Source organism: Zingiber officinale, chromosome 2B (genome assembly GCF_018446385.1).
Source record: "Zingiber officinale cultivar Zhangliang chromosome 2B, Zo_v1.1, whole genome shotgun sequence".
Lineage (NCBI taxonomy): Eukaryota > Viridiplantae > Streptophyta > Magnoliopsida > Zingiberales > Zingiberaceae > Zingiber > Zingiber officinale.
In genome coordinates, this window is record NC_055989.1 from 74,240,976 (window position 1) to 74,313,064 (window position 72,089).

General features: G+C 36.9%; 1 protein-coding gene and 1 long non-coding RNA gene across 2 annotated transcripts; both read right to left on the minus strand.

Moving 5' to 3' along the window:
- Positions 1-4,005: 4,005 nt before the first annotated feature.
- On the minus strand, positions 4,006-4,929 carry LOC122049191. Its single transcript, XR_006130871.1, has 2 exons — positions 4,784-4,929; positions 4,006-4,713 (listed from the first exon to the last, which is right to left on the minus strand). It is a non-coding gene; the product is annotated as an uncharacterized LOC122049191 (long non-coding RNA).
- Positions 4,930-31,739: 26,810 nt separating this feature from the next.
- Positions 31,740-46,477, minus strand: LOC122045892 (zerumbone synthase). The gene is made up of 2 exons (XM_042606307.1): positions 46,321-46,477; positions 31,740-32,810 (listed from the first exon to the last, which is right to left on the minus strand). Exons 1-2 carry the CDS (start codon positions 46,344-46,346, stop codon positions 32,012-32,014), a joined length of 825 nt encoding a protein of 274 aa, XP_042462241.1. The 5' UTR covers positions 46,347-46,477; the 3' UTR covers positions 31,740-32,011.
- Positions 46,478-72,089: the final 25,612 nt, after the last annotated feature.

The window sequence follows — 72,089 nt, forward strand, 5'->3', positions numbered from 1 at the left end:
CACTGCGGAGGTCATTGAAAATCTTTTAGATAGGTAAAGAGATAACAAATAAAATACTAATGATAAATCCAAACACCTAGAATCTACACTTCATTCAAAAAATGAAATTGTTTTTGAGGTATTTGACAAAAAAAAAAAAAAAGTAAATGTATTTACAATTGGTAAATAACCTATTCACTTTTTACAAAGTGGAAGAAAGGCTTCTTATTACAACACTTAATCAAAGGGTTAATTTCAGAAATTTCGGCAGCAAGTTGCCACAATGAAACATTTCAAATTCAAACAATCAAGATGGAGAAGGTAACATCACCAAAAGAAAGAAAACAGAAGGTAAAAAAAACAAGCCTTACATAGTTGGAATTTTTCATGATCTTTCCTCCGGTAGCAAAACCAATGAGCATCTTATGGAGGAAGCCAATGAAGTCCGGCAGTAGCATAGCGGCCATCAAGAGGTGGGAGCGGTGAGGTACCGACCGTGGAACAATGGTCCGGCAGAGAATGGTGAAGGCGCGGATAAATTCAGATCCTACCATTTGGGATCGGCAAATTGCAAATAAGAACGCCAAAATTTATTATTCTGAAATTCAGGATGATCGTGTCCTTGGCCCGTATCTGTTGCTTGTTAAGTATTTTTTATCTTAATTTTTCATAATGTTTCTCATGATATCCCGAATATTGATCACTCTCTCCCAATCTAAAATCATTGACTCCATTTTATTGAAGAAGTTCTTAACTCGTTTTTTTTCTGATTTATTTTCTTGGTGTTTTGATGGAAAAAAACTTTTTTTTCAAGTTCATTTAAACAATTAAACTGTACGATGATTATAAATTTTTTTATAATCCAGATGTTTCAAGTTTTGCCTGATAGAAGGTCTTCTCCTGCTTAATCTATCGGAAAATTTCCATAAAGCAAATATGAAAACCCGAAAATAAAAGCAAGATTAGGTCAAATATGAGTTTTTTAACCCAAAACTCATACAAAAGCATGATTAGATCAAAACCACCCATCCACCCAAACAAACTTCAACCATCCCGAACCATCCTAAATTAGGCCCGGCGAGAAGTCTCGGTTGGGCATTGGATGAGGCCGGATCCAGCCAGAGGTAGCCTGAGGTAGGATTGGATTTGAAAGCAAATGAGCGACTCTTGACAAATTTAGGGGTTTCTTTATTAAAATGGTTGTAACCCTCCCATCGCTCCTATGTCCTCTCCCTAATTCTTTATTTGATGGGATGAGTGAGGTTTATTAACGGAAGAAAAGTTAAGTATTTATATTCATCTTCTATACATTATGCATTTTAAAAGTTTAATGAAGTTATTATATAATACATTTATTACTTAATATATACGGTCCTTTTAAATTTAAAATCCTAAATCCGTCATGCTTGCCATAGCTAATTGTAAAAGTTTCATTTGAGTTTCGTCTGACCTCTTCTACATGAACCTTTAATCTCTTGAGCCTAGTAAAACAGAATTATTCAACAGACTAAATCAACAGCTGAATTATTCTCCCTCTCCGTTGAATAGCAGCAGCCTTTTCTGCCTTTCTTCCTATCCATAAGGGTGTAAATAAGTCAAGCCGCTTGTGTGATATTCGAAGCTCGATTCGATAAAAGCTCATTTGAGCTCGTTTAATGAGGCTCATTAAGATAAACAAATCAAGCTCAAGCTTCACAATATTCAACTCGTGAACATATTCGTTACACTCATAAATCAACTTTTAAATAAAAAAAGAATAATTTTGATATTAAATTTATAGATTTTACACCCTACTTATGAAAAACATAGATAAATATATTAAATTTAATTATTAGAATAAAATTATAAATTTTAATCAGAATATTATAATTTTTTAAAAATATATAATTTAATTTTTAATAAATATTTAAATTTATAATTTATATTTATTAAATTTGTTTATGCTCGATAAAAATTTAAATAAGCTCGTGAGTCATGAATATACTCGTTAAATAAAATTCAAGATCGACTCGATTATAAATAAACTAAATACAAATATCCAAAAATTCAACTCAATCCGACTGGATTATATTTTTACCTATCCCACAACAACAACTTCCTCTCTCGGAGTTAGTCAAGGCCGTTGCCGGAGCCCGTCAAAGCTAGCGAGGCCATCGGCCCTTGTGCTTTCTTTTTTCTGACGCCGACTTTTCCATATGACTTTTTCTCACCATATCACAACAGCCCTCTCTGTATCTCAGAATGAAAACATTTTTCTCTCTTTTGTTTGTTTTTCTCTTCTCACCTCCGTGCTTATCCCTTCCTTTCCTAAAATATCTAGTTGTCTTTTTCTTTTTCTTTTTTCTTTATTAATCTGTTTTTAAATCCCTCTTTTTTTTCTTTTTATTTTAAAGCCCTCCGCTTTTCAATCCCACTTTAAAAATTACCCCTTTCAATTGCTAGCCGCCCTCCTTCCCATATCTTAGTTCCTTTTTTTCTTTTATTTATGAGATCAGATAATTAACAACATCATAACTAAAGATAAAATTTGGAGCAATGTTAAATCTGTGACATAATGAAAATCAAGATCATAGAAGATTTGATTGATTATATACTAAAAAAAAATATTAAATTTATCTCAAAAGTAAATATTTTTGTATTTAATATCTTAGATGATTTGACTCAAATTTCATTGATGACCCTGCAACTTCAAGATAACTAACTGATTCACAAGTCTATCCTAAAATTCTCTTGTCTGTGCCTACACCTGGCAAAATTTCAAAATTTTCATCTATTGATTAGTATATTGACACTAGAGTAACTCATCATGTCACATCAGGTATAATATCCTTCCAGATGTAATGTCATATTATGGCTAAGATACGATTCAAGTAGACGATGGTTCAAATTTACAAATTACTAATCTTGGAAACACATATATTCATTTATCCGATCGTACTTTTCACATGTACAATATCTTTCATGTTTCATCTATTACTAAAAATTTACTCTCTATACGTCAGTTTTGTCTTAATAACAATGTCATTTTTGAGTTTCATCATAATCATTATCTTATAAAAGATAGAGGAATAAATACTATTATATTTTATGAGAGAATCAAAAATGATCTTTAATTACTATCTTCAAAGTTCTTCAATCAAAGCTTTTATTAGTGAACACACAAATAAACCAACTTGGCATGCTCGATTTGGTCATTCTTCTCTTCGCATTTTTCAATCAATCATCAATAGGTATGATTTATCTACTTCCTTTACCTCCTCTCGATTTTATTCATGTAGGGCTTGTATAAAACATAAAAGTCATAAGTTACTTTTCTCTTCATCCGATTATGCTTCTAATGTTTCACTTGAAATAACTCATTCAGATGTTTGGAGTCTTACACCTATTTTATCTAACCAAAGTTTCTAATATTATGTTAACTTCACTGATCATTTTAGTACATATACTTGGTTGTATCTCATGAGAATGAAATTTGATTTATTAGATATATTCTATAATTTTTAAAATCAAGTTAAATGATATTTTAATCATAAAATACTCTCTTTTTATTCTGATTAGGGAGGCGAATTTCAAACTCTCCATCGTCATCTTGTCTCTTGTGAAATTGTTCATCGAGTCTCTTGTCCTCACACTACATAACAAAATTGCTCCACTGAGAGAAAATATAGATATATAGTTGAAACTGGCAAGGAGTTAATTGTAGGACATATATAGACACTAAGGTAGTATAGTAAAGAACCAGGTCATCTCTCACGTGGAACTAATTGTAGGACAATTGTTTTCAGACCAAATCGAACCAAGAGATTTGTTTTGGGGGTTTGTTCTCTGAACCTAATGCAACAAAGGAAATTCTAACTAACAAGCAACGATGAACCCATAGCATAGTGTCACTCTACACTACGGATAACACCATAAATATACATAAATGAAATTAACTATCAAATATAGTTAACTATCGAAAACTACCCCTGCATCGTATTGTCACACTACAACCCAAGAATCATCATCAATAGGTATAACATGAACTAAACAACTTAACAGCAATAAATTAAACCTAATTATGCATAAACGATCACCCTGCACCACATTGTCACCCAATGATACAGAATTAACCCTCATGCATGAATGAAACTAAACAGAATATCAAAACTAACAAATTTAGCATGTGTCATAACAACCATAAAATCAAATACAAAAATAAGCTAACAACTAAACATGAAACAATCAACTAGAAAGTAAATTAAACTATCCAAACCATTTTTCCACGAACAAACACGAGAAGTGTTCCACCTGTCACAAACGGAACTACCGAGGAAGAAAACTGCTGTCACTCGGAATTCCCCTGAATTTGATGGACGACGACACTGCTAATCGGAGAGTTAATCGATGACAATGGAAGTGCAATATCCCTCGAAGCAAACAACTCCGTGAGAAATTTGCTGCGAAGGAAATCTACCAAGAACCATCAACCTAGATCTGCCTTCTTCACCTCACCGAGCAGATTGAGGTCTAGTGTCGAAACCTGGAAGATCTCTACTGTAACTTCGTCTGTGAAATGGAGAAAAATGGGTTGTCAGAACGCTAAGTCGTTGCCTTCTTCACCGCGCATGGCAGAGAAACTTAGAGATCCAACTGATGGTTGAGAAATGCGGATGAACGCCGACTGGTCTCCTCCGACGAAGGGGAAAGTGGAACGATGGAAAATCTGAGCTCCTGCTACCTTCTTCATAGCGTCTGGCAGAGAAGCTCCAGTTATGATATGGGTGAAGGAAATGTAGTGAATGCCGGAGAAGAAACAAGATACCACTCCGGTGTTGCCCGATGGTTGTTGTCACCTACTGCTCCTCCGGAAGTCGACGTCGTCGTCTTCGCATCGTTAATAGGGAAAGAGGAAGGAAAGGGGCATCAAGGAGAAGATGATGCGAAGAAATAGAATCCCTAGCCACTGTTCATGATCGTGAATTGGGGAAAATAAAGTTTCCTCATCGAATCTGAGTCATCCATCTTTGGAAGGAAGGGATATTGAATATCTAACCGTCCGATCTTGAGATGAGCACTTCAGATAGCTTCAAATTAAATTTAGGTTGATTTTCTCTTTTGATCAAACGGTCTATATAGTTTTAAATCTGGATAGAGGGTTGGATGGTTTAGATTTGAATGAAGGAACAAGATCTCTCTAGATCTAGATTAACGGTTCAAATTGATTCGGCTTGATATCCTTTATTTGATCTCCAAATCAAGACAGATTCGATCTAACTCGACCCTAATCCATGACTCTTTAGATTTCCTATAAAACCACATTAAAAACGTAAGATTTAATTTAAGACTGTAAACGAGACGAGCTGAGCTGAGTTTTGGGATGCTCAAACTTTTTTATAAGGTAACAGAGCCGAGTCGAGCCGAGTCGAGCTTAAAATGAATCACGTTTTTGAAATAATTGTTTAAGTTTTGCTTGGTTTATTTTTTATGAACTTGAGCTTGTTTGAAGCTTGACTTGAACTTGGTTCATTTAGATATTATCAAGCTCTCAATTCAAGATTGGCTTGATCGAGCTTAGTTTAATCTTGACTTGAGATTGGTTCGAGCTTGGTTCGTTTAGATATTATCGAGCTCTCAATTCAAGTTTGTTTGAAACTTTTAATTGTTTGATTGGTTATTGAGCTTGATAATTCAAACTTATTTGTTTATTTTATTTTACTTTATTAGTTATTTAACATATCGAAAAGAGTTTTATTAATGAATATGGTTCATGAACATTGTTCACGAACGTTGTTTACGAAAATTATTCAAGAACATTATTCACGAACATTAACAAGTTGAACACATATGTGTTCAAGCTTGTCTGTTTAGTTTAATGAGATGTTCAAGCTTATTTGTTTAATTAATCTTGTGTATATTGAACGAACATAAACAAGCTCTTACCAAGTCGAATACCAAGCTTGTTCACGAACGCTTAGTTCATTTACAATCTAATTTAATTCCACAATTGTAAGAAATTTATAATTAAGTCTAAAATGAATTCCTACTCATAAATCATGATATAAACACCAAATTTATCATACGAGAAGGTAAAAATGTCAAGTCTAAGAGCCAAAATAATCGATAAAAATGCTAGTTATTATCCCTCCATAGATTCAAGTGAATATAGTATACACATTTTTCTACTCTATCAAAATAGAATAGTTACCTTTGTTGCGTGAACGATACAATCTCGGTAGCTACTTTGATTCGATAGATCTCAGCATGATCAGAATGGTCATGCCTCTATGGTATCCATACGAACACATCCCTGTGAATCGTCTCATGAACATCGGAGTTGGAGAATTTCACCCACCTCACCTTTTGCTACTCACGCATTCAGGAAGATGAAGAAGAAGAAGAAGAAGGGGAAAAACCAAGAGTCTCACATACCTTCTCATCTTGCTAGAGATGACTACTTAAGGTGGCAATGAATGGGCAAACCAACTCTTCACCTTCTCCTTCATAAAGACCCTCTTTAAGAGATGACTATTAAGGTGCTATAAAGAAACCACTAACTCTTCATCTTCTCCACCATCTAAGATGAGATGACTATTAGTGCTTCTCTTATTGGGCTCTTAGTTGGGTTGGGCTTTAAGGTCTGAAACTCATTTCGGGCTTAAGGTTCAAATCCATATTATTTTAGTCAAACTAAAATAAAAATAATCTTCAAGTCAATATGCTCTTTGTGTCTGACCCAATAGGTTCTCGTAACGTTGACAATGCCTCTAATGTTGGTGCAATCATGGCTTAAGGAAGACATTTTGATGATTGATAACTATTTAAGTTTAAGCTAATACATTGGTCTAATATGAATTTGAGTTTGTAGGACCAAGAAGGTTGAGGACCGGATTCCTAGTAAGAGAAGCCCTTGCAGGTCGGAAGACTGGATGCAAGGTAAGAGAAGTCCAAGGAGGTCATGGGACGAGATCTTTGGCACAGGAAAAGTCTTTGCAGGTCGAAAGATCATATGTAAGGAAAAAGAAGTCCAGGGAGGTTGAGAATAAGATTCTTGGCAAGGCAATTGATAATCAATTAAATAAAAATGTGTTAATCGATTAAGAAAAATACTTAATTGATTAAGAGAGTGTTAAGCAATTGAGCCAATTGCTTAACAAACCTTCTATTCAAAACAGAAGGTTTCCTAATCAATTATAGTAATCAATTAGGAAACCATAAGCGATTGAATCAATCGCTTACGGTGTCGTTTTGCTTCAAACAGAATGCTTCTGTTCGAAACTTAAGCGATTGGCTCAGTAGATTAAGAGACATTCTGTTCAAAAATAGAATAATTCCTAATCACTTAAGCTAGTCGATTATCGTAATCTTAATCGATTAGGGTAGGCGATTTGGAGGAGTCGTGTAAATGAAACACACATCAAATCCACTACTTTAATTGATTAACGCTTGGTAATCAACTAAGATCACTTCTTAATCAATTAAGACTCACAAAATGATAATAAAAATGGCTCTTTCTTTATGATTTAAAAAGATCCGAAGCTCCTATTTGAAGGCAACTATTCCATTGCGATCAAGTGTTCTCCATTGCTCTCCAGTGCTCAAGCTTAAGCTCAAGTTCAATCTCAAGTGCTCAAGCTTTCACTAGTGCTACAATCTCAAACCACTCAAAGAAGAAGAAGGTGTACTCAAAATTCTAATCTTTTGACTTCTTCTTCCTTGTGAGGGAGATATGTAGATGATTGAGTAAGGTTTCTTCACCTTCGGTGTTGATTCGAGAAGGAGAAGTTTCATAGTGTAAAGTGTGACTGTAGTGTGGAACCTTGGATTAGTCACCGTAAGAAGGTGGATACCAAGTAAATATAAGGAGTTAGCATTGTCTTCAAGTTTTTGTTGCGAAAAATCAAAGTAATCAAGAAATCGAAGTGAGTTATTCACCCCCCTCCTAGCTCTACCGGACCTAACAAGTGATATCAGAGCTTGGTGGCTTTTGAGGATTCACCTCCAAGGAAGCAAAAGTTTAGAGCTACAAGATGTCGTTGAAAGAGGGACATAACACTTCACGACCACCATTCTATGAAGGCAACAATTTTGCTTACTAGAAGAGTCGCATGGAGCACTATTTCATGACTAAAATTTGTTGGGACCGATTATGTAGCTAGAGGGGGGGTGAATAGCTCGTCGCGCTCCTCATGCTCGTCGTTGCTTGTTTCTTGCGATGATATGCAGGGGAAATACAAAGAAACAACACACACAATGCTAACTCGAGGATTTACTTGGTATCCACCTCACAAGAGGTGACTAATCCAAGGATCCACACACTCACGCACCCTCTACTAATAAAACACTCCTTTATGGTAACTACCAAAGGCGAAGAAGCCCTATAAGTTCACACTACAAGAAGAAAGGGAAAGGGAATAAAATACAAGCTAAAAGCTTACAAGTTAGCACAAGAAAACCCTAATCCTAGATTTCTTCTTCTTGCTGTAGATCCGCCTCCTAACTTGGAAGAACCTCCGAGAACTTCAAGAACTGGCGGTAAGAACTCTATGGAGAAGCTCTGTGAAGATCTGTGCTCGCTGGAGAAGAAGGTCGTGAGTTCTACCGAGAGAACAACTCGCCATCAGCTAAATACGACACCAACGGTCGGATCCCGATCGATTGGATTGCTCCCAATCGATCGGGGAGGCTTTGGATCGATCGGTTGATCGATCCAGAGCGCCTCTGTGCTTTTGGGAATTGTTTGGATTGATCGGCTGATCGATCCATCCTTTATTGCGTGAAATCGCACCTCCCAATCGATCCACTGATCGATTAAGGGCTCTGGATCGATCAGTCGATCAATCCAGAGTTGTTCTGTTCGCGCGACACTTCTCTCCAATCGATCCACTGATCGATTGGGAGAAGGCTTGTCGCGGGGACTCACCCAATCGATCGGTCGATCGATTGGGCATGAGCCAATCGATCGGCTGATCGATCCAGCTCCTTGATTTTGCCCAAAATCAAGTCCAAAATCCCTTAAACCAACATCCGGTCACCTATGACCTGTTGGTACATCATGCCTAGCATCCAGTTACCCTTGACCTGCTAGAACTCGCTCACCAAGTGTCTGGTCAACCTTGACCCACTTGGACTTATCTTCACCAGGTGTCCGAGATCAACCTTGATCCACCTGGATTTCCCGTGCCAAGTATCCGGTCAATCCCTTTGACCTACTTGGGCTTCCCAACACCAGATGTCCGATCATCCTTGATCCATCTGGATTTTCCATGCCTGGCTTCACACACCAGGACTTCCCTTCTGCCTAGCTTCACTCACTAAGTCTTCATGTCTGCCTGGCTTCATTCACCAGGACTTCCCTTCTGCCTAGCTTCACTCACTAGGTCTTTTACCTGGCTTCACTCACCAGGATTTCTCTTCTGCCTAGCTTCACTCACTAGGACTTTCACCTGGCTTCACTCACCAGGATTTCTCTTCTGCCTAGCTTCACTCACTAGGACTTTCACCTGGCTTCACTCACCAGGATTTCTCAGTCATGTATCCAGTCAATCTTGACCTACTTGACTATCCTTTACAATCTCACCACATGAACAATTGCACCTGCAATCTCCATGTCTTGTCTCCATGTATTGTCTCCATGTATTGTCAAACATTGAAACCCAAACATCAAGACTCGAGCTTGAACCAATTCAAGCTCAGTCAACCAGGTCAACCTTGACCTAGGGAATATTGCACCAACAATCTCCCCCTTTTTTATGTTTGACAATACCACTTAACAATACCACTTGTAAGTTAGGCTAATCCCATAGCCTAAACTTCCTTCATGCCAACATGAGAATGATGGTTTCCTTCATCCTTACCTTCCCCCCTATTTCAGGGAATGAAGGCCTAACTTATCCCTACATTCTCCCCCTATTGGCACACATCAAAAAGAAACTCTCCCCCTGAAGAGTTACTCACCGTTGTTCACAACTTCACTCGTTGTTCACAACACGATTCAAATAAAGGTCCCATACCCTTTATTTTCATCAAATGCTCATCCCTGAGCATATACCACTAAACAATGAAGATATCCACTTTCCATTATATTCCAATGCCCAACCTTGAGCATTTTCACAAAAGAAGGTAAAACCACCTTCCAAGGTGTATGAAAATAATTTTTTATGTCCTTAAAGAGTAACTCCCCCTAAAGACATGCACGTAACTTCTGTCATTGTACTAACAATGACTTGGAATCCCTAAACCTTTAGGAAACCCAAAATAGAAGTTTTGAAGTTCATAAATTCAATAATAAAATCAAACCTCAACCTAAACCACTACTTAGTCTTCTTTAACCAATCCATCCTTGTTTTCATCATGAAAACTCCCCTTAAATGTGTATAAATATGTTTTGAGGGGTTAGGAGTGGTTACCTAGACTAAAGATGGTCCAACATGCTGAAATCAGGCTTTAACAGTCAAAATCAGCATTCCCAATCGATTGGAGTTGAGTCCTAATCGATTGAACCTGCTTGAATCGATCCACTGATCGATTAGGAGGGCTGGATCGATCGATGGATCGATCCAGGAAGCTTCTGTTCGCGAGAAGCTTGCTCTCAATCGATCGCCCAATCGATTGAGACCCTTCAATCGATCGGGTGATCGATTGAATCTCTGAAAAAGATGAAATTCCATTTCAGTCAATTTCAGAAACCCCTAGAAAAATCTACAAAATTCTAAAAATCATAAAAATCGTTGTAGATATTATTTAGGGCATATAGTATCATGGAAAAATAGTTTTCTAAGAAAATACTTCATATTTTCAAAGATTGACACAAACTAGAAAACTTGTAAAAACTTTAGTGTTTTCTTCTAGTTTGTGTGCTCAACTATTCAATGATGATTACTATCAAAAGATAGCCTTCACCAAGGTTTTCCAAAAGCATTTTAAAATGATTTTCAAAATCAATATCCAACCATGTTCCTTGGGCTCAATGCACATGACTTGTACGTTAGCTTTCCTAATGATTGGAAAACACATAACTATGTGTTTGATGAACTTAAAAACTCACAAGAATGCACTAACTCAACATCTTGAGTTTTGTTCATCATCCTAACATCTCACTTGTATTTAATGTGTACAAAACCACATACAAGTCACCTTATAGTTCTTAGTGAGATGTAAACTTTTGGTTTTGCCCTAATCTAGGGATCATGCATACCTGCCTAGGCATTTTGAGGTTATGAACATCCACCAAGGATGCGATTCGTTAATAAATGCCATTTGTCCTTAAATTTCAAGGGATTAAAATAATGCATGATATGTTATGGCATACATCAAAAAGAAATAATTTTCAAGAGAAAATTTTCTATAACTATATGATGTATGTATGACATGACATGATATTTTTATGTTTTTCATAATAAAACATGAATGCAACACTAAATATGATGTCATGGCATATGATGGACAAATAAAGCATGAAGAATTAGCATAAAAGAAATACCTAGATTATCTTTCTAAGTATCCTTAACATTTAGCTAAAATAACATTTAACCCTAGATTGCCCTTAAGTTCCTAATAAAATACCAAACTCCCAACTTGACATTTCTTTTACTCTTAATTTGTTGTGCTAATTGAAATTAACTATATTTCTTAAATTTTGGCACAATCTACTCTTCCAAGAGTAACCACTTTAAATTTAGGCCCGGATTGGTAGTTCTTGACACTTGATTTCTTGTGCCAATTAAAATTATATCCAAAAACTCAAATTTTTGGCACATCTTACTCTTTCCAAGAGCAAGCCATTAATCCTTATCATTTTCAAAGGTTAACAATAACCTTGAAAATGCTCTTAGAGTGCCAACTTTATCATGATTGGGTTAACTACCCTTTTAATTAGATTTGACACTCTCTAACCCATCTAAGGGGTAGAGAAAATGCTCCTAGGAACCCAAAACCTATTGGTGATCCTTAGATTCTCTAGGTACTCACTAGGGATAACTTCCCTAGATACCTTCCTAGTGACATTGTTAGGCTTCTTAGGGGCCTTGGTCACATTTTCTAGGTCAACCCTAGGGATTGCTTCCCTTGTGATCTTCCTAGTGACTTTCTTGGACTTCTTAGAAATCTTAGTCATATCTATTGCAAAAATACTCTTAGGAATAACCTTCCTAGTATTTTTGACTTGACCATTTGACCTAGACTCGGTTCCATAGCTATATGGAACCCTATGGTAAGAAATTACATCCGTCTTAGCCTTTGGTTTGTATCCCAAACCTCTATGGCCATTGGATGACTTTTGTTGTCCTAAACCTAAGTTATGCCCATTTTGCCCTTTAAGGATATTTTCCATCCTTTTTAGGGTATTTTCCATTTTATCAAGTCTTGACCTCAAAACTTGATTTTCTATCATTAAGTCCTTAGTTTTGGGGTTTTCATTAAAATCATGAGTATTTTTATTTCTAGACCTATAACTAAAACTCTTAGTTTTCTTGCCTAGATTTTCATCTACCTCCCTAGACCTAGGTGTGATAGTCTTAGCATGGAGGGCCATATGTTTTTCTTTAAGGCTATCATGCTTCCTATTTTTGTGGTAAATAGCATTAAAATGATAAATACTTGAATTAGCATACTTTTTACCATTATTTAAAGGGTTAGGCTCAATAAATGATACCTTTCTTTTTTACCTTGGAGGCTCCCCCTTGAGTTGTGCTTCCTCCATGAGCCTTGACCGCTTTCTTCGCCTTGGGACATTGACTCCGGTAATGTCCCTTTTGATTACAAGAAAAGCACACAATGTGCTCCTTGCTCTTCTTTGTTCCGAGAGCGGTCTCCTTGGGCTTCTCCTTGCCCTTTGGTGCCACTTGGCTCTTTTTCTTGGCCAATTTAGGGCATTTGCTCTTATAATGCCCATGCTCCCTACACTCAAAACATATGATATGATTTTTATTTTTATTTGAAACATTTATACGTTCATGTGTAGGGATGACATCTTCTCCTTTTGATCTGGAGGTAGAGGCTTCCTCTTGATCCGATAATGATGCTTCTCCAATATATTCGACTCGACTTGTGGAGGTGGAAGCTTCTTCATCCTCTTCTTCTCTTGACCCGGATGTGGAGACTTCTCTTTCTTCTTGATCCGGTGTCACCGAAGGTCGCTCCCCCTCAATCCTAGAGGTGGAGGCTTCTTCATCTTTATCTTGTATATGGAACAAGGAGTATGCCCTCTCCTTGCCCTCTTCATTGCATTCCTTTGAAGATGAGGCTTCTTGGACTTCTTCTTCTTCGAAAGTTGAGCATCTCTCAACTTCAGAGTCCTCTTGATTTTGATTCAACGAGTCACCCTCTTTGGATTCTTCGTGATTTGTTACAGTGAAGGGGATCTCATGAATCTTAGCCAATTTGCTTCATAGCTCTTTGGCATCCTTGAATTCTCCAACTTGAGCCAAAATATTGCTTGGCAATAAATTGACCAAAAGCTTGGCCACTTTATTATTTGCCTTGCTCCTTTGAACTTGCTCTTGACTCCATTTGCTTTTCTTGAGAGGCTTGCCCTTGGAGTTTGTTGGAGCTTCAAATCCTTCCATGAGAACAAACCATTGCTCTATCTCCATCATCAAGAAATTCTCGATCTTTGATTTCCAAAGATCGAAGCTTGTTGAAATAAATGATGGAGGCACCCTTGTATCGAATCCAAGTCCGTCTTGGAATTCCATTTGAAGTTGAGCTTCTTGTGATGAAGTCTTCGACTTGTAGAATTGCTCAAACTTCTTCACCCTCTAGCTTTGTTGCCCCTTCCGGCGATGATTCCAGTGAAGAGCGACCTCGCTCTGATACCACTTGTTGGGACCGATTATGTAGCTAGAGGGGGGGGGTAAATAGCTCATCGCGCTCCTCGTGCTCGTCATTGCTTGTTTCTTGCGATGATATGCAGCGGAAATACAAAGAAACAACACACACAATGCTAACTTGAGGATTTACTTGGTATCCACCTCACAAGAGGTGACTAATCCAAGGATCCACACACTCACGCACCCTCCACTAATAAAACACTCCTTTATGGTAACTACCAAAGGCGGAGAAGCCCTACAAGTTCACACTGTTGGTGCAATATTCCCCAGGTTAAGGTTGACCAAGTTTGACTGAGCTTGAATTGAGTCAAGCTCGAGTCTTGATGTTTGGATTTCGATGTTTGACAATACATATAGACAACATATGAAAATTGTAGGTGCAATTGTTCATGTGGGGAGATTGTGAAGGAGAGTCAAGTAGGTCAAGGTTGACCGGATACTTGATAGGAAAATCCTAGTGAGTGAAGCTAGGTGAAAGTCCTGGTGAGTGAAGCCAAGCAGAAGGAAAATTCTAGTGAGTGAAGCTAGGTGAAAGTCCTGGTGAGTGAAGCCAGGCAGAAGGAAAATCCTAGTGAGTGAAGCTAGGTGAAAGTCCTGGTGAGTGAAGCCAGGAAGAAGGAAAATCCTGGTGAGTGAAGTCAGGTGAAAGACCTAGTGAGTAAAGCTAGGCAGAGTGAAAGACCTAGTGAGTGAAGCTAGGCAGTTGAAAGTCCTGATGAGTGAAGTCAGGCAGATGGAAAGTCCTGGTGAGTGAAGCCAGGCACAAGAAATCCAGATGGATCAAGTTTGATCAAACATCTGGTGTTGGGAAGCCCAAACAGGTCAAAGGGATTGACCGGATACTTGGCACAGGAAATCCAGGTGGATCAAGGTTGGTCGGACACCTGGTGAAGATAAGTCCAAGTGGGTCAAAGGATTGACTGGACACTTGGTGAGGGAGACCTAGCAGGTCAAGGGTGGCCGGATGCTATGCATGATGTACCAACAGGTCAAGGTTGACCGGATGTTGGTTTAGGGGACTTTGGACTTGATTTTGTGCAAACACCATGAGCTGGATCGATCAGCCGATTGATTGGCTCATGCCCAATCGATCAGCTGATCGATTGGGCGAGTCCCCACGACAAGCTTTCTCCCAATCGATCAGTGGATCGATTGGGAAGAAGTGTCGCGCAAACAGAACCCCTCTGGATCGATCGGGCGATCGATCCAGAGGTCCCAATCGATTAGTGGATCGATTAGGAGATGCTGTTTGTGCGCGATAAGCCCTAGATTGATCAGCCGATCGATCTAGGCAATTCCTGAGAGCACAGAGGCACTCTGGATTGATCAGCCGATCGATCCAAAGACTCTCCGATTGATTGGGAGCAATCCAATCGATTGGGATCCGACCGTTGGCGTCGATTAAAGGCGTTGTCGAGCTCCTTCTTCGCCAGAACTCGCACTGTTCATCTCAGATCTTCACCAGCGACTCCACAACATCTCTCTGAAGTTTAGATCGCCAGTTCTTGAAGATTCTTGGAAGTTTTCCAAGTCAAGAGGCGTGACTACAACAAGAGGAAGAAGCTAGGGTTAGGGTTTTCATTGCATATCTTGTAAGATATTTCTTGTATTTGTCTTCCCTTGCTTTCTTGTTGTATTGAGAGTTTGTAAAGGCTTCTCCGCCTTCGGTAGTTACCGTAAAGGAGTGTTTTCATAGTGGAGAGTGCTCGTGTGTGTGGATCCTTGGATTAGTCACCTCATCTTGAGGTGGATACCAAGTAAATCCTTTGTGTTAGCGTTGTATGTTTTTGTTTCTTGTATTTCCGCTGCACATCATTGAAGAAACAAACAACGAAGAGCACGACGAGTGCACCGAACTATTCACCCTCCCTCTAGCTACATAATCGGTCCCAACAAGTGGTATCAGAGCAAGGTTGCTCTTCACCGGAATCATCGCCGGAAATGGAAAAAGCTAGAGGGTGAAGAAGTTGGAGCAAAATTCTTCAAGTCAAAGATTTTATCAAGCTCAACTTCAATGAAATTCCAAGACGGACTTGGATTCGACACAAGGGTGCCTCCACCATATGTTACTACAAGCTTCAATTCTTGGAAATCAAGAATTGAGAATTTTCTTATGATGGAGATAGAGCAATGGTTTGCTCTCATGGAAGGCTTCGAAGCTCCAAAGAATTCAAAAGATAAAATTCTCAAGAGGAGCAAGTGGAGCCAAAAACAAATCCAAAGATATGAGGCAAATGACAAAGTGACCAAACTTTTGGTCAATTTATTGCCGAGCAACATCTTGGAGAAAATTGGAGAATTTGAGGATGCCAAAGAGCTATGGAGCAAGTTGGCAAAGATTCATGAGATCCCCTCCACTGTACAAGATCAAGAAGAATCCAAAGACGGTGACTCAATGGAGCAAAATCAAGAGGAGGAGAATTCCGATGGTGAGAGATGCTCATCTTCCGAAGAAGAAGTCCAAGAAGCTTCATCTTCAAAGGAATGCAATGAAGAGGGCAAGGAGAGGGCATACTCCTTGTTCCATGTATAAGATGAAGATGAAGAAGCCTCCACCTCTAGGATTGAGGGGGAGTGTAGATCATTGACACCGGAGCAAGAAGAAGCCTCCACATCCGGGTCAAGAGAAGAAGAGGATGAAGAAACCTCCACCTCTAGGATTGAGGGGGAGCAACTCTTGGTGATATCGGATCAAGAGGAAGCCTCTACCTCCGGATCAAAAGGAGAAGATGCCATCCCTACACATGGAGGTAAAAATATTTAAATTAAAGATAAAAATCATATTATATGTTTTAAGTGTAGGGAACATGGGCATTACAAGAGCAAATGCCCCAATTTGGCCAAGAAGAAGGGCCAAGTGGCACTAAAAGGCAAGGTGAAGCCCAAGGAGACCACTCCCGGAACAAAGAAGAGCAAGGAGCACATTGTGTGCTTTTCTTGCAATCAAAAAGGACATTACCGGAGTCAATGTTCTAATGGGAAGAAGAAGGTCAACGCTCAAGGTGGAAGCACAACTCAAGGGGGAGCTTCCAAGGTAAAACGAAAGGTATCGTTTATTGAGCCTATCCCCTTCAATAATGGTAAAAAACATGCTAGTTCTAATTTATATCATTTTAATGCTATTTACCCTAAAAATAGAAAGCATGATAGGATTAATGAAAATCATATGGCTCTTCATGCTAAAACTCAACCTAAGGCTAGAAAAGTAGATAATCAACTAGGCAATAATTCTAAGGGTGTTAAGTATATGCCTAGGAAAAAGAAAAATCAAGATTTTAGTGAAAAATCTAAGGTTGAGGAATTATGGAAGGAAAATCAAGTCTTGAGGTCAAGACTTGATAAATTAGAGAAGACCCTTAGAAAAATTACAAATGGAACACAAGGGTCTAAGGGTAAAAATCTAGGTCTAGGAGTATCAAAGTCATCCAATGGCCATAGGGGTTTGGGATACAAACCTAAGGCTAAGAAGGATGTAATCTCTTACCATAGGGTTCCATATAGCTATGGAACCGAGTCTAGGTCTAAGGGTCAAGTCAAAAATACAAGGGAAGTCATCCCTAGGAGTATTTTTGCAACTAAGGTGACTAAGACTTCTAAGAAGTCTAACAAAGTCACTAAAAAGGTCACAAGGGAAGAAATCCCTAGGGTTGACCTAGAAATTGTGACCAAGGCTTCTAAGAAGCCTAACAAGGTCACTAGGAAGGTATCTAGGGAAGTTATCCCTAATGAATACCTAGAGCATCCAAGGAGCACCAATAGGTTTTGGGTTCCTAGGAGCATTTTCTCTACCCCATAAATGGGTTAGAGAGTGTCAACTCTGATTAGAAGGGTAGTTAACCCAACTTTGATGAAGTTGACACTCGGAGAGCATTTTCAAGGTTATTATTAACCTTTGAAAATGAAGAAGAATTAATGGTTTACTCTTTCAAAGAGTAAAATGTGCCATAATGTGGGAAATTTGAGATGATTTTAATTAGCATAAGAAATCAAGTGTCAAGAACTACCAAGTTGGGATTTTGGTATGTTCTTAAGGTATTAAAGGTAATCCGGGCCTAAATTTAAAGTGGTTACTCTTTAAAAGAGTAAATTATGTCAAAATTTGAGGAATATATGTAATTTAAATTGGCAAAAATTAGGAAAAGCAAAAGAAATGTCAAAGTTGGATTATTGGCATTCTCTTGGGAGATAGTGGGCAATCTAGGTTTCAAAACTTATTTTAGCTAAAGCTTAAGGATACTTAGGTAGACAACCTAGGTATTTTATTTATTCAAATTTGCCATGCTTTGTTTGCCCATAATATGTCATGACATCATATTTATTTTTTACATTCACATTTTATTATGAAAAATACAAAAATACCATGTCATGTCATACATACATCATGTAGTTATAGGATATTTTCTTTTAAAAATTATTTCTTTTTGATGTATGTCATAACATTATCATGCATTATTTTAATTCCTTGCAATTTAAGGACAAATTACATTAATTAACAAGTAACATCCTTGGTGGATATGCATGACCTCAAAAAATGCCTAGATAGATATGCATGATCCCTAGATTAGGGCAAAACCAAAAATTTACATCTCACAAAGAACTATAAGGTGACTTGCATGTGGTTTCGTGCACATTAGATACAAGTGAGATGTTAGGATGATGAACAAAACTCAAGATGTTGATTTAGTGCATTCTTGTGAGTTTTAAGTTCATCAAACACATAGTTATGTGTTTTCCAATCATTGGGAAAGCTAATGTACAAGTCATGTGCATTGAGCCTAAGGAACATGGTTGGATATTGGTTTTGAAAATCATTTTAAAATACTTTTGGAAAACCTTGATGAAGACTATCTTTTGATAGTACTCATCATTGAAGAGTTAGGCACAAACTAGAAGAAAACACTAAAGTTTTTACAAGTTTTCTAGTTTGTGTCAATCTTTGAAAATATGAAGTATTTTCTTAGAAAACTATTTTTTCATGATAATATATGCCCTAAACAATGTCTACACAAATTTTTATGATTTTTGGAATTTTGTAGATTTTTCTAGGTGTTTCTGAAATTGACTGAAATTGAATTTAAGCTTTTTCATAGCTTCAATCGATCACCCGATCGATTGAAGGGTCTCAATCGATCGGGCGATCGATTGAGAGAAAGCTTCTCGCAAATAGAAGCTTCCTGGATCGATCCACCGATCGATCCAGCCCTCCTGAATCGATCAGTGGATCGATTCAAGCAGGTTCAATCGATTGGGACCCAACTCCAATCGATTGGGGATGCCGATTTTGGCTGGGAAAGCTTATTTTCAGCATTCTAAACCATTTTTAGTCTATGTAACCAACTCCTAACCCCTCAAAACACATATGTATATATTTAGGGGGAGTTTTTATGATGAAAATAAGGATGACTTGGTTAAGGAAGACTAAGTAGAGGTTTAGGTTGAGGTTTGGTTTCATTATTGAATTTATGAACCTCAAAACTTCTAAATTTGGGTTTCCTAAAGGTTTAGGGATTCCAAGTCATTGTTGGTGCAATGACAGAAGTCACGACCATGTCTTTAGTGGGAGTTACTCTTTAAGAACATGAAAATTATTTTTCATACACCTTGGAAGGTGGTTAACCTTCTTTCATGAAAATGCTCAAGGTTGGGCATTTGACTACAATGGAGAGTGGATATCTTCATTGTTCCAAGTGTTGTATGCTCATGAATGAGCATTTGATGATAATGAAGGGTATGAGACCTTCATTTGAATCGTGTGGGAACAACGAGTGAAGTTGTATGAAACAAGTGAATATACCAAGTGGTATATGCTCAAGGATGGGCGTTAAGAATAATGAAGGGTATGAGATCTTCGTTATTATGTTGTGAACAACATAGGGTAACTCTTCAGGAGAAGAGTTTGTTTTTGTTATGTGCCCAAAGATGAGGCATGTAGAGATTTGATGTGTGCCAATAGGAGGAGAATGAAAGGGTTTAAGTTAGGCCTTCATTATCTAAGAGGGAGTTTGCCCTCTTAGGGGGAGAATGTAGGGTTTAACTTACGTCTTCATTACCTAGTGGCATGAAGGGAGTTGAGGCTATGGGATTAGCCTAACTTAAATGTGGTATTGTCAAACATCAAAAAGGGGGAGATTGTTGGTGCAATATTCCCCAGGTCAAGGTTGACCAAGTTTGACTGAGCTTGAATTGAGTCAAGATCGAGTCTTGATATTTGGATTTCGATGTTTGACAATACATATAGACAACACATGAAGATTGCAGGTGCAATTGTTCATGTGGGGAGATTGTAAATGAGAGTCAAGTAGGTCAAGGTTGACCGAATACTTGATAGGAAAATCCTAGTGAGTGAAGCTAGGTGAAAGTCCTGGTGAGTGAAGCTAGGCAGAAGAAAAATCCTAGTGAGTGAAGCTAGGTGAAAGTCCTGGTGAGTGAAGCTAGGCAGAAGAAAAATCCTAGTGAGTAAAGCTAAGTGAAAGTCCTGGTGAGTGAAGCCAGGCAGAAGGAAAATCCTGGTGAGTGAAGCTAGGTGAACGACCTAGTGAGTGAAGCTAGGTAGAGTGAAAGATCTAGTGAGTGAAGCTAGGCAGTTGAAAGTCCTGGTGAGTGAAGCTAAGCAGATGGGAAGTCCTAGTGAGTGAAGCTAGGCATAGGAAATCCAGATGGATCAAGTTTGATCAGACATCTGGTGTTGGAAAGCCCAAGTAGGTCAAAGGGATTGACCGGATACTTGGCACGGGAAATTCAGGTGGATCAAGGTTGATCGGACACCTGGTGAAGATAAGTCCAAGTGGGTCAAAGGATTGACTGGACACTTAGTGAGGGAGACCTAGTAGGTCAAGAGTGGCTGGATGCTAGGCATGATGTACCAACAGGTCAAGGTTGACCGGATGTTGGTTTAGGGGAATTTGGACTTGGTTTTGGGCAAAAACCATGAGCTGGATCGATCAGCCGATCGATTGGCTCATGCCCAAACAGAACCCCTCTGGATCGATCGTGCGATCGATCCAGAGGTCCCAATCGATCAGTGGACCCTTAATTATCAAAATGGACTATTGAACAAAAGATGAAGGCTCAAGCAAATGCTAAGGTAATCGTGACTCTTCAATGTGGGTTAAGCTTGGAGCAACTCAACAAGGTTGGACCCTTCAAGAGTGCCAAAGATTTTTGCGATAAGCTCATTGAGCTAAATGAAGGCACCAAGGATTCGAGAATTGTAAAGAGAGATCTCCTAATAAATTAACTTCAAAATTTCACAATAAAGGATGGAGAAATGGTAAGCTCACTATATGGGAGATTCAAGGAACTCCTAAATGGTCTCCATTCAGTTGGAGAAAGTGTGGAGAACTGGGATCTCATAAGGTATGCACTAAAATCCTTCCCAAGCAACTCATTATGGTCATCCATGGTGGATGCCTATAAGGTTTCAAAGGATTTATCAATAGTAAAGTTAGATGAATTATTTTGTGAACTTGAATTGCATGAACAAGCTAACACAAGGCATAAAGAGAAAGGTATAGCATTGGCTGCAGGTGAAAAGAGTAAGAAGAAGCACAAAGAAAAGAAGAAGAAAAAGGAGGAGTCATCTTCATAATCAAAGTAAGATAGTGATAGTGATAGTAATGAAGATATATCATCAAGCGAAATAACAAATTTTGTTTGAAGAATGATAAGACACTCAAGGAAGTTTGACAAGAAGGATGTCAAGAAGATCTTCAATGATGACAGAAGAAAAGGTAAATCTCTTGTGAACTGGATCAGATAAAGTACACCAAGTAAGAAGTCTAGATGAGTCTGAAGAATCGGACGTCTAGCAAGTTGATAGGTATGAAGAACCGGATATTGAGAGAAAGTCCTGGGGGTTAGAGGATCGGATGTTTAGAAAATTAGATAACTTCTCCTAAGAGGAGCAGGTGAGGGTGCATACCTTGAAAGGGAATAGTAGGCGTCAGTCTAATCTAGGATTTCACAAGAAATCCAAAAGTCATGACCAGATAGTCTCGAGCTATTAAATTATTTTATATCTACTTTTATATTATGTTTGTGTGCTAACTTTGTGATGTAGGTAGATAAAGAAAATGGCCTCGATGAAGTTCTAGATGCTTGGAAGAAGTTTCCAAGTGTCGGAAGGTTCTAGGCGCCTGGAAACCTTCCAACTGCCTGGACTAGGAAGTCAGCATCCTGACATGGTCATGTCTATCAGTCACAGTCGTTCCTTTTACCACCGAGGCCAACCATGTCTAAAGACACAGCTATGCCTCCTAGGCACGGCTATGTCGCTGTAATTTTAACTCGATGATTTGGTGTTTTTCAACCATTTTTAACGATTGGAAAGGGCTATAAAAGTCACAAGAAGCCTACTAACATGAGGAGGAGGGTTTTTCCCCCTAGAGTAATCGTTCCACCAGTCATCACAATGATCCATCTACCATCGGAGCTTGGAGACTCTTTTGAAGACACTGACAACACTTGGGTAAGCTTTCTCTTCTCTCTATTTCCAATTCTGAGTTATAAAATGCTATCTTTGATGTCTCTCGGTTGTAACTCCATCTCTATAAAGTAGTTCTCCATATTCTAGGATTAGGAAGTAGTTCGATGTAATTGTTGACATTTGAATTAAGTATTTGTTTCTGTTGGTCCCTTTGGAGGCCGGCAAGAGGGGAGAGGTGAATTGTCCTACAAAAATAAACACAAAACCTTTCTTAGATATTTAACTAATTTAAAGGAACTTATAATTAAAAAGCAGAGACTAAATAAAAAGAAATCAGACACAGAGGATTTACTTGGTTTGCAATCAGGGGATTGTTAATCCAAGGAAAGTAAGCGCACTATCTAACGATCTCCTCTGGGCGGAGTAGCCTCTTTACAGCGTTGAGAGCATAGACAGAAAAGTAGAAATGAAAGAACTGATTACAAGTTGTTGTTCTTGATGAATTTATTAGCTTTTGGACCAAGACTATATTTATAACCTTGGTGGGGGCGCCTGAAAGGGTTCCGGGTGCCCTAGGGGGGGTAAATTTTATCCCCCAACATTCAGATCGAGTCAAACCTCGATCCTAGTCAAAATCCACTTCCGGGCACCCGGAAGGGTTCCGGGCGCCCCGGAGGGCTCCGGGCGCCCCGGAGCCCAAAGTCAACATAGGTTGACTTTTTCGTCTCCAGTTCAGCTCGTCTCAGTCCGGGTCTTGTTCGCTCCGGCTCCGCTAGCTTGGGTGATCTCGGCCATCCGGAATAGGGCTCACCCGAACCCAAGTTCCGACCTTCTCCTCGAGCAGCCTTCCTTCTCGGTTTCTCGTCCCTCGAACGCCGCGCATGTTCTTCTTTTTCACCGGTGTACTCTTCCGCGGTCACCTCGTCCCTCGGACGCACCGAGCCCGTCAGCTCTCTCCCCGTGCCGTCCTTCTCGCTAGCCGCGTCTTCCGCTCGACTTCTTGTGTTCCTAAGCTCCTGCACACTTAGACACAAGGGTTAGACAACGTAGGACCTAACTTAACTTGTTTGATCACATCAAAACACCTTGGGGTTCCAACAATCTCTCCCTTTTTGATGTGAGTAACCCAAGTTAAGCTAGGGTAAACAAATGCAATAAAAATAGTTAATTTGCAAATAAGTCTAAAGATTTTTCAAAAAATAAATGATGTACCTACCCCTAGACTTTAACATACTTCTCCCCCTTTGATCACATAAAAAATGGGGTCTCTAAACAAGTCTAAGGTAAATTTGCAAAAAAAATCTTAAGTGTTAAAAAAATCCTAAGTTTAAAATATTCATAAGGAAAAAATTTCGAATGGAAATTACAAAATTTTTTAAAAAAATTCTAAGGCAATTTTTTTTTTATAAAAAATTTCTAAGGCAATAAAAACATTTCTAAGTCAAGTTAAAAAAATATTTCTAAGGAATTTTTTTAAAAAAAAAAATTCAAAGGTAATATCCATAAAAAAATTTCTAAGGTAATTTTCATAAGAGAAATTTCTAAGTCAATTTTAAATGTTTTCTAACACAAATTGAATAACTCTTTTAAAGCATTAAGTAAATTAAATTAATATTTTTCTAGTTAGTCAATTAAACTTTTTATTTCGATACTTGGCTTCCAAGTCGTGGCGAGGCACTAGGCCTTCTTGGTTATTGGAGCAACAACCACTTCCTTAGACAAAGCCTCATAAATAAATTAGTTGTTTAATTTTCTTGCTGAAAATGCTAAGTCTAATTTTAATTTTAAATTAAACAGGTTTTTGGAACCCGATAGAGGTTCCTTCCTACAGGGTTAATTAAATATTTTCTAGGTACATAGGCCTTTGATATTTTTCTAATTTGATTTTGGTGAAATCTATAATACCAGTTTAGTCCTCTATAATTTCTGAAAGTAGAAATATTTGAACCATTAAACTTTTTCAATCTTTCTATTTCTTCTTTTAGTTTTTCATTTTTAATTTTCAATTTATCTAAATCCTCTATAAGACATGATTTTGCCAAAATTCTTTTTGTTTCTAAAATTTCATTTTCTAATTTGGTATTTTTATTTTCTAATTTATACATGGATTTAGCCATTGCCTTAATACCAACGTAAAGTTGATCAGGGGGTAAGAGACATACCTCACTTACCATATCAGACTTGAAGTTTGAATCTCCCCTTGCTTCGCTACTTTCATCTGAGGTCTCTCCCCTTCATCGATGTTGGGTTCTGATGTACTTTGCCCTTCGTAGCTTGCCATCAGTGCTATCCCGACATATTCTTGAATCTCGGACTTAGATGAAGAAGTGTCGTCCCAAGTAGCTTTTAGGTTCTTGTGCTTTTTGGGTACTTTGATTTTGTCCTTTTTGAGTTCTGGGCAATCCTCTCTTAGGTGCCCTTCCTTTTGACACTCGTAGCAACGAACCCTTCTTTTATTTCTTGGATTCTTTTTATTCTGCATTTCTTTGAATTTATTAGATCTAAAAATTTTTTTAAAGTTTTTTACCATATTCGCTTCCTGATCCTCTTCTGAGTTTGACTTGGGTTCATCCTTTTTTGTTGCTTTTAGTGTGATCATCTGACTTGATTCCTTTGTTGTCCCTGCACACCTGGTTTCATGTAATTCAAGAGTAGAGAACAATTCTTCTAAAGTACTTACCTCCAGGTCTTTTGAGATATAGTATGCGTCGACGATTGATGTCCATTCTAGAGTTCTAGGAAACGCGTTGAGTGCGTAGCGTATGCTGTCCCGATTTGTTACCGTTTCTCCGAGGTTCTCGAGATCAGTAATCAGTTCTTTTACCTTCGCGTGTAGATTGGCTACCTTCTCACCTTTTTCCAGACGAATGTTCATCAACTTGTTCCGGAGGATGTCTCTTTTGGCGAGCTTCGCTTCAGACGTGCCTTCGTGGAGTTCCAGGAACTTCTCCCAGAGTTCTTTAGCAGATGAATAGCTTCCGATGCGGTTGACCTCTTGAGGCGGTAATACGCTCAGCAGGTGATATTCCGCACCGCTGTTTGCTACAGATTCATTCTGCTCCTTCTTTGTCCAGTTACTCTCTTCTTTTTCTTCTCCATCTTGATTCGTCTGAGCGAAAAAACCATACTTCATTATAAACCGAATTTCGAAATCAGTTTTTAGGAATACCTCCATACGACGCTTCCAGTCGGCGAAGTTCCCCTCGAATTTAGGTGGAACGATGCTTGGTCCAGCCATCTTAGTTGCTTCGATCGGCGGTTAGTCCTCATGAAGCGCCTTGCTCTGATACTACTTGTTGGTCCCTTTGGAGGTCGGCAAGAGGGGAGGGGTGAATTGCCCTACAAAAATAAACACAAAACCTTTCTCAGATATTTAACTAATTTAAAGGAACTTGTAATTAAAAAGCAGAGACTAAATAAACATAAATCAGACACAGATGATTTACTTGGTTTACAATCAGGGGATTGCTAATCCAAGGAAAGTAAGCGCACTATCTAACGATCTCCTCTGGGTGGAGTAGCCTCTTTACAGCGTTGAGAGTACAGACGGAAAAGTAGAAATGAAAGAATTGATTAAAAGTTGTTGTTCTTGATAAATTTATTAGCTTCTGGACCAAGGCTATATTTATAGCCTTGGTCGGGGCGTCTGGAAGGGTTCCGGGCGCTCTGGGGGGGATAAATTTTATCCCCCAATGTTCAGATCGAGTCAAACCTCGATCCTAGTCAAAATCCACTTCCGGGTGCCCAGAAGGGTTTCGGGCGCCCCGGAGCCCAAAGTCAACACAGGTTGACTTTTTCGCCTCCAGTTCAGCTCGTCTCGGTCCGGGTCTTGTTCGCTCCGGCTCCGCTAGCTTGGGTGATCTCAACCATCCGGAATAGGGCTCACCCGAACTCAAGTTCCGGCCTTCTCCTCGAGCAGCCTTCCTTCCCGATTTCTCGTCCCTCGAACGCCGCGTACGTTCTTCTCGTCCACCGATGTACTCTTCCACGGTCACCTCGTCCCTCGGACGCACTGAGCCTGTTGGCTCTCTCCCCGTGCCATCCTTCTCGCTAGTCGCGCCTTCCGCTCAACTTTCTGTGTTCCTAAGCTCCTGCACACTTAGACACAAGGGTTAGACAACGCATGACCTAACTTAATTTGTTTGATCACATCAAAACACCTTGGGGTTCCAACAGTTTCTTTCTCTATTGCATGACATGTGTATTCCATGTTCACATCATATTGAACTTACAAGATTGTGATACTAATCTTCACATTCTCATCTTATGAGATGTGGAGAGTCGATCACCATGTAGAGGAGATAATCTTGATGAACCGTGGAGCCCTTATAATAGGGGTAGTCCCTTGAAGCAAACATTCTAGCAATATTATCTTGAATGTAGACCGGTCCACAATGGGTCATCTATCTCAAATCTTAATGGGTTTGCCCCAATTTGATGTCAGGAAGTACAGGAGATAATCTAGGTGAACCTTGGAACCCTAGTGACAGGGGCAGTCCCTTGAAGCGGATGTACTAGTTAGGTCTCCTTGTCAAGAGGTACCAAGTTTGGGTAGGTACTTTGGTATATTTCCAAAAATCTATATCCGTAATTTAGGATAAGTCCACCTATATGAGAATAAACATAGAGATAGGAAAGTAAACAATACTTATGATATTAACAATCATCATAGCGAAATTAAAATCCTAGAATCATTTTTCCAATCTAGATTTCTCCCTTAACCACTTGCTTGCTCTTGACCTCTCGACTTCTCTAGACCCTCTCTCTCTCTCTCTCTCTCTCTCTCTCTCTCTCACTCACTCACTCACACACACACACACACACACACACACGAACAACTTTGATTCTCTAGATAACTAGATTCACAAACTCAATTAGTACTTAATTAATAATTCTTGTGGGATCGATATTTTCTTACTTGACGACAATCGTGCACTTACAAATTTCACACATCAGAGCACTAGATAATCAAACCTGATTTTAATAATGGAAAAGGTTCAAAGTTAAGCTTCATTGTGATCTAATAAGGTCGATCAAGTGTGCAGGTTGCTCAACTAGGAAAATCCTAGTAGGTCAAGTTGACCTAATACTAGGCGGTTGAAATCCCTAGTAGGTTAACTAGACTAGATACTAGAAAAAGGTGGAAGTCTTGGAAGATCAAGGATACTAGGAGGAAAGACTAGATGGGTTAGCAGGCTAGACATCTAGCAAATTGATGGATCAGCGAGGATCGGACATCGATCAAAGGAAGCCTTAGGGTTAGAGGATCGGATGCTAAGCTAGAAGTTCAAACTATCGAGAGGAGCATATGATTGGCAACATGTAAACTCTCTATAGTGAAGTGGGTAAGGACGAGTTGCTATTAAGGGAATAGTAGATGTCGGTCCGACATAGAATTTCATGGGAAATTCAAAGTTGAGACAGGATAGTTAAAAATCTGTCACTCACTCATACTACTTCATATTTGCTTTTTATGCTAATTTTGTGGTGTAGGAAATTGAGATCAAAAGATGGCCAAAATAGTGAACTACGGGCAATCAGATTTATTCCAAGCGCCTAGATATCTGGGCTATCAAATGGGGTCGAGGCACTCGAATGGCCCGAACACAACCCAACATGTAGATGAGGTGGCACACTCTGATTGGTCTGCGCACATCAGCATTCAGGCCGGAGGAAGGGTTTTACACTCCTAGGCAAGGATAAGTCACAACCAGATATAACTTCATTTTGTTCACACCATGTCAGTAATCCAGGTGCCGAGAAGGGATCTAGGTGCCCGAAGGAGGATAAACTTCCACAAAGTCAGATCGAATAGGCCTAGCTGGAAGCGTCGGGGGATGATCCAGACCCCCGAAAGGGTCAATAAAAGAACCTACGGATAGGAGCCGTCAACATCACTTGCCTACGTCTTCATACGCTTATCTCGCTCCATAAATGCTGCTACGATGCTGAATTGCTACTCTAACAATGACATAATACTCCGGATCTCTTTTTGTCGGTATGCAAGTTTTTAATTTCATTTGTCTTTTGTACTTAATTTCTAAAAGGAACGATAAATTTGTTCGTTCCTTGATTTTTGTAAAAGAAGAGTCTTCATCTTGGAGTTGTTATTCGAAGAAGACAGATTTTTAGTGGATTACCCATTGAAAGTAATCAATAACCGTGAGGCTTGGACTAGCAGTCGTTGGACTGTGAACCAAGTAAAAAACAAATGTGTCATCTTTGTTTGTCTATCTTTCTGTTTCCACTTCTATCTCTTGAACGAATCTCAAAATAAAAGTGACATGCGCTATTCACCCCCCTCCCCCTCTCCTCTAGTGCTCTTTTCAATCCTACAAACTTTAACCTTGCCAAACATCTAGTCACCCTTAACTTGCTTAGACTTTTCCTTTATCAACTATCCGATCAACCTTAACCTGACTAGACTTTCCCTTTGCTAGTCATCCTATCAATCTTAACCTAGACTTTCTCTTTGTTAGTCATCCTATCAACCTTGACCTGACTTGACTTTCTCTTTTGACTCACTTCTAAGTATTTATTCAACCTTGACTTGCTTGGATTCTCTCACCAATTTGGTCAACCTTGACCAACTCATGTTGTTTGTCAAACATCAAAACTATGGAGGATAATTGCATCAACAATTTTCTTCTTTTTTATTTTTGATAATATGTTTAAGTTTAGGCTAAACACTTAACTTAACCTTTTCGGGTTTTATGCCAAAAAGTAAAAGGGCATGTTTAATTGAAAATTATTGTTGATAACCTTTTATCTACATAAGGTTATGTTATTTAATCATGTTTGATTCAAATAATGAGTGATTTCCAATAGAGTATGCGTGCTCGTTAGTAAATGGGGAATGTAACTCGGAATATGATTATCTGTGAGATTTTACATGATTTTGGGGCTAATACAAAAATTCCAAAAAAAATAATTTTTTTTTTCAAAATTGAGTATTTCAAAAGCTAAATTAAACAATATTAGATTATATTTTATTTTTCGTAATCCTTATTATGTGATTACCTGAGAATCATATAACTATGATTTTACATCATAATTTAAACAAAATACACCCTTAATATATGTGATAACCTATTAAATTGTCATAAGATTTGAACGCTCATGATTTAATAATAGTATATGTGATAACCTATTAAATTGTCCTAAGATTTTAACGCTCATAATTTAATAATATTCTATCTCAAAACAATCGCAAAAAGATAATATTCCATTAAAATTTTTATTAATCATAATTTACTATATTTTTTAAATATATTATTAAATCATGCATTTCAATGCTCTTATCATCTCATTACATGATTCAATATTTGGTACATATCATATGATGCTTAAATGATTCAAAACTATTCTCACGGTCATCCAGTTAGGTGAATAGAATAGGAATAAATTTTCAGTAAGTGCAATTTTTTCAGATAAAAAATTTCTACCATTTCTTATATAGCGATGAGTTATAAGTTGCCTATCATTTACCTTCTATGAGCGTTCTTTTGATATAATTAAATGATGGGACCGTTAGTCTAGTGAAGCTGTTAATATGACAACTTTATTCCAATTAAATGATCTAGAAGTTGAAATAGTTAGTATATAATAATAATAATAATAATAATAATAATAATAATAATAATTAAAAGCTGGTCTCAAATTGACTTCCATTGGGCACAAATTCCACAAGCGATTTTAGCAACACAACAAATGTAACCCCTTGTATTACGGTCCAACCAATAAATGTGAATATTGTACGTTGATCTCCAGAAATGGTCATGATAATCTCAAATTTAAGAAAAAATTGCTGTCACCCTGTACCAAAAAAACTCATAGATAATATGTAATTACTAAATGAGTATTTATAGGGAGTCATAACCTAGTGGTTAATTTCCCAACAACCCCACTTTTATACTTAGTATGAACATGCTTATATGTGTAAAATTACGTACCAAAATATAAAATATAGTTGTTGATATTCAATGCCAATATAACCTTTAACCCGTCCTCTCGATGCAACGTAAAAAAAATGTAATGGTCCAAATTTGATATTTCCCATCAATGATTCAATTCCAATCAAATATTATAAAATACAGAAAAATTAATATAATTTTTAAAATTCTAATAAATTTTCAAAAAAAATCTTTTAAAAAAAGTAAACCATATTTCTTTTAAAATCTTCAGCAAGTCTTGAAATTTTAATTAAAAACATCTGGAGATCATATAATCCTCGATAAATTACTGAATCAATGGCATAAGTAACTTTTAAAATTGTTAAATCACATATCTTATATTTATTTTGTCCTTCCACGTTCACTTGTGTCTATCTAGTCAATTGTTACAGTATAATAATCGATTCAAGATATTATTGTGCTAATGAACATTGTCCTGAATCGATTGTTATTGTAGCAATCGGATTCATATTCACAAAATTATTACCCTCAATATGTCATATGGAAATAATATTTGAGGACATGAATATAATTAGGAGAATTAGACAAGTACAAAGAACATATTCCATGTCATTTTGAGTTCTCTAGGTTTATCAGCCGATTTCAATCAAAATTGATTGATAGATCTAGACAGCTCGGAATGACATGGAATCAATCCTATGTGCTTGTTTAGTTCTCCTAATGATATTCATGTCCTCAAACATTATTTTTATAAGTCATATTGAGAGTAATAATTTTTTGAACACAGATCAAATTTTTTAATCTAATTTGTGTTCAAAAAAATTATGTTCTCAATATGGAGTATGTAAATGATGTCGAGAGCATGAATATCATCAAGAGAACTAATTGCGCACATGATCTGATTCCATGTCATTCTGAGCTCTCTAAATCCATCAACTAATTTCGACCAAAATCAACTGATCAATCTAGAGAGCTAAGAATGACATGAAACCAAATCAAATGTATTCATTTAGTTCTCATAATCATATTCATACTTTTAATATCATTTCTATACGTCATATTAAAAGATGATTTTTTTGTTACATACGAATCAGATTTTTTAATCGATTGCTACAATATATCGATTGGAGATATTATTGTATTGATGAAGAGTGTGAATCGATTACTAAACTTTAACAATTGATTGATTGGGATAGATATGAGCAAATGCAAAGGAGCAAATTAAAAGTAAAATTAGATACGTTATTTAATAATTTTGAAACTTATCTATTTGAATATATTTGATAACTTTAACTACGCACAACCCTTGTACATACATTCACATGTACATACATATACATCCATACAAATTGTAAATCTGTAAAAAAAAAACTCCAAATCAAAATTTTCAAACCCTACTGTTTTTTGAAATATTTATCATATTGAAAAATTTATATACTCTTTCAAATATTTATCATTTTGTTCATACTATTGAATAAAAGCATTTACCTTTAGTCCATTAATACTAATGTTAGTTTCAGAAATATATCTAGAGAGAAAATTAGTAATGAATATGAATAGAAATATACGACCCATATGGCCCGAATAAAAATACAACACATATTAGTCAAAATATACATATAATAGGATTCTCTTAATATTATTTTAATAACTTTCATCTCAGCTCGAGCATAGTGCGTGCATTTAAATCTGGCATAATACAACTTACTACCCAAATATTTACCAAATTACATAACAATCAACCAGTTTACTAAGTCAGAAAACTGAGATAAAATACCAAGTTGCCAACTTTGCTACGAAGCATATTTGATTGTCCCGCATACAAAGACTTGTAAGCATATGACAAGTTGCTTCATTTCCATCAACCAATCTAGAATGCAGCATCCTTATTCGAACACTTGGAGTGTATGGTTAGCAATGGAAAATCCGCCATCGATCACAAGATTAAGCCCACTGACATATTTGGATTCATCGGTTGCCAAGTACAGCACAGCCTCTGCCACATCGTTGGGCATCAGGTCGACGCCTTTCAAGTTGGCATTACTGCGAACAAAGGTTAGGAATCCTCGCAAAGCGTCCTCTTGCATCTCTGACTCAGGCAAGTAGGGCATGGAGAGCCTTGTAGGGACTGCATATGGAGATACGCAGTTCACACGTATCCCATGCCTACCTAACTCTGCAGCCACACTCTTAGTGAGACCTACTACAGCATGTTTTGCCCCCGTATATCCATGTGGACCAGCTCCTGCAATCACAGAAGATACACTGGCCAGGGAGACTATAGAGCCTTTCATTTTTGGAATCATAATTCGCGCTGCATGCTTCATCCCCAAAAAGACACCATTTACATTGATGTCAAAAACCTTCTTAAATTCATTGAAATCAGCATCTCGGATGTCAATGACCTTGTCACCTGTAATTCCAGCATTGTTGACCATAATGTCGATTGTGCCATATTTTTCAGCAGTGAAGTCCACAGCCCGACGAACATCGTCCTCAACAGTAACATCGCAGTGGAAGTAGCAGGCATGTGGATCACCACCTAGGCGTTGGCTTACTTGCTGACCAAGCTCATCTTGCACATCAACTATACAGATCTTGGCGCCATGCTCTATGAAGAGTCTGGCAATGCTTTCGCCAATACCAGATGCTCCCCCAGTCACCAGAGCAACTTTCCCTTCTAACCTTTTGTTTGAAAAAGACCAAGCAAATCAATACAATCAGCTAATCAAGATGAGAAAATGAAAGCTTGTAAACTAGGACATTTGCTTAGAAAAAGAAGAAATTTTGACCATGTAAGACACAGAGTTGTTACGTAACAATATTACAATTTTAAGATGATAATTGTAATTATAAATGTCTAATGTCATTCATTAAATAAATCATAAATTAATGTGATAAAATTTAGAATTAAGGAATTTGACTTGAGGACTTAATTGTTATGAATATAATAGTATAAATATTAAATGTACAATTTTTGATGGGTTGAGGGGCTAAATTAGAAATAAATAATCTTAGGCAATTATAAATATGGGTTACGGTCCCAGTTTGCAAAACGACATGTTTATGTTTTGTATTCCATGGCAAAATTCTCTGGATATTAAGAAAATCTATAAATTGAATATCATTGTCCAAATTCGACTACAAATTACAGAACCTGGTATGCTTCTACAATACTAATTATTATGTATGTGATTTCTTGAGAATTGAATAGACTTTAGGGTTTTGTGTTGAGATTTCTTTGCTCATTTTTTTATCATTTACTATCAGAGCAATCTAATTCCAATTCTTAAGAAATTATTTTGTTTTGTTTTGGTTGTCGTATGACTACCGTTCCATCAATTCCATCATCGCTCGTTCATTGTTCTGGGTGATTGTTGAGTTCCACTTTCGTTTTTTTTTTCAAATTTTTGAATTTCCAATTTTGTTTCAATTTAAATTCGATTATGACTTCTGGGCTGCTGGAATAGGGTATACATCTACCTAATCCATGGCTAATTTTTGGCGACATATGGTGATCCACATAGAGGCAACCATGATGGGAGAGTGGTTGTTGGCAACCGCTATCGAAAGTTCTAACGATTTTCTACATATTAGAGGTTGGAGACAGCGCGGCGATGGTCATTTCCTTATGGGCTACAGTTGGTTGGCGGTGGTTCGGCCAAAAGGAACGACGGCGGCGGTGAATGTGGTTTCAGAAAGTTGCATCAGTTGAGACGATGAACAATTGTGGTTTCAGAAAGTTACGTGGTTTCATTTCAATCAGAAAGTTACGTACATGGAATCATTTCAAATGGGGCATTTTGATATTAATAAAAAAATTCATTTGGCATAATTGCCCTTCTTTTGTCCCTTTTAATAACATCAATTAAATTTAATCATTTGAGATAAAATAATTTAATTAAATTATTTTATTGGATTATGTGGGTTCCATTAATATCTATTATTTTAAATTAAATTAAATTAAATTTGAATAATATGTCGCCAAAGTGACCTTTGTAATTTTATTTGGAATATTGAGATATTAATTAAAGTGTAAATATGTATGTTTATGTGAGTATTAGTCTACTCAAAGGAAGATTTATATTTAACAAAATTATATATTTACTTGTGATAATAAATATGTAACAAGTGTAAGATTTTATTTGTTATTTTTCATAAACATAATAAATTGATCGAAAGATACGTTTATTATTTGTTGTGCATTATTGTTAGTGTTTGATTATTACAACAAGAGTACCACTTGCAAATAATATTACTATCTAAAGACTTGATATTGTTATTGTATTAGGTATCTTTAGATGGAATTTATCATTTATTTTCATTTATTTAAAATGAGCATGTTATTTATGTTATTATTCTTCTGTTCTCTTTTCAACAAATGTTGCTACTATTTCTGATAACTTAAGTGCCGTGTCAATCCTTATGGTACTAATTTTAAGGTTTAGAAGGAGAACATTCTTATTGTTCTTGGCTGCATGGATCTAGATCTTGCGATTAGAACATAGCAACCTACTATTCCTACTGATTATAGTTCCTCTGACAGGGGGCTAAATATGAGAAGTGGGATCACTCTAACCGCTTGAGTCTTACGATCATCAAGCGCGACATACCTGAGGCTTTTAGGGGTGCAGTGTCTGATAGTATCACCCAAGTTAAGAAATATCTCGATGAAATTAAAAAGTACTTTGCTAAAAGCAATAAGGCGGAAACAAGAACAATTCTAAAGAGCTTGATTTCCATGAAGTATAAAGGCAAGGGAAATGTTCGGGAATATACCATGGAGTTTTCCCACCTTGCATCAAAGTTGAAGGCACTTAACCTTGAATTGTCGGATGGCATGCTTGTGCATCTAATGTTATTTCTCTTCTAAACCAATTCAGTCAGTTTAAGATAAATTATAATTGCCAAGGGGAGAAATGAACTCTTAATGAGTTCATTTCATACTGTGTTCATGAAAGAGAGGTTGACGCAAGACAAGGCTAAAAGTGCCCATTTGACAAACACCTCTAAAGATAAGGGCAAGAAAAGAAAAAACGAGGCTGCTAAAGGTCCATATGTGAAGAAACAAAAGTAGAATAATGACAAGAAAAGTTGTTTCTTCTGTAACAAACCTGATCATGTTAAGAAAGAATGTCTTAAGTACCATGTATGGTGTGTGAAAAAAGATACATTTTTAAATTTGGTCTGTTCTGAAGTAAATTTAACTTCAATACCTAGAAACACATGGTGGTTAGACTTCGGTGTTACTACTAACATAAGTGTTTCAATGCAGGATTGCCTGAGTTGTCGAAAGCCAAGTGATGCTGAAAGATGCATTTTTGTAGGTGATGGCAAGTCGATTTAAGTGGAAGCAATAGGGCATTTTAGATTGTTGTTAAGCACTAGTTATTATTTAGACTTAATAGATACTTTTATTATACCGTCATTTGATTTTTGTTTCTAATTTGGACAAATTAGGTTATTGTTGTTTGTTTAGAAACAATCAGTTCAATTTATCTATTAATTCTACTATTGTTGAAATTGGTTCACTTATAATTTATGACAATCTATATATGCTTGATATAAATGCTTTTTATATTGAAATCCTAAATATGGAATCACATGGTACTAAGCGTAATTTAATACTAAAAACTCAAGTGCATTATGGCACAAATATTTAGGACACATCACTAGAAATAGAGTTGAATGACTTATATCGGATGGAATTTTACACTCAATTGATTTTACAGATTTAAACATTTGTGTTGAATGCATTAAGGGCAAACAGACCAAAAAAAAAAGAAAGAGGGTGCATATAGAACTACAACAGTATTGGAATTGAAACAAACAGATGTTTGTGGGTCATATCCAACACTTATTGGAATGGTCAACAATATTTTGTATCATTTATTGATGATTATTCTAGATATGCATACATATTTTTTATTTATGAAAAGGCTAAAATATTGGATGTTTTCAAATCATTTAAGGTTGAACTCGAGAATCAACTCAACAAAAGAATTAAGAAAGTAAGATCTCATCATGGTGACGAATACTACGATAGGTGAGCAACATCCAAAACCTTTTGCTCATTACCTAGAGGAGTGTGGAATCGTCCCATAGTACACCATGCTAGGCTCACCAAGAATGAATGGTGTAGCTAAACGACGAAATCAAACTCTTAAGGATATGGTAAGGAGTATAGTTAGTCATTCAACTTTATCAAAGTCACTCTGAGGAGAAGCATTAAAGACCGCAGCTTACATTCTAAATTGAGTACTCACTAAAGTAGCTAACAAAATACCTTTTGAGCTTTGGACAAGGCAAAAGCCAAGTCTAAAACATTTTCATATTTGGAGATGTCTGGCTAAGACTAGACTGTATCGGCCACATAAAAATAAATTGGACTCCAAAACAATAAATAGCTACTTTATTAGATATTTTGAGTGATCACAAGGCTATAAATTTTATGATCCCAAGGTAAAGACAATCTTTGAGATGAGAACTGTAACGTTCTTTAAGGATATTGAGTCTGGGGAATAATAAAGTAACAAACCTTGTCTTTGAGGAGGAATGTATTCCCACTACTCTTCAATAGAGCTGTCAATTTAAGTTGGGTTCGTCCCCGTCAAACAATTTAAGCAGGTTCGGTTGGAATTTTATCAACCCAAATCTGCCGCAGGCAGACCCACCTAGGTCTGTAACTCGTACTGGTCGGCCCGCAACTCGCGCTCGTCGGCCGGCGACGAGCTTGGATTGGCCTGCGGGTTGAGAAACACATGTAAACCAAGTTTTATGTCAATTTATTATCTTTCTTTGTTATAATTTTAAAATAAAAATGGTACTTTTCATCAAATATGAGTACTTGCTTGTGTCCATTTACATTTAAAATACCTATTTATAGATATATTTGATTGATGAAACATTTCTAAAGTAAAACGTTGAAGATATAAAACTTTTTTTAAAATTTTTGATGGGCCCACGGGTTGGCCCGCCTAACCCGCAACCTGCCTTGATTGGGTTGGAGATTTTCCAATCCGCCAAGATGACAGGTCGGCTTGCCCCGCCCCACCAAATTGCTGGCTCGCCATAGGCCAACCCGTCTGATAGCTCTACTTTTCAAGAGGAAATAGTTGATATTCCTATGATTGCTTTTAATAATGATCAAGATTTTATTCCTGTGATCAAGATGCAATACAAGAATAACAAAACATTGTCAATCAACTCCCAGAAGAACAAACTCAATGGTCTTAAAAACTAGTGTATAAAGAACAAGTATTTTTACGAAGGTCCACTAGAGAAAAGAGTGTTATTCCGGATGACTACATAGTACTACTCCAAGAACATGAGGAAAACAATGGTATGACAGAGGATGATCCGATCAACTTTGGTCAAGCCATACAAGAATCAAATTCTCAAAAGTGGATCGAGGCAATGAATGAGGAGTAAAAGTTAATGTAAGACAATAAAGTTTGGGAACTTGTCTTATTACCAAAAGGTGTAAAATCCATTGGTTGTAAGTGGACTTTTAAAACCAAACAGGATTCAAATGGTAATGGGGAAAGGTATAAAGTACATCTTGTAGCTAAAGGCTATACTCAAAAATATGCGATTGACTTTAAGAAGACATTTTCTCCAATATCAACGAAGGACTCTTTTAGGACAATAATGAACCTTGTCGTATAGTTCAATATGGAACTTCAACGAATGGATGTCAAGGCGCCTTTTCTCAATGAAGACATTGCGGAAACAATCTATATGATGCAACCAGAATACATTGTATCGGGAGATCCAAAGAGTATGGTTTGCAAACTTAAGAAGTTCATCCATGGATTAAGGCAAGCTTCTCATTAATGGTACCATATATTTCATTAAATAATCATCTTATTTGTTTTGAGTTAAGCGTAATAGATGATTGTGTGTATCATAAGTTCAGTAGGAGTAAGCCTGTTTTCCTAGTTCTACATGTTCATGACATTTTGCTTACCATAAACGATATATATATGTTAAACGATACCAAAAGATTTTTATCTAAATATTTTGAAATGAAAAATCTTGGTAATACATCTTTTGTACAAAGAATCCAAATACACCGAGATCGTTCTGGAGGTATTCTTGAATTATCGCAAAGGAACTATATCAATAAGGTGCTTAAAATATCTGGCATGCAAGATTGCAAACCAAGTAATACCCTGGTCACTAAAGGAGACAAGTTTAGTCTTAAATAGTGCCCTAAAAGAAGCCTCGAGACTCGAGAAATGCAAAAGATTCCCTATATTTCGATGGTAGGAACTCTTATATATGCTCAAGTTTGTATGCATCCAGATATTGCGTACATTGTTGGAGTGTTGGACAGATATTTAAGCAACCCAAGAATAGATCATTGGAAAACAGCAAAGAGGATAATAAAATATTTAAAGAAAATTAGTGATTAATATAAGAGATGTTTAAGGAAATCTACAAATTGAATATCATTGTCTAAATTTAACTGCAAACTATGGATTCTGATACGCTTCTACAATACTAATTATTATGTATATGATTTCTTGAGAATTGAATTGAGTTTAGGGTTTTGCGTTGGAATTTCTCAACCCATTTTTTTATCAAACAATTGAGCATTGAGGTTGAAAAAAAAACAAAAACCAGACAAAAGGAAATAGCATATGTTGCTTAGTATGAAGTAAGGAACTGATGGTCCTAAATTACACATCTTCTCTAGCAGGAACATGTTTTGGGTCTAGTATTGTCAAAGGGATATTGTCCCTTCTTTACCAAGGTTTTTCTAAAGGGTTATATTTTGTTTTGCAAGAAACAACAGGCTACAAAATTCCAAGTCCATAATCTGTAACCATAGGATTGTTAGAAGCAGAAAGAAATAACAGATGAAAGTACAAACTCTTGAAATTTTCATTATACAGAACACACCAGAGCCACAATAAAAGTAAGAGCAAGATTTTTAACATGGTTCAGAATCATATTTTGGTGAATTGATATTTTGATCAGATACCACACCTTTCCCCTTAGACCAAAACTTAAAATCAAATATTTCTAAATTATGAAACGGATGCAAACACCACAAGTCAAATCACTCTAATACCAAATTGATACAACAATAAATCAATCCCTTAAATAAACAAAAAAATTAAATTAAATTGATCAAGCAAAGGGATAACTGTCACAAAAAGAAAAAACTCCATCACAAAAATTAATCAAAAGGAAATATTATTAATTGAAAACTAAAAAACATATTGAAACAACAAGTTAGATTTCACTCCAAGCAAAATAGAAAGAAAAAACAAATATAATCTTCAATCAGACTTCTATTTAATTAAAAGAAAAAATTACAAAAATCAAATTATAATTACAAGAAGACAACAAACCTCGATTCTTTGTTTGCTCATTAACCTATTACCAAATTAAAAGAAACTCATACCAAACTAAAAGACAAGAAACTAAATAATACATAAAATAAGATAATCAAAAAATCAAAATTTAACTTTAATTTAAAACTAACCTCAATTCCTTGTTTTCTTGTTTATATCACACCATGCAAGTCAGATTCATATAACGAAGAGTAATTGAGTAGTTTTTGACATTTTCACCATAAAGGCTGGAAGAGAATTACTGAAAACTCTTTGATTATCATTTAAGTGGAGAAAAACTTCTGAGAAAGGTATGCTAATTTAGGATTGACATGACTAACAATTTTTTTGTCTTGAGATGATAAATGTAAAATTTGAAATAAGAGTTACTCTCAAGTTGAATAACGAATTAATTAACACATGCGTGAAGATGTTGAGGTTATTAATTCACTTAACCCTTCCACATCATGCCCTAGCAAGCATTCTATCAAGGGATATGGTTATATGTGGGTCTGTTCAATATAGCCTCTCTCCATCTAAAACTTTTAAATGTAGTGGAGAATGGAGATCCAAAAAAAAAAGAGTCAATCCAAACCATGTTAGTATTAGCATGTCTTTGATGCATGGTTTAGTGCAGGGATCTTTCGGCAATAGTTGCAACACTTTAGGAGAGAAGCTGATTGTATATAGATACAAGCTTATTGTGTGACTTGAAGATATTTTCATTTGATTTATGTTGATTTTTGCCCGATTTACCTCTGATTATTTAAAAAATTTTACGACCTCCTTTATTGTGTCCTCTAAGGTTTTTTTCTAATTTTCTTCAATGAAACAAAATTAGTAAAATGTTTATCAATAATTTTTCTATGACCTTTTTCCTCTCTTCTTTTAGTTGTTTCCTTCTCTCGTAGAAAATAAGGGCCTTAGCATCCTAGTCTAATCAAACAAAATTTAGGCCTTCAAGACATCATCTTTTCCTATAGCAACATAGGTAGAGAGATATGATCCCATTATTCTCTCTCCATTCACTCACCAAGTCCATGATGAGCCAATTATGGTCATATTTATGGTGCTTACGGTTTATAGGAATAGCTCTTCCATCCCAATAGATTCCCATGGTATTCTCATTCCTATGTTTGGTTTCATCCCCATCAAGATCATGGTGTCCTAATTAAGCATGATGTGTGTCTTCTCATATGATTATTTCAGTTCATATTTTCATGATCTTCAGTTGGCAACAATGCCCCAACTCCCAAAGTTGGTGATTGTTCTATGTCAGTGATGTTGTAATTTGATGCATCAGTTTTCTTTGATTCCCTAAACTCTTTTTTGTTCAATGAATTCCATGCTTATGATGTTAAAATAGAAGAGTATGGGTCCAAGCGTGCACCAACAGACTATTCATTTGGTGATGTTGCTTGCACACAAGTCCATGAGAACAAAAACATGGTGCAAGTTGATGGTGATAAGAACTTGCATTATAAGGGATTGGGAAACTCCATACATTACCATTAAACAAACATTCTAGATGTTCCTTTGGTTCTTCATCTTCATCTAACATGAATACCAAATTGCAGGTATAGACATCGAACAATGGATTGTCAAAATTGAAGCAAAGTTTCTTAGCACATATAGTTCAGCCATCTCAAGATTCATTAAGTGTCTAATAGATGATGGTGGGGGTCATTCAATGGTCTATCGTAGTGGTTTCAATTCTTTGGGGCCCCGTGATTTCAACTCATAGAGGATGTTGCATTGATAACATCTTAAGATCAATGTGCCTTTACTTCTACTTGTAAAAGAGGTAGCAATTAAGAGACAAATAGATACACCCCATGGCTTGCTATTAAGCGTCTTTCATGAGCGAAAAACCTCTCAAACTCATGCATGTAGTGTTCATAGAGGTTTTTTTTTTTATCGAAGCTAGACTAATTCTTCCAATTTCCCATCCTTGCTAAGTGAACAAAGGTGATTGTGGCATAATTTATTGAATTCCATTTTAGTCTAGAAAAATCACTTTCCATGGTTTTTCTCCATTCAGATTAATCAACCTACTTAACTTTTTGCAATTCAAATGAGTTGTTTATTTACTCCAATGATAGTATTCTTCTAGACCATTATCAACGAATATCTAGGTAAAATATACATTTCTTTGAGAAAAAAATTATCTATGTTATTTGGAATTTCAAAATAAATTCTTACAATCCTCTATACTCAACCAAATCCCCTATTTTATGATTGAATTGACTTCTATGGTCCCATATTTAGTAATTCCTAAATTATTTATTCTGTATCATGAATCATTAAAGAACGCAAGAATATTGTTTCTAAGTAAAATACCTACTTTAGTTTTTCAATCAAAATAACAAAAATAAGGCATTGGCTCGTTCTCTCATTTTTTTATTATAATGAAATGGGACGTTGAATCTATTTATTTGTAAGAATTTTCAAAAGCTATAATTATGCATCTCCTTCTAGGTGGTTGGACACAATGTCAATCTTTTCTTTTAGTGTATAAGAAGTGGTCTCGCCTTGATAACTAGGTGAAAAGGTCTTTGTCTCATCATGCTTTAGAAAGTCTTGGAGTTGGATGTTAGGCAATCCATTGGAGCAACTATTAAGGAAAAAATCCCTAAGATGGATGTTCCTAATTCTAGTTTCTTAACGATCTTTGTTGGTGTGGTCCTCTTAGTACTTTTAGGATGCATTGAATCAATGTAATCATCCTAATGTTTTCATCCTCATACACACAATGCTTAATTGCCCTTTATATTCTTAGTTCATGTTAGATTTAGGTGACCAACTTGGTTATCTCTTCTTGATCCTTTGTATACAACAACAACCACCAAAGTCTTTATCTCATTAAGTGAGATTTGCTATATGAATCCTCCTACGTCATTGGGCTTGATCTCCTACTATATCTTTATTTATATTTAAATAAATTTTATCCTATTTTATCATTATTAACTAAGTCTTCTTTGCTCTCCCTCGTCCTCTATTAATGTGTATATTTGTGATAGTCTTACATCGGCTAACTGAGACATTTATTAGATGTCTAAGTACATGTCAATACCGTTTTAAATGTCTCTCAAAGTTTTTCCTCAATAGGTGGCAACCTAACTTTCTCCCTAGTATTGTCGCTTCTTATCCTAGTCATCCTTGTTTGTTCGCATATCTACCTTAACATCCTTGTCTCTACGATGCTCATCTTTTGTTCATGTACTCGCTTTATAATCCAATATTCAACTTTATATAATATAGTAGGTCCAATTGTTATTTTGTAAAACTTCCCTATAAATTTTAGAAGTGTCTTATTATCATACAAAACACTTGACACTCTCCTTCATTTTAATCATCCTACTTGTATCTTATGTAAAGCATCACTACCAACCCCTCCATCCTTTTAGAAAATAGATCTTAAATACTTAAAACTCTCAATTATAGGTAACTCATCATCTCCTAACTTAACAATTATTTTACTATATCTAATATTACTAAACTCAAATTCATATTATATCTTTACTAAGCTAAAACTTTTCACTTCTAGTATTTTTTATCAATATTCGAGCTTAGCATTTACTCCTTCACATGTCTCATTAATCAAAACAATATCTATAAACAACATACATCATGGTAACGTCTTGAATGTGCTAGTTCATCAATGATTAGTAAAAGAAAATATGAACTTAGAATTGATCACACTATCTTTAAAGTCTTCACTTCTGATATTATATCCTCATATATATACTTAATTATTTTAATATATGTTATGCTAACATATTTCTTTTCTAAAATTCTCTGCATAATTTTTCTTGGGACTTTGTCATATGCTTTTGTAGGCCAATAAATATCATGTATAAGTCTTGCTTCTTTTCTTGATATTTTTCAATCAATTATTTGAGAAGATGCGTAGCTCTTATCGTGGACCTTTTAATATGAATCCAAATTTATTTTCGATCATCTTAGTCTCTTTAATTTTTTGTTCTTTCACTCTTTCCTAAAGTTTGATTGTATGACTCATTAACTTAATGCTTATATAATTTGCACAATTGGAACCTCTCCTTTATTTTTATATACTTACCCTCAAATCATGTATTTTCTTCATTTTCAATATTATGTTAAATAATTTCATAAGTTATTCAATATCATGCTTCCTTATTTTCATATCTCTATTGGAATATTATCTAAACCCAACTATTTTCCCATTTTGCATCCTATTTGACGACTATTCTAAAGATTGAATTTTTCGATAAAATTTAAATTTCTATACTCTAAACTACTTAAATTTCCTAAGCAACATTCATCATCTAAACCTTCATTAAAAATATGATAAAAACATCTCTTCATCGCTCCTTTATTTCCTCATCTTGTACTAGTATTGTATTGGATTTATTTTTAATGCATCTTATTTGAGTAAGATCCTTGTTTTCCTCTCTCTCGCTTTAGCTATTCTATAAACATCCATTTTCCCTTCTTTTCTATCAAGTTGTTATTACAAACATTCGAAAGCTTCATTCTTGATTTCACTCGCTACTTTCTTGGACTTTTTTATTGATTTTTTAAAGTTTTTTTTTTCTTACAAGTGTATAGTAACATTGTTCGTTTCACTACCACTTTCTCTTGTATTTCTTCATTCTACCACCAAAATTTTTTATTTGATGGTATCTATCCTTTTAATTCACCAAATACGCTCTTGACCACCGTTTTCAAATTTGATGTCATTTTATCACATGTCATATTGGAGTCATCAAATATTTCTTCTAATACTATCAATTGATCTTAGGAGTCATGCACATTTTCCTTTTATTGACAAATACTCAGTGGTATAAGTTTTCTCTAGGAACCTTGCAATCATTATAATTTTTTTCTTCTTTTTTTCTAACTATAAGTTTGCAACTTTTTATTTTCACTTTTAAATGTAACCAAATGTTCTTCTCTATTTTTTAAAAATATATTAGCTATTATAAGGAAATATGCTATCACAAAGTCCAATATATCTTTTTGTTCTTCATTTCTTAGTCCAAGACCACAACCCCCATACAACTATCATATTCCTCATTTCTTACCCTCACAATTCATTTAAATCTCCTTCTATTAAAATCACATTCTTTGATACAATTTTTTATACTACATCATTTAGATCTTCCCAAAACCTATATTTGATATCTTCATCTAATCCTACTTGAAGTGCATATATGTTAATTATATTAATATTTCTTTTGCTATCACTATCTTGAAAGTTACAAGCCTATCTCCTTTTCAAACTACTACTACTTCATCACTTAATGAGATATATACCACAATAGCTACTTCATTTCTTATTTTATTTTTTTTCCCTGCATACCATAATTTAAACCTAAGTTCTCTATCATCTTCGCCTACTACCCATTTTATCTCTTATAAGCACAAAATATTAATTCTTTTCTTAATCATCATATATACTAATTCTATTACTTTATAGTGTTCCTACACACCATGATCCAAATCTACGACGATCGGTATTCCAATAGTGTTTATTCTTATCTGACCTAGGATATGACAACTCTTCCATATTTAACACTAGACCCAAGTTCTCCGCTAAATATAACAGTCCTTGATGAGATGTTGCATTAAAATAATAATTTGATGAATCCATACATAATATTTGCCTTTGTTTAACACTAGCTAACAACACAATGCAACCTTCCTCCTTTATTTAGGTTTTGTTTGATCCTTTGCATATTCTTATCAATTTTTAACATGTTCCTTTGTCATTTTCTTCAAGAAATCTAGTACACTTGATTGAAAGTTATAGTTTACATTGGGCTCTAATAATAATTTTTTACAAGTTTAGGTGTAGGATTGGGTCCACAAGTGATACAATCTCAGATCTAAATGGATGAGGTTAAGGCTAGATTTCCTTTAGAGAAAGGCTACACTTTCTTGATTTTGAACAAGGGATGAGACAGATTCAGGAGAGAAGCTAAGGATGGTTTGGTGAAGTCATGCTACAAGGAGACTCATGAGGATCTGAGGCGTGTGATATTCAAGATGTCAAGCAATCATTGGAAGCAAGATGACTTAGACCATTGCTAGTGATGGAAATGTTAGTGCAGTGCAACAACAATCTTTTGGATAAGGACTTGACCTTTGATCATGGTATAGTGGAGAAGGCCAGAAGGGATAAACAGTGTCTCTAGAGTTCAGTGGTAATTCAACAAATGTTTAGTTTCAATCTAGCAAAGGAGGTGCTGATGGCATCTCTAGTGGATGCTTAGACTTTGGTGGAAGGGTGAGGGGAGGTGGGAACTTCTATGGGAACCGTAGAGAGAGAGAGAGATACAAACAATTGAGAGGAAGAAGAAGCCGGCAAACATAGATACTTCTCATTGCTTACCTTGCTATTACAAGCATAATTTTTTTATAGACAAAGATTATGACTTGATCAATTAACAAATTCCTAAATTGTTTGGTTCTATTTAATTTTAAAATTTGGATCTATTTGTTTGTGCTTCTCCATCTTAGTCGTATGTTTATACTATAACACGGACTAATGTATCAAATTTGATTAAACGGGTGAAACTAGTAAACCAAATGGATAAGGAGGAACATACAGACTAGGCAGATCGAGAATAATCCTTCTTGAACATGTCTCAAACACTTGATAAGCACGCAGAAATTCGGGGAAAAAAGCATATGTGATTTGAACCTAGAAACCACTGTCATTCAAGCACCGTGATCATCAGCAACGGCCGTTCTATTCTACTCTTCGATCTCTTGGAATGATCTGGGATCGGAAGTGAGAGGACAAGCAGGCACGCAGCACATCACAGGACAAGTCGATTGTTTTTCAAGGAAAGTAAAGGGCATACCTCTTAGAGGAACCGTCGGCTGCCATGGGAAGAAAAGAGAAGGACAGCAGCGGGGATCGAACTGGAAGAGCAGCGCATCAACTCACCATCGACGCAGCAGGCCAGCAGAACGAACACCAAGTAGAAACAGAAATCCACTACTGCTGCCACTTAGTGTTTTTTTTCATGGACCTGCATTGACTAAAAACGTAGGGATTTTTTTTTACAAGTTTATTTTTCCAAACGCATTCCATCAACCTATTCTAAAACAATTTAATTTATTGCCTCATCCAAACATTATATCTAAATAAATAAATAAACTCATCTAATATTTTTAATCAAAATTACATATGAATTATCATTTTTATTATTTAAAAAATTTATAAATCACATAGTAATTTTAATTATAATCTAGACTATTTAGGTGAATGCGTTAGATTGATAATTGTAGAGATGGAGGCATGGAGCGGTCCTAGGCTATAGTGTAGCCTGCTTAATTGTAATTCTTCAATAGTACACTTAAAGAAATATAATTATCTATGTAAATTTGTTATGATTGATTTATTTTTATCACAGGTAATAATAAATTTTAATAGATTTGAGGACATTTATGATAGAATACTTTAAGTGTATATGGTTTTTAAAAAGTGTTATTTTAATTTTTACTCGTATATCTTTAACTCTTTTTAAATAATAATATAGTAGATTTAGCATTTTAAAGTTTAATACTAATTATATATCCATGAGTTAAATGTAAAATTTGCAAAGAAACCACAGATGTGTTAACCTATAAAAAAAATGTCCATCAAAACAATAACCTATTGATGTAATTCCACTCTGTTTTTTTTCTCCATTAAAATATTAACCTAGGGTTAACTCTTGTAGTTTCACCACCCAGTTGTGATTTTTCAACTGGATTGCCTTTTCTTCTTTCCTCGATTAAGATCGTCATTCCCTTTTTTTTTCCACAGTGAATCAATAATAAGATTCATGAGATTTTTTTTATTAATGATTTTGAGAATTAATTGAGATGAACTCAGTCGAGCCTCATGATATAAATGAGATTTTTTTTTAAGAGTCTAATGATCCATTTAAGATGAACACATAAATTTAGTTGTTATATGATTGTCTATTTAATTTTTTTTTGTAAGATATGAACAAAATCAAATAATAAATGTTATTGGAAAAATAATTTTATTATATTTTATAAAAAAATTTTGTGATTTAAACAGAGTACGAATGATATGTTTAAGGGATGAATCAACCGGGATAAGGAAAAACCTGTTTCGAATACCCTTTAAATGAGAGTTGATTAATTCTATTTCTTATTGTTTTCTTTCTGATTCTTTCTTCTTCCCTGATCTAGTCGACACTTCTTCTCCTCATCTCCTCAACGAGCTTTCCTCTTCCGATCTCACTTGATCGTCGGTCATCGTTGCTCCGATGCCGCATTAGCTTGTGTCGAGCCTGATGATATAAATGAGATTTTTTTTTAAGAGTCTAATGATCTATTTAAGATGAACACATAAATTTAGTTGTTATATGATCGTCTATTTAATTTTTTTTAAGATACGACAAAATCAAATAATAAATGTTATTGGAGAAATAATTTTATTATATTTTTCAAAAAATTTTAGAAATTTTTTATGATTTGAATGGAGTCCGTATGATATGTTTAAGGGATGAATCGGCCGGAATTAAAAAAAATCTGTTTGTAATACCTTTAAATGGGAGTTGATTAATTCTATTTAATTGGACAACTTAGGTCTTATTGTTTTCTTTCTCATTTGCTCCCGATTCTTTCTTCTTCCTCGATCTCGCTGACACCTCTTCTCCTCATCTCCTCCGCGAGCTTTCCTCTTCCGATCTCGCTTGATCACCAGTTGTCACTGCTCTGATGCCGCATTACCTTGTGTCAGGCCACCACGGCCAAACGCTGCTAGGCCGTGGCTATTGTGAATCGCCACCGAGCCGTGCTAACCTCTCTTTCCCTCTCCTAATCCACCGTCACCGGCACCAGAGTGCCACCCAACGCCGTCACCCCTTCGTGTGAGGTCAGACCGGTGACGCCATAGCCATTGTTGATCCCTTATCTTCTCCTTTCGTCTGTGCTACCCAATTTGGCCGATGTCGTAGGCCACACCATATTTCGCCACCGATCGCGTGCCATCGACGTTGTAGATTCACTTGATCTCAGGTGATTTCTTCCTCCTCACCAGATCTCAGGCGATCATCTGCCATGGCCATCACCCGATTTCCTTTTTGGCCATAAGAAGATCCATAGCCACGATGAATCCCCATTCTGTATTGGTTCCCGACCACCACTATTGGCCAGCGATCCCGGTGGTGGTGAGGGTGGCTAGACAAAACTAAGTTACGTGCCATGGCATGAAGGTAACAAATAGAGGAGTTTGAGATTTTGGGATTCAACTTGATTGTAGTTAATGTGGACTGAGGATTGCGATTTGTTTTGGAATGTTTGTAATTGTAGATAAGCCATTGTAACTCCAGATGTCACTGTTCGTGGACGATCCATAGCTTCAGCCATCTTTCTGACCTGAGTTTAGGTAAGTTTTGGAGTTGATTCATGATAGTTATTTGGTGATTGATTGAAGTATTAGTTTGATGATGTTATTGGAATCAGATTGTTAAATGGATTGATTAACCTTTATGAAGTGGATGGATTGGGTGAAGTTATTTAGGATTTCCTGATTGGGTTTGGATTTAAGTAGCTATTTGATGTATGAAGGGATTTGGATGTAATGGTATGATTTGTTGCAGGACACTGATACGAGGCAAGTGTTTCGAAGTAGAGACAGTTTAGCACGTTCTACCGTTAAAGACGAGTATTTCTTCTTTGGTCTCTTTAGTTCTTTGAACTTAGTGCATGGTTGTTTGATTGATGGATTAGGTTGCTTTACCTTAAATTTGTTTGTTTTGTTATTCTGCTTGAGACTTATCTGCTTCACCTTAGAGATGATCTAGTTATTTCCTATACAGTCTTGACTTTTGGATATTTATACTCTGTTGTGTATATACGTGCAGAGTATGTATTGTAGGGGATGTCTTATTGATTCAGTTAACATGTTGATTATGTATATATATATATATATTGTTGACCGTACACATGTTTGGTATGAGTTATAGGGTTACCTTGTTGATTGTTTATTTGTATGTTGTGTGTGCACACATGTCCAAGGTTTACTATTGGAGGAATCATATTGATTGTATTTGTGCTGTATGTGCACACGTGTCTGATGTGTATTATTAAAATAATTATGTCGATAATACTTATGTTGGTGATCATATGTGTGTAGTGTGATATTAAAGGTATTATGTTGATTATACCTACATTGTAGGGTGCATATATGTATGGTGTGTATGTGTTTGGTGGTGCTACTTATTGTATTTGTTGATTAGTAGACACTAGCTGGATTTACCTAAACCTATAGATATAGGTACTAGATGAATCATTGTGGTGGAGGTATTTATGATGATTGGGATGTTGTATTGATGATGATCGTGTTAGTATCATGATTATTTACATCATGTATATCATTGCATTATATTCACACTGACGACTATTGCTCCCTTGTGATATAAGCTAATTGACAGTCATATATACATATACATGTTGAGGATCATTACTCCCTTACGATATGAGCTAGTTGTTAGTCATGTTAGTTGCCCATTCGGCCACTGAGGTAGAGTGGTAACTTGGAGTGGAGCTAGTTTTGTTGTGCCACCCGACCACTCAGCGGGGGGTGTGATTGTAATACCCATAGGATCTCTAATAATTCATATAGATTTATGCATGATTAAAATGAGCCTTATGTGGGTTTTCAAAAAAAAAGAAATAAAGAAAAATAGAACCAAAAAAGAGGCATGACCAAGGTTTGAACCTTAGACCTCTTATTAGATGCATGAATGTCATAACCAGTAGCCCCAACAGGGGTGTGCTGTTAGGAAGGAAAGGGACAAGATAGTTAAAGGTAAGGAAAGTGAAGGCTCTCTTCACTAAGAAGGAGAAGTTCAAGTTTTCTTCTTCTTCTTCCAATGAAAAGAGGGTTTTGCTTTCTCCCTTCATTTAGGATGAGTAAAAGAAAAGGGAAGGAAAAGTTCATTTTTCCTTCTTTCTTTCATTTGGAATAAAAGGAAAAAGGGAATGGAAAAATTCATTTTCTCTTCTTCCCTCTTCTTCCTCCTCCTCCTCTCTCCACCGAACCCTAAGCTTCCTCCTTCCTTTGTGCTGAATTCAAGCCAAGAGTCCTCTCAAAAGAAAAATATCATAAGGCAAGGTCATTTTCTTAGAGAATCAAGCGAGAGGAAGTAAATATTTCCCCTCACCTGCAGTACAAGTAGCTTCCACGTTATATATATATATTTAAACCTAGGATCTTACCTTGTAGATTTTGGCCAAGATGAGGAAATAAGGTTAAGAGGCCATTTATGATTTCTAGAAGTTTCATGTTTTATATGGCTTAAAAATCTAGATCATGCTCTCTTGAAGTTTCGGCCATGAAAGAATAAAAGGATTAAGGGAAAGTTAGAAACTTAACTATGCTTGCTTATGATCCCTTATGATGTGTAACCCATTATATGTTGTTAGTTTAAAAGTTTTCATGCTATTTATTGCTTAGAAATTTAGATTCATGCTTGTAGACTTTCGGCCATGAAAGAATAAAAGGATTAAGGGAAAGTTAGAAACATAACTATGCTTGCTTATGATGTGTAACCTATTATATGTTGTTAGTTTAAAGTTTTTCATGCTATCTATTGCTTAGAAACTTAGATTTATGCTTGTAAGGTTTCGGCCAAGAAGAGATAAAGGGGTTAGAGGAAGTTTAGAAACTTAATTATGCTTGCTTATGATTTCTTATGATGTGTAAATCACTATATGATGTTAGTATGAAGTTTTCATGTTTTATGTGGCTTAAAAATCTAGATCATGCTCCCTTAAAGTTTCGGCCATGAAAGAATAAGAGGATTAAAGGAAATTTAGAAACCTAACTATGTTTACTTATGTTTCCTTATGATGTGTAACCCATTATATGTTGTTAGTTTAAAGTTTCATGCCTTGTATTGCTTAGAAACTAGCACCAAACTCTTAGGGTTTCGGCCTAGAAGAGATAAAGGGATTAGGAAAAATTTTAAGACCTAAACTATGCTAGCTTGTGATTTCTCATGATGTGTAATCCATTATATAATGTTAGTTAAGGTCTTCATGCTTAAATGTTGCTTGAAAAACCTAAAAACCATGATTGTATGTTTCGGCCAAGGTTTGAGAATTAGGGTTAGGAGCTCATTTATACTTACTAAGAATCTCACTTGTTAGGTTGTGATCTAAGTTTAAAGTTCATGCTTAGATGTTGTTGAAAAAAAACCTAGAACCATGACTTGTAAGTTTCGGCCAAACTAAGAAAGATAGGGTTTATGTTATGTGCACTTCATGCCATCATGTTATGATTCCTATGATATGCTATATGCACTTATGCCATCATGTTATGAGTCCTTATGATATGCTTTATGTATGTGCACTTATGCCATCATGCTATGATTCCTTATGATATGCTTTATGTTATGTGCACTTATGCCATCATGTTATGATTTCTTATGATATGTTTATGTTATGTGCACTTATGCCATCATGTTATGATTCCTTATGATATGCTTTATGTTATGTGCACCTCATGCTATCATGATATATTTATGAAAGGCTTATGTAAGATGAAAAGCCTAAGAGATGTTTCCCTTAAGTTGGGATCAAGAGCACTCTTCATGATATGACAAAGAGATGCTTCTCTTAAGTTGGGATTAAGAGCTCTCTTCATGATATGACAAGAATATGATATGTCATGATATGACAAGAAACATGATATGCTATGATATGTTATTTTACTTTTGTATGGCTTGTACCAAGGGTGGGCTCCATAGCGCCCCTAAGTCAATGGTCTATGAAACGGGCCTAGTAAAAGGGATAGACTCCTAAGTTGCCCCTAGGTCGATGGTCTATGAAATGGACCTAGTTCCTAGTAGGTTCAAGATTAGCTACCTTGGATCTATTTAGGATGCGCGCATTTATGTATGTATGTGATACAAGCCGGGCCCTCATGTTGAGATTATGTGTTAAGTATGTATATGATATATGTTTTCAAAAGGACATCTTGCATATATTCATTTCATGATACATGTTTTCAAAAGAACATCTTGCATCTACAAGTTCATGTTATATGGTTTCCTTTATCCTTATTTAAGATGCTCTTGAAAATATGTCTATGATATTTATATGATCATGTTACTACTTTATGTTTATGCTCTCACATGCTATGTTACGATTTTATGTTTATGCTCTCACATGTTATGTTATAATTTATGTTTATGCTCTCACATGTTATGTTATGATTTATGTTTATGCTCTCACATGCTATGATATGACTCTATGTTTATGCTCTCACATGCTAGGTTATGACTTGCCAAGTGAACATGTTAATACTTTATGTTATGTATGATTTATGATTTTTGTGAGTAGGAAAGGAACTTACTAAGCCTATGTGCTTATAGTTTTATGTTTCCTTGTAGTGCAGAAAAAGGAAAAGAGTGGCTAAACTAAGAGGAGCAGCAGGAAGGGCAAGAATGTGTGTGGAAGTGGCATGGTGGAATAGATCCCTTTGTGTTTCAGAACTTGTATATATATATGTCTTGACCTTTCATGTGAACTATGTTTAGCTAGATGCTTTGTGTAACAACCACCCTTCTTACTACTACTCTCTCAGGGCGACCGTTACCTAACTCCTACTCTACTTACTAGTGTCACTTATGCTATTATTAGCGACACTTAGATTTATCACGGTTCAGGGAAATTCCTACCGAAAAATTTCGGCAGAGTCTCCCCTGTACCGGTGACCAAATCTATAATACACAAGATATATATACACAGCCACATGCGGCTGGATCACAATTTATTCACAACCACGCAGTAATAAATCATATCATAATCAAAAACTAATCTAGCAACATGAACTAAACTCAATCTCCCAGAATGAAGCATAATAAGCTACAATGCACATCAAACTCAATCACAAACTCATAATTTCTTAACAGAAATAAGGAAAATGAACTAGACATAAACTCTAAATAAATAAGTCTTGCTAGTCCCCTCTGGACCTCTCCATAGTTCAGTCACCACACACATCCATCATCACCACCACCCTGTCGCCTCCCTTCATATCTTAGCTTTTCCTTTATCTGCGGTAGGAGGAAAAAAAAGAAAAGATCTATAAGCGAAAACGCTTAGTAAGTACTAATCTATCTCACAAAACTCGAAATGCATAAATGTAATGCAATAATACTGAAACTGAAATGCTAAAGCAAATCTGCATGTGCTCATGGTATACAGAAAATGAAACTGAATACTAAACATGCTCACTATCTAATAGGATAATAAGAAATGAACACTGTAAGCTTAGAATTAAAGAAACTAACTTTTTATTTATTCTAAGCATAAAACTTATTATATTTTCTTATATCCTTGTAATAGAAATTAATCTTTTAATTTCTATCTTTTACTTTCTTCTTCTTTCTTTCTTTCTTTTGGTTTTCTTTTCTTTGGGCCCAGGCTTAGTACCATCTCATGCGCGTTCCCTAATAGGTTGGGGTTGCGAGCCACCAATCCTAAAAGAGCAGACCTCGGTCTACCAGGGCCAAGACCTCGGAAATGGTCACCTGGATTTGTTTAACGACAAGCTCTTGGATGTCGGGTACTAGCCTCTTGCTTGACTTACTTGTTATCTTTCTTATTCTTTTATCTTCCTTATTATCTTTTATTAAAGATTGTGGGAGTCCTTTAAATATACTTAACAAGTATGGGTGTATAATCAACTAACCATGCTATATAACAGAATAAAACAAGTAACTTAAAGCTTACTGATCATGCTATAAGCTAAGCTAAAGAAAGCAATTTAAAGCCTTTGAATCATACGGTGAAAACATGGCAAAGGATGCTATTTTAGTGCTTCTAAACATGCTGTAAAATCAAGTATGGAATGATTCTAATCATGCTATAAATAAAGCAAAAGGAAGCTAACTTTGGGCTTTCTAAGTATGCTGTAATAAAAGCAATATATGTAACTCTACACTTTCTATCATGCTGTAGAAACAGAGCATGGAATGCTACTTTAAGGGCTTCTAAACCTGCTATTAAAACATGACAAAGAACACTACTTTAAGGCCTTTAAACATGCTATACAAAATAAGGTAACATGCTACTTTAAACTTCTTAAACATGCTATAAACGAAGCGTAAAGGAAACTAATTTCTTGGCCTTCTAAGTATGCTGTAAGGACAAGTATAGGATGCTACTTAGAAATTCTCATCATGCTATAATGGAAGCAAAGGAATGCGACTCAGGTTTTATAAGCATGCTGTCCAAAATATTTACTTATCAAACTTAAGTATGTACAACATGACCCTAAAGCAAAGAGGTTCATGAACAACATACGCTCAAGAATAAAATGCATACAATTCTAATTAGCACTAAACCATTCTACTTGCTCAATTAGCCTAGATGATACTTGGAGTTCCCTATGCAGGTCACGGCATAAACCCAAACTTCATGTGCAGGTCACGGCAGGTATCAAGGCTTCCTGTGCAGGTCTCGGCAGCACTCGGATGGCACCAAAAATCCACCCACTTCAACCCCGCAAGCTCAAATCATGCTATACTTAGGCTTAAAACCGAAATCTACAAACCCTAATGTTAAAGGATGTTGTTCGACTATGAACAGGGCATGGAAAGGAAACAAAACCGAGCTTACAATTCTACACGGCAAGCGAAAATCCGAAAGCAACCATACCAAACGAAGCAACTCCTACCACAGGTGAGAGTAGTACTTTCCCCTTGTTCTTGCACTTACAACCGAGAAGAAGGAAGGGAAAGGCCTTTGGGTTTTCGGAGGGCTCGGGTCTTGCAAAATCTTCGGCTTCCTCTTGTGCCCGCAAGTTCTTCTCCGTCGGGATGACCACACACGGTGAAGGATGGCTGGAATAAGGCTTCGTCGGCGCCAGAGACCCAAAACCTAGCTTCCTCTTGGTTTCCGCCGAGAGAGGAGGCGCCGTCACGAGGGAGAAGGAGAAGAAAAATTTCGGGAGAAAATGTTTTGGTTTTTGGAAAATCAAAACCTAATTCCCTTTCTTATACTCGGGTTATAATTATAACCATGCTTTAAATCTAATTCTCTCCATATTTAGTTAACAAAGCCCATGTAGCTCAGCTGGTTGGGTCGTGTCCGGTTGGGTCGGTCCGACCCGAGGTCGTGTGTTCGAGTCTCACCTTCAACGGTTTTTTTTTTTTGTCAAAACTTCTTTCTTTTTTGTAAACATACCAAACGACCTCCAAAAATTACGTAAAAATACTCTAAAAATTTCTAAAAATCTCTAAAATATTTTAAAAGTATTTCCAAATATTTTTAGGGACATTTGGAACTCGAAATGGAGAAATTTGGGTCGTTACAATCCCCCATACCTTATAAAAAGTTCGTCCTCGAACTTAGAATAGTTCTGAATATTTCTGTCTCATACTGTCCTCACGCTCCCAAGTGACTTCCTCGTACTTCTGGTTCTACCAGATGACCTTCACTAGTGGTACTTCTATCTCTTAGTCTCTTGACTGCTCTATCCACTATCTGTGTAGGTCTGCTCTCATAACTAAGATCCTCTTGGATCTGCACTGACTGAGGCTGAATCACTTGGCTCGGGTCATGGAGACACTTCCTTAACATGGAGACATGAAATACATTGTGTATTGCTGACATGTCTTGTGGTAAGTCCAGCCTGTAAGCTACTTTCCCAATCCTCTCTATGATCAGGTAAGGTCCTACATAGCGAGGACTTAATTTGCCCTTCTTGCCAAATCTCATCACTCCCTTCATAGGAGCGACCTTGAGGAAAGCTGAATCTCTTACTTGGAATTCCAATGGCCTACGGCGTGTGTCAGCATAACTCTTCTGTCTACTCTGGGCAGTCTCAATTCTCTGTCTAATTTTCTGGATCGCCTGAGTGGTCTCATCTATCAGCTCTGTCTGAATACCCAGCTCTACTTCCATTTCTTTTCTCTCTCCTGCTTCTTGCCAGCATATGGGTGATCTGCATTTCCTGCCATATAGGGCCTCATAAGGTGCCATCTTGATGGTGGCCTGATAGCTATTGTTGTAGGCGAATTCAGCTAAGCACAAATACTTGCACCAACTTCCTTTGAAATCCAGCGCACAAGCTCTGAGCATATCTTATAAAATCTGATTCACTCGCTCTGTCTGTCCATCAGTCTGTGGATGGAAAGCTGTGCCGAACTTGAGTTTGGTGCCTAGTGCATTCTGAACGCACTCCCAAAAGTGTGAGGTGAAGCGCCCATCTCTATCAGAAACGATAGATTTAGGAACTCCATGAAATCTGACTACTTCTTTAACATATAGCTGGGCCAATTGCTCTATGGAGTGGGACACCTTGATGGCTAGGGAATGAGCAGACTCGGTCAATCGGTCTACTATTACCCATATTGCGTCATATCCCTTTGTAGTTCTTGGAAGACCTGTTATGAAGTCCATGGATATATCTTCCCATTTCCATTCTGATATTGGAAGAGGCTAAAGAACTCCTCCTGGTCTCTGGTGTTCTGCTTTGACTCTCTGGCATGTCAAGCAGGTACTGACATATTTAGCAACGTCTCTTTTGAGTCCTGACCACCAAAACCTCTGTTTCACATCTTGGTACGTCTTGGGAGAACCAGGATGCATGGAGTATGGGGTGCTATGAGCTTCTTCTAAAGTCTTCTTCCTCAGTTCTTCATCATTGGGCACGCAAATGCGACTCCCCTGATAAAGAATCCCGCTATCTGTTACTCGAAACTCTGATTTGTCTTCTTTCTGTAACCCTTGCTTGATTTTCTGGATGTCTGGATCTTCACTTTGCTTTCTCTGTATCTCCTCAAGCAATGTGGACTCTAAGGTCAATGCAGAGAGTTGCCCTTCAATAATTTCAAGTCCAAAATCCGACAACTCCTTCTGCAGTGGCAGGGCTAATGATGACAAAGACGTCAGGGATGCACTGGATTTTCTGCTGAGTGCATCTGCCACTTTGTTAGCTTTGCCTGGGTGGTGGAGGATTTCACAATCGTAATCTTTGACTAACTCCAGCCACCTGCGCTATCTCATGTTTAAGTCCTTCTGAGTGAAGAAGTACTTGAGACTCTGATGATCTGTGAAGATTCTACACTGAACTCCATACAAATAATATCGCCAGAGTTTAAGTGCAAAAACCACAGCTGCCAGCTCAAGATCATGAGTAGGGTAGTTCTTCTCATAATCTTTGAGTTGTCTGGAAGCATAAGCTATGACTTTTCCTTCTTACATGAGTACAGCTCCTAAGCCCATCTTGGAAGCATCACTGTAGATGTCGAAACTCTTGTCGCTCTGTGGAACAGTCAGAATGGGAGCACTGGTCAGTCTCCTCTTCAACTCCTGGAAGCTCTGCTCACATTTGTCTGACCACTCAAACTTCTCGTTCTTTCTGGTGAGGGCTGTTAGTGGAGAGGCTATCCTGAAAAAGTCCTCCACGAATTTCCTGTCGTACCCAGCTAAACCAAGGAAGCTTCTGATCTCCCTGGCGTTCTTGGGTCTACACCAGTTGTTGACCGCTTCTATTTCGGCTAGATCCACTTGGATATCTTCTTTAGAAATTATGTGACTTAAAAACGCCACCTGCTCTAACCAGAACCCGCACTTCGAGAATTTAACATACAGCTGCTTTTGTTGAAAGGTCTGCAGTACTATTCTCAAGTGCGTGTCATGCTCCTCTGGGGTTCTTGAATAGACTAGAATGTCGTCGATGAATACGATGACAAATTTGTCAAGGTATTCTCTGAACACTCTGTTCATTAAGTCCCTGAGGACTGCAAGTGCATTAGTCACTCCAAAAGGCATGACTACAAATTCGTAGTGTCCATATCTGATCTTGAACACCGTTCTGGGTATATCTCTTTCTTTCACCTTCAGCTGATGGTACCCAGAGCGCAGGTCTATCTTTGAGAACACTGTTGTTCCTCTTAACTGATCAAATAAGTCATCGATCCTGGGAAGGAGGTACTTGTTCTTGATTGTCACTTGATTCAAAGCTCTGTAGTCTATGCACATCCGCATTGATCCATCTTTCTTCTTGACAAACAACACAGGAGTTCCTCAAGGTGAGTGACTGGGGCGAGTAAAGCCTTTGTCAAGTAACTCCTGTAGTTATTCTTGTAACTCCTTCAGCTCTGCTAGAGACATGCGATACGGAGCTTTTGAAATTGGACCGGTTCCAGGAACCAATTCAATCTCAAATTCCACCTCTCTGTTGGGAGGTAGTCCAGGTAGATCTGCTGGGAATACCTCGGGATATTCACAGACCACCCGAACCCCCTCTTTCTTACCTTCTTTCTATTCTTCTACACTTACTTGACTGGGGCTCCGGGCTCCCTACTGTCTTGTCTTCTATCTTGGCTGACTTGAACTCTATAAACTCCTCATAGTGCTTGTTGGTGATAGAACTCTTCATAGAACTCTAACTGAAAATCTACCCAGCTCATCTGATCGGCTGCTCTCTTGGTCCTTATCTTCTCCCATCACATATGAGCATCTCCAGACAGGCAGAAAGAGGCGCACTTGACCTTCTCGACTTCTGGCCAGTCAAGAAGCTCCATTGTGCTCTCAAGTGTCTTGAACCAAGCCTGGGCATCCCAGGGCTCAGTCGTGCCTGAGAAGCTCTCTGGTTTCAGCTTTAGCCACTGTATAAGGTAAGCTTCTGGTCTCTGAGGTGCTGTGACGGCTCCCAGGGTAGCTGGTGGAGTCTCAATTACCACTGGAGCCTCCACAAATGGTTGGAGGAGGGGAGGAGCTAGCTTCTGGTTTGCCATTAGATTGGCAATCAGATTGGGCTCAGTTGATCTGAGCTCTTCGTTCTCCTGATCTTGGTTCTCAGTACCAGCGGTACGAGGACGTCCTCTTCTTGACATCAAGTCAGGCAGAGGAAAAGAAAACTTAAAATTATCACTATACTTTCTAGGTATATCTTACTTATACATGATTCTTGACTTTCAACACCTATGAGTAGGTACTTCTAAACATTTCTCTATCCTTTCTAAACATACATAAATATGAATAAAGAAAAGGGAAACTAAATCTTCTATCTTACTTTAGTACTCAAAAAAACAAGTACTCTATACTGCAGTTAATAATAAGAAAAGCAGAAATAAGAAAGGATTTAAATACTTTCTTACTTGGAGACGGCAAGGATGATGCTGATGTGTGTGTGATGCTGGAGAATGGAACACTGCTCTGATACCAACTGTAACAACCACCCTTCTTACTACTACTCTCTCAGGGCGACCGTTACCTAACTCCTACTCTACTTACTAGTGTCACTTATGCTATTATTAGCGACACTTAGATTTATCACGGTTCAGGGAAATTCCTACCGAAAAATTTCGGCAGAGTCTCCCCTGTACCGGTGACCAAATCTATAATACACAAGATATATATACACAGCCACATGCGGCTGGATCACAATTTATTCACAACTACGCAGTAATAAATCATATCATAATCAAAAACTAATCTAGCAACATGAACTAAACTCAATCTCCCAGAATGAAGCATAATAAGTTACAATGCACATCAAACTCAATCATAACTCATAATTTCATAACGGAAATAAGGAAAATGAACTAGACATAAACTCTAAATAAATAAGTCTTCCTAGTCCCCTCTGGACCTCTCCATAGTTCAGTCACCACACACATCCATCATCACCACCACCCTGTCGCCTCCCTTCATATCTTAGCTTTTCCTTTATCTGCGGTAGGAGGAAAAAAAAAAAAGATCTATAAGCGAAAACGCTTAGTAAGTACTAATCTATCTCACAAAACTCGAAATGCATAAATGTAATGCAATAATACTGAAACTGAAATGCTAAAGCAAATCTGCATGTGCTCATGGTATACAGAAAATGAAATTGAATACTAAACATGCTCACTATCTAACAGGATAATAAGAAATGAACACTGAAAGCTTAGAATTAAAGAAACTAACTTTTTTATTTATTCTAAGCATAAAACTTATTATATTTTCTTATATCCTTGTAATAGAAATTAATCTTTTAATTTCTATCTTTTACTTTCTTCTTCTTTCTTTCTTTCTTTTGGTTTTCTTTTCTTTGGGCCCAGGCTTAGTACCATCTCATGCGCGTTCCCTAATAGGTTAGGGTTGCGAGCCACCAATCCTAAAAGAGCAGACCTCGGTCTACCAGGGCCAAGACCTCGGAAATGGTCACCTGGATTTGTTTAACGACAAGCTCTTGGATGTCGGGTACTAGCCTCTTGCTTGACTTACTTGTTATCTTTCTTATTCTTTTATCTTCCTTATTATCTTTTATTAAAGATTGTGGGAGTCCTTTAAATATACTTAACAAGTATGGGTGTATAATCAACTAACCATGCTATATAGCAGAATAAAACAAGTAACTTAAAGCTTACTGATCATGCTATAAGCTAAACTAAAGAAAGCAATTTAAAGCCTTTGAATCATACGGTGAAAACATGGCAAAGGATGCTATTTTAGTGCTTCTAAACATGCTGTAAAATCAAGTATGGAATGATTCCAATCATGCTATAAATAAAGCAACAGGAAGCTAACTTTGGGCTTTCTAAGTATGCTGCAATAAAAGCAATATATGTAACTCTACACTTTCTATCATGCTGTAGAAACGGAGCATGGAATGCTACATTAAGGGCTTCTAAACCTGCTATTAAAACATGACAAAGAATACTACTTTAAGGCCTTTAAACATGCTATACAAAATAAGGTAACATGCTACTTTAAACTTCTTAAACATGCTATAAACGAAGCGTAAAGGAAACTAATTTCTTGGCCTTCTAAGTATGCTGTAAGGACAAGTATAGGATGCTACTTAGAAATTCTCATCATGCTATAATGGAAGCAAAGGAATGCGACTCAGGTTTTATAAGCATGCTGTCCAAAATATTTACTTATCAAACTTAAGTATGTACAACATGACCCTAAAGCAAAGAGGTTCATGAACAACATACGCTCAAGAATAAAATGCATACAATTCTAATTAGCACTAAACCATTCTACTTGCTCAATTAGCCTAGATGATACTTGGAGTTCCCTATGCAGGTCACGGCATAAACCCAAACTTCATGTGCAGGTCACGGCAGGTATCAAGGCTTCCTGTGCAGGTCTCGGCAGCACTCGGATGGCACCAAAAATCCACCCACTTCAACCCCGCAAGCTCAAATCATGCTATACTTAGGCTTAAAACCGAAATCTACAAACCCTAATGTTAAAGGATGTTGTTCGGCTATGAACAGGGCATGGAAAGGAAACAAAACCGAGCTTACAATTCTACACGGCAAGCGAAAATCCGAAAGCAACCATACCAAATGAAGCAACTCCTACCACAGGTGAGAGTAGTACTTACCCCTTGTTCTTGCACTTACAACCGAGAAGAAGGAAGGGAAAGGCCTTAGGGTTTTCGGAGGGCTCGGGTCTTGCAAAATCTTCGGCTTCCTCTTGTGCCCGCAAGTTCTTCTCCGTCGGGATGACCACACACGGTGAAGGATGGCTGGAATAAGGCTTCGTCGGCGCCAGAGACCCAAAACCTAGCTTCCTCTTGGTTTCCGCCGAGAGAGGAGGCGCCGTCACGAGGGAGAAGGAGAAGAAAAATTTCGGGAGAAAATGTTTTGGTTTTTGGAAAATCAAAACCTAATTCCCTTTCTTATACTCCGGTTATAATTATAACCATGCTTTAAATCTAATTCTCTCCATATTTAGTTAACAAAGCCCGTGTAGCTCAGCTGGTTGGGCCGTGTCCGGTTGGGTCGGTCCGACCCGAGGTCGTGTGTTCGAGTCTCACCTTCAACGGTTTTTTTTTTTTGTCAAAACTTCTTTCTTTTTTGTAAACATACCAAACGACCTCCAAAAATTACGTAAAAATACTCTAAAAATTTCTAAAAATCTCTAGAATATTTTAAAAGTATTTCCAAATATTTTTAGGGACATTTGGAACTCGAAATGGGGAAATTTGGGTCGTTACACTTTGATAACTACTTGAATCAGCATGGTTAGCTTATGCACTTATGTTCTTTTGTTTCATGTTGGTATGCTTATAATTATGATATCATGAATCGCGTTTTAAGTAGTTGATGATAAATCAAGTTATATGCATGAATGCTAGTACATTCACATGTTATGATTGAAGAGATTAGCATGTTAAACATGTTTCTATGTTATATGATTATATGGTTCACATGTCATGTTTAGTCCATATGCATATGATCAAATTAAATTTTAGACAACCCACTTCCGCTGCCATGATTTCATATGCATATACATGTATGTATGTTTTAAGTAAGTAACCCCGTCCCTCCTTTAGTAGTAGTAGAGGGGCGGGCGTTACAGTGATAACCGACATTGTGAGCAGTCAGGGGCCCTGATGCTATGTAGTTAGATAACTCCATAGCGAACTGTCCACCTTGGCTTCTCTATAGTGACCCGAGGGTAGTATAGTTGTCACAGACCTAAGCCTCTCGATCATACAGGGGTCGTGGTGTCTTGAGAGGTGACGAGGGTGACCATGGAGCATGCACGTGTATTTTTGCATATGATGCGCAGTACATCTTGTGGAGATATATTTGTATACATATCTAGTAGATACTAGCTACATGTGATTGTGATATGTTACACTTATTTGAGCTATGATTGTTGCATATGGTTGTCATGTTTCATACATGTCATCTATTATACATGTATATGCTATCAGTTATATTTCTCAAGTGTTACGAGCATATTTGTTGCTGATCCTCGATGACTTTACTGATCATTATATCGTATGTGTCGAGTCCAGATTGAGTATGTGTATTTATTATGTCATTTTCGATCTTGACCTTATGCGTTAGATCCAGATTGGGTATGTGTATTCATTATGCAATTATGTTTAGATGCATTGATTATCTTAGTATGATCATGTTCTTATTTTTCTATTAAGACTATATACTTTGATCTCCGTGTTTTATATAAATCATGCACTATCTTGTCTAGTACCCGCTAAGTGACCTGCACTCACCACCGCATTTGTGTATTGTCTTTTCCTTCAGGTAACAGATAGTGATTATGAAGTCACTTGGAGTATCCTGTCTGTTGGTCTCATGTCACATCCGAGGATGATTTCAGATTTTGTTTCCTATTTTTCTTGCATTACGATTTATGGACCTGACATTGTATAACTAGAATTTGTTTTAGTTTTGCTATGTGGTGTCTTGTATTTGTTTTGTTATGGTTGTGTAAAGCCTAACCAACTATCAATCTTTTGTTTTTGGTTTATGAGTTTTTCTTTCGTTTTCTGCTGTATTTTTAGTATAGCTGTGTGGGCTATTTATTATACAACTGCATGGTTGTGATCGTTTAGTTCAGCCGAGTGGGCTATGTATATAACTGTGTGGTTGTGTATATTTCAACCATGTGGGCTATCGATTATAGCTTGTGAGTAGCCTTGTAACATTGTATACATGTTTCAATTGTTATTGTTATAGGGGAGATGTTGTCCGTTTGTCGGGTAGGGACTCCTCTAGGGCGTGACATTTTTAATCTAAGTATCTTACTCTTATGATCTGACTAGTCTTGAAGGAGACCGGCTTAGCCTCACAAAAAATTTTCACTAACCACCGGGATAAATCGAGAGTGCAAATGAGTCCTAACAGACGGTCCAACATCACAAATTTTTTAAATTCCCTAGCTGTAATGTGTCTTGATGAGATTCGAACCCTTGTTATTTAGGGAGCATCCCACCTCTTACAATCACATCATAACCCCGAGAGTGATGATCGACTATTTACTTGCAGTAAAAAAAGATGATTTAATTGGAGTAAAAGGTGAAGTCATCACTTTAGAGATCCCTCCAAGGTGGCCTCACACTCTCTAGAATGGGGTAAATCACAGGGACATTTTCCCTACCACAGCAACCCTTTGCAAGGAGGAGGTCAAGCACCTAGCGAGATATTTTGTATCTACTGAGAATTAATCCCAAGACATATTAGAACAACCACCCATGTAAGTACCAATAATTGTGTCAACCCATGGAGGTAAAAAAAAAAAGATGATTTAATTGGAGCAAAATGAGAAGTTGTCACCTTAACAGCCCTTCCAGGACAACCCCACACTATTTAGAAGAGAGTAAATCATAGGGGCATTTGCCATAGTACAGTGGCTCTTTACTTGGGAAGCTGGTCAAGTAAAAAAAGATGATTTAATTAACCATATGTTGGTCAAGTAATGCCTATTTATTATGGTCATTTTTTTTGTGTTTACGTCCCAAGAGTATACTTATCCGTCAAATCAGATGGTACCCATAGTGATAATATAGGAAATAATTGATATTAAACCAATTAAAGCCAATACACACCAATGCGATATAAAATCACTAAAATTTTAAAATGCTAATGCGTATATGTATACATGAACATATGAACATACTAACTAAACAAGTTAAAACCAACACTTAAACATTCGATAGAAAAAAAATTTGTAAATACAAGCACATAATAAGCATATAACAAGTCCTGACTATGCGTAACACATGCTACCACGAATGGGTCTCGTGGGCAGTCAAAGTATATAAATAATCATTGTCCATGAGAAAATGCACTACCATAGATGATCTCATTGGCGGACAGGATGAGGTATCTATCTATCTCCTCAGCTATTAACTGCAAGAGAAGACTCTACCATGTATGTCTCACAGGCAGTTAAGGTATGCAAATTGTCACTGTCGGCAGAAGAACGCTCTACCACGGATGGTCTCTTCAGTAAACAGGGTATATACGCAGCTATTTAGCTACAGACTACGGGTGAATACACTACCATAGATGATCCTATAAGCAGTCAAGATATTCAAGCATACAAACTAATAATGACAAGTAAGCAGTAACAATCACATCCAAGAGTAAATTCTGCTAACTACACTATAGTCTAATGATATCGTATGTATATAAACAATCAAGCATGAAAAATAATGAAACCGCATAGATATCAAATAGACTCAATGTAAGGATAAGCAATAAAGTATCAAACTCAAGAACTAATCTAGAATATAGTCAAGATAAGCAAATAAGTAATATCAAATTAATAAAATAAATCATGCACTAAGGACAAAGATCTAAAAGAGGTCAAAGACAAAACTACCTATCTTATTATAGATCGTTCTAACCATCTTCAAGACTTCAAGTTAGATGTCTACCTCGAGCTCAATTCCTATAATATTGGATACGAAACCAATCTAAATACTTGAACAATCCTAGTAACGACAATCACATTGGTTTATTAACCTCTTGATTAATTCATATGTTAATCTATTAATCCACCTATCAATCGATTTATATTTACTCAATTAATCAATGAATTATCTAATTAATAATATAATTAAATAGTTTGATATAATAAATGACTTAATCAATACACCTCCCTGATTAATCAATTCCTTCATTAATTAACCACTTAATCAATTAGGTTATAGAGATGTAAACTCTAATAATCCCATCTTTTAGTTAATCCATCTATATTAAATAATCAACTGATCATTAATCAAATACTTTATAAATACTCCCATTTGTTTATTCTGATTTGATATTCATTAATCAATTAATCTAATCTGCTAAACAAAAACTAAATTAACGAATTAATTAACTTCGTTACCTAACTCTTCTTCTCCGACAATGGATGGCATCGTCGGAGATGATCAGCAGTGGAGCTGCTACGGTGGCGTACACAACGTCTGCAACACAGTGGAGGTTGGTGCGCAGTTGCAACGACGTCGCGACGTGAACATGGTCACCCGGTTACAAGTCAACGTTGTGGTACAGACGTTCAAGCCTCCACAACACTCCGATCTCTCGTTGAGAGGAGGAGAGAAGGAAAGAGGGGGTGGGAGAAATGACACCAGTGTCCACTTCTAGCGGTAGAGGGGTTGTGTTGGGTCGGTCGCACAGCGAAACTGCACCGCAACGCCCGGGGAGGAAGGGGAATAGTGGGGTGCCAACGTTGGCTACTTGCAAGGGCAGAATTTTTCCTTGAATTTTTTTCCTTGGGTATCATTGCTCATGTATATATATACCCATTGGGTTTGAATTTAGATGCCCCGATTAATTTAGTAGCCTTTACACAAAATAACTTCAGGATTAAGTCAATTAAATTTACTTTTAAAGTTTGAGGGTTTAGTTATAGTGTTCAATCTAAACAAAAATTAAAATTTAAAAAAAGTTTAGGTATTCACGGGGTATATATTTAGGGAACCTGATAACATTTTTTATTTTTTTAGTTATAGTGCTAAGCCAATTAGATTTTACCTTAGTGTTAGTGTTATGTTATAATATTCAAGGTAAAAAAATTAAAACTTAAAAATTTTCGATGCTTACAAGATATAATGTATGTATTTAGTAGGGGTGACTCTACTAAGGGATCGAGGGGGATAGTTGCCCCCTTAATAAAATATCCTTCAAAGACTCCTTCATTAATTTGTAGTCGAATATCTGAATCAAAAGAATAACTGCCCCTTAATAAAATATCCTCTAAAGATCCCTTCATTAATCTGCAATCGAATGTCCGAATTAGAAGGAATTAATTTTTTTTTTTCAGATATACTCTTATCGATAGTTCTCATCAATTAATTTTTCTTATGTGATGATTTTTTTTAATATGTATTTGTGCTATCTGACTCTTTGCCATCTACCCCTCCTAAAAACAAATTTATGGATCCGCCTTGGTATTTTGGATTTAGGATTTAAGGATATATACCACATACCTTATGTCCATCTAATTTTTTTTATTTGAATTTTTTTTATACTTAATACTATAACTCTTAAATTCTAAAGGCGAAATTTGATTGGAATAACCTAAAGCTTAAAATAAATAAATAATTAATTAAAAAATCAATTATACTAGGTGGAATAACTACGATGATTTAAAAAAAGTTTTTGAGTACAAACTAGTAAATTCCTAAAATGTAAGGATGTTGTTAGGAGCATTTTTGAACTTTACAATTATATCTTTTTTTAAAAAAATCATTGTTTATGCACCTTCTTTTATTGCACCAAAGGTGGAGAGGTAGTTTGTTGTTAATCCCAACGGTGTTTATATTTCATGAAAGGAACTTTATGCTGCTAAAGAGAAGACACTAGATTGGTTAGCGGTGATTATGACTTAGTCTATAATGAACTCCTTGAGTACTTAAGGAAGTTAAGGCATTGTGATGTGGATACATAGATAGCCCTTAGGACTAACTTTGCAAACCATTTTTAATTTTTGGGATTTTTTTTAGTAATCTAGTTATTCAATTCTTACGATCCAACTAATTCTATAAGTGACTTGTCTGACCCATAAAATTTTTTTATCAACCACTAAAATAAATCAGATAGCACAGATGGATCCTATAGAATGGTCCAGTGTCACAAATTTTTCAAATTAGCTAAGTGTAATGTGTTACGAGTGAGATTTATAGGTGTAGTTAAGTAGGATATAAGATTTGAGTTTTATGGGTGTAGTTGAGTAGGATATTTGAGATGATTTTCTTATCGTTGCTTTAGTTTGGTTATTATTATTAAACTGCGTGGATGCGTTCTTATTTTCTTTATTGTATTGTTCTGGCCATGTTGGCCGAGGTATATGTGACCCTGAGGGCATTGTAGGAAGTTTCATATTATCACCCGTACGGGGAGATGCTGCCGAAATTTTATTCTGGCAGGGACTACCTGGGACGTGACAGAATGTCTCCCAATCGATCGATCGATCGATTGGGCCCCTTTTTCTCGCAGCACTCTCTCAATCGATCGGCTAATCAATTGGGCTCTGGTTCAATTGATCTCCTGATCAACTTGACCAACCTTAACTTCCCTAACTGAAGTCTAGGGTTCTCAAACCCAATATCCGGTCAACCTTGACCTACTAGGACTTCATCACCAAGTGCCAAGTGTCTGATCCTCCATAATCCACTTAGACTTCCAAACACCAGGTGTCTGGTCACCTTGGACCGACCTAGATTTCCACATATTTGGCTTCACTCACTAGGTCTTCCTTACTGCCTAGCTTCACTCACTAGGGCTTTCACCTAGTTTCACTCACTAGGATTTCCATCTGCCTAACTTTATTCACTAGGTCTTTCACACCAAGTGTCTGGTCAAACACTGACCCAATTGGATTTTCATCTTCTGCCAACCTTCCCGTTGGACTTTTCTTGCCTAACCTCCAATTAGGATTTTTCAGTCAAGTATTCAGTCAACATTGACCTACTTGACTCTTCTTCACATTAAACTGGTCAACCTTGACCAATGCCCCCAAACGGGCGATTGCTCCTACAATCTCCATACATTGTTAAAATAATCTTCATATATTGTCAAACATCGAAACTCACATATTATGACTCAAGATTGAGTCAATTCAAACTTAATCAACCTGGTCAACCTTGACATAGAGAATTGTACCAATAAGTAATACAGAAAATAACTGAGAGTAGACACCTTGTATATTTCAAACTTAAGGAGAGATTTGAACAAAAAGTTCCAAGTCAATCTTTTCAAAAAAATTCTAAGGAAACTGAACATATTTGAGTAGATGTTTTCAAAAATCTATAAGTAAAGTTCCAAGAAAACTTCAAAAATTTCTAAATAAAGTTTTTCAAACATTTCTATGAAAAGTTTTATCAAATATTTCTTAGTAAACGTTTCCAAAAATTTCTAAGTAAGATTGTTCAAGAATTTTAAGTAAATTTTTTCATAAATTTCTAAGTAAACTTCAAAAGTTCCTAAGTAAACTTTTTCTAAGTAAGAATTCCCAAAAAAAATTTGTACAGAAAAATTTCTATGTAAAATTAAAAAAGTTTAAGGAAAAATTCCATAAGTAAGATTTTTAAAGAAAATTTTAAAGGAAAATCTTCTAAGGAAGAATTTTTAAAGAAATTTTTAGAGAAGAAATTTCTAAGGAATATTTTTTAAAAAATTAATAAAATATTTTCTAAAGGAAAAAATATTTTAAGAATTTTTAATAAAAAATTCTCAAATAATTATTTTTGAAATTGAATCATCCCCTTGAGTCTGATACCTTTAATTAAGACAATAAACACAAAGTAGCTGAAATGATGTGATAAATATATAATCAAGTCACACACTAGCTTAAGTAATAGAAAAAATCTGGTAACCAAAGTTAAGATCAAATAACATCAAGTTAGGAAAATGTAGTAGAAAAATGAACTACTGAGATGACAAAGAAGAGGGATCAGAACCCCATGATCGTAATATGCCCATCAACTCAGTATGACGAGTCTGGTCCTCTTCTCGCAGAATGGAGATGTCCTATCGAAGGCTGGAGATTTCTCATTGAAAACTCATCATAGATGCCTCGAGTCTAGTAACTCTGTCGTCTAAAGTACGAGAGACTGGAGGTGCGGGTAGCCAAAAAAGATTAGACATGAACTTACATATCTCTGCCTCCTCTCCTGGAGCTGGATCAGGCTGATCTTGTACCATGGGATCAGATTGGGGTTGGATTGCCGAATCAGGTGGCGGCTGGGTTGTTAGGTTAGGCTGGTGCTAGGCATCTCTCCTCTAGGATAGGACACCCTCATCATCTATATGTACACCAACTAAGGACATGTTCCTAGCAACCACTATATTAAACTCATTTAGGGCTCTAACATCACCCGTGGTGACATCAATATCCAATGATGCTATGTAGGCGGTCAGAATATGACAATAGGACATATGGAGGACATATGGACCAGCCGACTAGTGGTACTACCTGTTGTTGGTGCGGGAAGCATCCGACGATCGAACTCGTGTTTTGATAACGGCAAAGAATTCAAAGTTAAGATGTTTTTTAGTCTAACAAGTCTACTTGAGGATTTCAGGAAAGTCCTAACTGCGGTTAGGAAAAGGTAAAACCCTAGGGGGCGGTAACCCTAGGTCATAGGGGGTGGTAACCCTATGCGGAAAGTCTTGGCAGGTCGAGGGCTTCAGGCAAAAGTCCTAGGGGGTGGTAACCCTAGGTGAAAAGTCCTGGTGTCGCGAACCAGGTGAAAGACTGGACTAACCGGGGAAGCGGATGTCCAGCAGAAAGTCCGGAAGCATCGGGTGCTGAGCAAAAGTCCAGTCGATCTGGAGGATCGGCTGGCAACAGGTAAATCTCCTGAGTGGAGTAGGTGAGGATGCATTCCCCGCAGAGGGAACAGTAGACGTCGGGTCGACCTAGGGTTTCCGGATGGAAATCCAAAGTCAGACTCGGACAGTCCGAAGACTGTCGTTTATTCCTTACTATGTTTTATCATATTCTGACACTGTCTTGCAGGGTATTTTGCTCGGACTAACCTTTGTTTGCAGGTGAGGAACCTGCTGGAAAAAGAGTGTCAGGGCGCCCGGAATGGATCCGGGCGCCTGGAGGTCCGAGCGCCCGGGACCAAAGTTTATCCCCTGCGCAACTTCGCCACGTGGAGCATCCTGGTTGGTTGGCTACGTCACACTCCAGGCGCCTGGAAGGGATCCAGGCGCCCGGAACCGCATATAAAAGGAGGGTTGAGGTGTAGCTTCAATAGAACAACCTTCTAAAGCGATCTTCTGCAACGTGCTGCGAATACGACCATCCTGAAGTGCTGCAAGTACACCCCGACAACCCGGAGCTCAGTCTTTTCGATTCTACATTGTTGTTGGTATATTTTATTAGTTATTGTACTTGCAATCTGTAACTATTAAACGGATTTATAGTTGTTGCCCACCGAAAGCGATCAAGGATCGCGGGCCTTCGAGTAGGAGTTGCCTTAGGCTCCGAACGAAGTAACTCCTTCGTGTCTGTGTCTCTTTACTTAATTTCCGCTGCATTAATTCTTACGTTTTACGATTCCGATAATCGAACGATTTTAGCCACGAGCGCTATTCACCCCCCCTCTAGCGCGGTCTCGATCCAACAATTGGTATCAGAGCGGGGTCGTTTTGAATTGGTGCAACCACCTTTCAAAACAAATTTTTTTTTCGTGGTATTTTTTTTTTTTTAAAAAAAAAAGGTCAATTAACATTTAGCTTTATAGCTATATTTTAATTCTTTTATCGAATCGTTTTTTGCTCAAAGTTGGTCAATACCACTTGAGCTCGTTTTCTTTTTCTGCTTCCAGCACTACTAATCCAAGACTCGGTCTTGGAATAGATCTTCGTGTTTTTGTACTCTTTCAGATCAAAATGTCTCAACAAGAGGGGTTCAGTACTGTTCGTCCCCCACTATTCTCCGAAGATGATTTCGGTTACTGGAAGGGAAGAATGGAGACGTATCTGAAGATTCAGTTCGAAACATGGATGATCATTAAGACGGGACTTCAGCTACCATCCGATGACGACGGCAAACCGACTCCCTGCGAGAAGTGGGACGCCTCTCTAATCAAAAAGGTGGAAGCCGACGCCAAAGCTACCTGCACCCTCCAGTGCGGCCTTACCAAGGAAGAGCTCAACAGGGTCGGCCTATTCACCTCCGCAAAGGAGCTCTGGGAAAAGCTAATCGAACTCCACGAAGGCACTGACGACACCAAAGTAAGTAAAAGAGATCTTCTACTTAATAAGTTATATAATCTAAAGATGCAGGAAGGCGAGACGGCGAGTTCTGTACATGCGAGAATCCAAGACATCCTCAACTCTCTTCACGGAATCGGGCAGAAGATAGAGAA

Coding starts and splice junctions, on each gene's coding strand:
- LOC122045892 (XM_042606307.1), bottom strand. CDS start 46,346: ATGGCAGCCGACGGTTCCTCTAAGAG. Junction 32,811..46,320: donor GCCGACGGTTCCTCTAAGAG/GTATGCCCTTTA, acceptor TTCAAACAAAAG/GTTAGAAGGGAAAGTTGCTC.